General features: G+C 40.6%; 1 protein-coding gene and 1 long non-coding RNA gene across 2 annotated transcripts; both read right to left on the reverse strand.

Moving 5' to 3' along the window:
- Positions 1–35,365: 35,365 nt before the first annotated feature.
- On the reverse strand, positions 35,366–50,933 carry LOC125157549 (uncharacterized). The gene is made up of 3 exons (XR_007149006.1): positions 50,905–50,933; positions 44,582–44,752; positions 35,366–36,439 (listed from the first exon to the last, which is right to left on the reverse strand). It is a non-coding gene; the product is annotated as an uncharacterized LOC125157549 (long non-coding RNA).
- A 12,409-nt stretch (positions 50,934–63,342) lies between these two features.
- LOC125157354 (P antigen family member 3-like) lies at positions 63,343–69,080 on the reverse strand. The gene is made up of 5 exons (XM_047843981.1): positions 68,938–69,080; positions 67,738–67,829; positions 66,773–66,881; positions 64,827–64,977; positions 63,343–63,454 (listed from the first exon to the last, which is right to left on the reverse strand). Exons 2-5 carry the CDS (start codon positions 67,819–67,821, stop codon positions 63,451–63,453), a joined length of 348 nt encoding a protein of 115 aa, XP_047699937.1. The 5' UTR covers positions 67,822–67,829; positions 68,938–69,080; the 3' UTR covers positions 63,343–63,450.
- Positions 69,081–72,089: the final 3,009 nt, after the last annotated feature.

A 72,089-nucleotide genomic window follows, 5' to 3' on the forward strand; every position in this document is an offset into this window, starting at 1 on the left:
CCCCTCCCCCTCATGTTTCTGCACCAACTTGGGTGTGGCCCTATACCATCCTCAGTGTCTCAGGCACCATTGGTTCCTCCTCCCACCCTCCAAGTAAAGGAGCAAAGTGCACCCCCACCTTGGACCACCCATTTCAGATATCTCCACTGTTGCCCCAAATGAAAATTGACAATGGGAAAAAAGTTGATTGACTTTTAGGTGGATGCAGGTGGAACATATTTGATGTTTAAATGAATTTAAGTTTATTGGACCTGTCTTTTTTTTTTAATTTTTTTTAACGTTTTTTGAGACAGAGAGAGACAGAGCATGAACAGGGGAGGGGCAGAGAGAGAGGGAGACACAGAATCTGAAACAGGTTCCAGGCTCTGAGCTGTCAGCACAGAGCCCGACACGGGGCTCAAACTCACGGACTGTGAGATTGTGACCTGAGCCGAAGTCGGACGCTTAACTGACCAAGCCACCCAGGCGCCCTGGACCTGTCTTTAAAGTTATCAGTAAAGGTTAAATAAGCTCATGTTATCTCTGTTGCAATTTGTTAATGATAGTTAATTTTGTATGTCTCAGTTTTCATGGGTAATTGTTGAGATAACTTTCAAGGTCCTTGGTAACCTGAAACTTCTAAATAGGATGGAATGCTAAAACTTTGATTATTGAACATAGGTTTGTGTTTTTAACTTCTTATTGCTGAGAAATTAATGCTATTCGGACCTATTGGAAAACATGCTTTGTACTTAATTGTTTCATGAATTTACCATCTACAAAAATTCTGATGTAAACACCTCTCAATTGGTTACTAAGTCCTCAATTGGAGACTAAGGTTTTCTAAGAGTTAAAATTCTGCTAAATGTGCTTAAGACTGATGAAAATAAAGAAAGCAACTCTGTATGTAGGAAAATAGGAGGTACATAAGAAAGATATAAGGAATGGAAACACAGTTTCATTGAGGGTAGAAGAAAGTAATTTTGTCCTAAATGAGACTGGTTATTTGGAAAGAAATGGCTTTGGGACAAAATTTCGAAGCAAAAGAAAGTTATAGAAGGTTGAGATGAATGGAATTTTATTTTTTTAATATGAAATTTATTGTCAAATTGGTTTCCATACAACACCCAGTGCTCATCCCAACAGGTGTCCTCCTCAAGAGATGAATGGAATTTTAAAAGTACACTAGTATAAGGTTGAAATCCTACTTTTCTCTCTGCTCAAATGACAAAGTTTTCTTGAACTGTTGATCTGCTCTTGATAAGACAATGCAAACAAAAGTTTATTCTCCAAGAAAATCAAAGTTTTAGGTCTCATCTCTATCAGGTCTTTGATTACTTAGTTAAAACTTCTCAATGCTAAAGAAGCTAGGTTTTGATAACAACTGTATAATGCTATACATTCACCTTTGGGATCTTTTATTGCCACTTTAGTTGAATATATAAAATTGTAAGATTTATAATGATCTGTAATCCTATTTAGATGCACTTATGACTTCTGGGATTTTTGTTTTTGTTTTTTACACTTATTCATTTTTGAGAGACAGAGAGAGACAGAGCACAAGTGGGGGAGGGGAAGAGAGAGAGGGAGACACAGAATCTGAACCAGGCCCCAGGCTCTGAGCTGATAGCACAGAGCCCCATGTGGAGCTCGAACTCACAAACCACGAGATCATGTCCTGAGCCGAAGTTGGACGCTTAACCGACTGAGCCACCCAGGCGCCCCATGACTTCTGGGGTTTTAACAAACTTCTCAGGATTTAAATGGTAAATGAAGTCTTCTTGACCAATTAGGCCCTTTTATTTGGGGTGTTAAGTTATTTGGAAACGCTCTGTCATACAATGGTAAACCTTAGATTGCATTGCACAGGTAAATGTAACTGCCGAATATATGCAATTCCTAAAATTTTAATATTTTGATATAAGGTCATCACTTAATATTATGATTACTTGAGATGTTATATGTCACAGAAATAACCGAATTTATTTGTCAATTGCATCATAATGAACTCTCATAAGATCTTTACGATGTCTATTTCTGAGATTTTGCCATTTATAATTGTTCTTATTCTCTCACAAAACGTGTTTCTTCTTCAAGGAGATTTATAAAAAGGACTTTGGGGATAAATACAGGTATTTGACATCTTTAAGGCTAATACTAAAATGGGTAAAATTTCCAGAACTAAAAAGCTGCATTCAAATTGAACAAGAATTAGGAACAAGGGATTAAATGAACTGAGGAAGATTATAGTTTTCTGATTCTTGTTAAAAATATTGCTGGTTCCCTAATGTTTCCTTTTCCAGATTGAGGAAACTTTCTCTTAAGATATCTATGATATACAAAAATGTCATAAAGTATGCATTTGTAAACTGAAGCATTTATCTTTTCTCTCTACATAGTTACCCTGAAATTCAAAACTCTCAATGAGTATTCTTTCTTTCATGGCAATTACAATTGTTTACATAAGTTCAATAAGAATCTGTTCATCTCATAACAGGTCACCATTGGAAATACTGGTTATTTTACCAAGGCTTTGACTGGAATGTCATATTTGAGGATGACATTCATAGACTCAGATATGACCAGACAGCTTTAAGGAATTAGGGTTGGCTTTATAAAACATGGAGCCATAAAGCCCCCTGGAAATGTTGGCCTGGTGCCTTGTTTACAGAGTTCCCACCAGCCTCACCAGGTAAGTAAAGAAGGTCACTTCCTGGCAGGTGCAGGAACTCAGGATATATTGGGGACCTCATGAAGAGGAATTTGCCCAACTCTACAGGTAGTGCAGGCCTGTCTGATGACAAGTATTTGGCTTGGCTTCTAGCCTGGAGAGGCTACTAAAAGTTCAACCTGGAGATTCCTTATAAAAGTTTCCAACAAAGCAAACTTTAAAAGATCCTCATGATCAATCGCTATTCTTGCTGAGCTTATGTAAATAATTAGGCCAGATTTGTTAAGACTGGATTTGTTCTACAAGTGCATTGGTCTCAATTTGGCTATCTCTGGAAAGGGGGGTTCTAGAGAGAACAACTATGTTTCAACAATGCACCATTATGGATGTTAAATTCTAGTTATGATTGCTTTAAATGTTTGTTGTTTGCCTAAACTAGACAACTTGAAATAACCTTCAGAAAATTGTCACAGTATTTCATATATAGGCAATCTTCTGTGCTTGTTATACTAGGGATAATAATAAGACCCCATGGGCATATGATTATTTAAGCAACTGGAAAATGGGATGGATCTCTAAATATGCAAACCATATCTTCCCTAAACCTGATCTGACGGTTACCAGAAACCCGCCCCTTTCGAAGACTTGGAGGTGGACTTACAGACATACAACCAAATAGAGGATTCAGTTTCAGGTATCACCCCATGGGTCCATCACTCCAGAGCTAAGAAGGCCAACTCAGAGGAACCCTCAACCTGGTGAAGTGATCCAGATCCAGTCAACCTGCTTAAACTGACCCTCAAAAGGACATTGGCCCCTGAGATCTCCAGCCCTGCTCCAGCCACACCCCAGAAGCTGGCTGGCCTGCACATGGCAGAAGCTTGAGGAATCAACATGAGGACTGAGCCCAGGGGTTTGGATGCAACTCTGCCAGCTCTTGCCCCTCACTGGTGTCATAGCCCTGATCTTACTTCTTACTGTTGGGCTGATAGAGACTGTACCAACAAGCTGGATGTAGGACAAAAGATGCATGCTGGATCTCACATACCTCCTCTGGATGGGGGGATTATTGAGTATTGCCTGTATATTATGATAATTTCTCTCACCTTCACAACTGCTGCTTACCCACTTTGCCCCCAGTATTGTTATATGACAATAAGGGGGTCAAGGGTGTTCAGCGCCTTCACCTCTCTCCACAAATATTGCTACAAGGGAAAAACACCCACTCTCTGTCAGTCACCCCGTGTCCCAAGGACTAAGTATTGGACCATAGAGATCACCCAAAATGTCAGGAACCCATGTCACAACAAGGGCCTCCAGAGAGGGGAGCTTGCTACACTTACCTTCCTCAATTGGGGGAATCTCGGATGAGAAAGAGATGCAAGACAGGACGTTATAAAGGATACACAGGACAGAGTAATATAAGCCATAAAGGCAACCACTACCCCTGGCAGCCTACCAGGGTTTGAGCCTTTCAGCCCTCAATCAGATGCTTACCAATTCCCCGCTCCGGTGTTGGACTAACACTACTCTACCAGTCCTCCATAAAATAGATAATCACACCCAAACCTGCTGGATGTGCTTCCCCTTAGCTGGAGGGCTTACTTAGTCACTCCTATCCCTTTGACCTGGGAAGCTCCCACAAATCTCAAAACCAACACTTCTGTCTTAATTGGACCCCTGGCCACCGGGATCTGTCTCAAAAATGCCAACAATCTAATCTGTACAGTCCCTGAAGGTATGAATGGTAACTCTCTATACGGAAGAAATATAACCTTATGGGGCGCCTGGGTGGCGCAGTCGGTTAAGCGTCGGACTTCAGCCAGGTCACGATCTCGCGGTCCGGGAGTTCGAGCCCCGCGTCAGGCTCTGGGCTGATGGCTCGGAGCCTGGAGCCTGTTTCCGATTCTGTGTCTCCCTCTCTCTCTGCCCCTCCCCCACTCATGCTCTGTCTCTCTCTGTCCCAAAAATAAATAAAAAAAAAAAGTTGAAAAGAGGAATGCAACCTTATGTTCAACCCCTGGGGTGTTCTATCTATGTTCTAATTTGGCCTACCGATGCTTAGAGGCCAACTGGACTCAGATATGTTATTCCATCTTCCTAACCCCAGAGATATCCGTGTACACTGAAGATCAGCTCCTAACAGCCTTTAGCCCCAAGTCCTGGGCTAAACAGGCAGTCCTGTTACCCATTCTGATAGGAGCAGGAATTGAGACAGGAATAGGAACTGGAATGGGGGCATAGGTTCATCCGTAGGACTATACCATAGACTATCTCAAGAGCTAAATGAAGACATGGAACAGGTGGCAGATTCTCTGGTAACCTTACAAACCCAAATAAACTCTCTGGTGGCAGTGACCCTCCAAAATAGGCAAGCCCTCCACCTCCTCACTTCAGAAAATGGAGGGACTTGCATCTTGCTGGGTGGAGCGGGGAGGGGGGGAATGTTGCTATTTTGTAAACCAGTCAGGAATAGTTACAACTAAGGTTAAGGAACTCAAGAAAACAATTCCACACAGACAACAGGAAAATAACCAATGGAAAGGATTGATGGGATCTCACAGATTGGGCATCCTGGCTTTCTGCCCTGGCGGGGCCCCTCCTCTCCATAATATTACTTATATCCATCGGCCCCTGTATACCGAATGTCAATGTCATGGTACATTTTATTGAAAACACTGTTGCTCACCAAACTACTGCACATATCTTAGCCTTCTGAGAGTAACAACCTGTAAAACTGAAAGGTGATGCCTACTAAAAGTTCTTTTTTTTTTAAGGCATCAAGGGGGGGAGTTTTGTAGAAGTGGATAAAGTACACCAAAGATGTCTGATTGGACTAAAACAAACTCTGGTCTCTAGCTTAGAGACCTCTCCTCCAGGTTCTTCTTCCTTTGTTAGCTGTGCGCGCATGAAAACCACCCCCCCACACACACAAATATGGAGGCTGATAACAATAAATTACCCTTCCCACTCGCATTCGGGGCTCAGATCTTTGGAGAAATGGTCTCCTCTGAGCCCACCAGTGTTAAAAAAAGCCTGCAATCCACCAAGGTCTCCGAGTGCTGCTTGGTTTTCCACCAGTGTTCCAGCCTGATTCTGTAACACCATGTGGCACTGTTTTTTTACATATTTTTTTTATTTTTTTGCCTCCTATATGTGGTAACACACAAACATGCAGTCTATTAAGTGGTCTCATGTTACAAGGTCATGAGGGATGTTGTTGTGTATAGCCAGGTTGCTTTGAGGTTTGTTTGTTTTTGCTTGGGGAGGGGACCCTACCACAGCACTAGATGACCAGAAGCACAGGGGACAGGCTGAAGGGCAACACTCTTCACCAAGGCCATTGCTGCTCCCTTCCCAGGGACTGATCCACCATGTAGGGGGACTTGGCTTTGCTGGAGGAAAAATGAGTGGGACCGTTAAGGTCCTTCTCTTCCTCATCCTATACTAAGGGTTTGGACTGAGCCCAGCCACCGGGCAGCAACAGCAAGTTTCAGGAAGCCCAGAGCCCTATCCTCAGCCTCAGGGGGGGGCCCTGTGGCTGGCCACACATGACACCTTTATTTGTTTTTTTAATGTTTATTTAAATTCCAGTTAGCTAACATATAGTGTAATATTAGTTTCAGGTGTACAATATAGTGATTCAACACTACCATACAACACCTGGTGCTCATCACCACAAGTGCACTCCTTAATCCCCATCACTTATTTAACCCATTACCCCTCCTCCCCTCTGGTAACCATCAGGTTTTTCTCTATAGTTAAGAGTTTGTTTCTTGGTTTGCCACTCTCCCTTTTTCCCCCTTTGCTCATTTGTTTTGTTTCTTAAATATCACACATGAGTGAAATCCTCTCTTGTCTTGGTCATGATGTGACAACACCTGTGAGGAGAAGGATGAGGACTTCCAGAACCTTCCTTCTCAGAGGGCAGGAATCATGCCACCCCAACTCTCCCAAAGGCTTCCCCCTCACAATCATATGATACAATACTTTTACACAAAGAACATGAAAACACTAATTTGAAAAGATATATGCACCCCGTGTTTATTGCATTATTTAGAACAGCCAAGGTATGTAAGCAACCTAATCGTCCAGATGTGGTATTCACACACACACACACACACACACACACACACACAGGAATATTATGCAGCCATAAAAAGGATGAGATCTTGTCATTTGTGACAACATTGACAGATCTAGAGGGTATTAGGCTAAGTGAAATAAGTCAGTCAAAGACAAATACCATATGATTCCAATCGTATGTGGAATTTAAAAAAGAAAGCAAATGGGGGAAGGGAAAAATGGAGACAGGCAAACCAAGAAACAGACTGTTAACTACAGAGAACAATGTGATAGTTTCCAGAGAGGGAAGGGGTTGGGGGCTTAGGTTAAATAGGTAATGGGGATTAAGGAATGCACTTGGTATGACGAACACTGGGTGTTGTATGGAATTGGCAAATGAGTATATTGTATACCTGAAAGCAATATTACACTGTATGTTATCTATCTGGAATTTAAAGAAATACTTTAAAAAAGAAGTGTTTCTGGACTTTTTTTTTATTCTATTGCACTGTTCTACTTGTTTATTCCTATGTTGGTAGACAACTATCTGAATTACTGTAGAATTATAGTAATGCTTGATAACTGATAGTATAATATAAACAACTTTGTTCTTTAAAATTTGGTTTGCTATTCTTTGCATTTACATAAATTTTAGCATAAGTAAATGAGACTGAATTAAAATTAGAAACTAAAGAGGAAACATTACAATGGATGCTATAGAAATACAAAGGTTCAAAAGAGAAACTATGAACACTTACACTCCATGAAATTGGAGAACCTAGAATGAATAGAAAAATTTCTCAAAACATCCTATCTACCAAGACTGAATCATGAAGAATCAGAAATTATGAACACACCAATAAAAGAGTTAGGAGGTTGAATTTGAAAAAACCTCCTGAAAGGGAAGCCCATGCCCAGATAGCTTCACTGGTGAATTCTACCAAATAGTTAAATAGAAATTAATGCTAATCCTTCTCAATTCTGCCAAATATTTGAAGAAGAGGGTCTTCTTTGAAACTCATTCTGCATGGCCAGCATTATCCTACACCAAAGCTAGATAAAGACAACACATGAGAACAAAAAACTGTAGACCAATATTTCTTAAATATAAATGTAAAAATTCTCAACAAAATATTACCCATCTGATTTCAAGAACAAATTTATAGGATTATAAACCATGACCAATGTGATTTATTCCTGGTATCCAAAGATGCTTCAACATACACAAATTAATCAAGTAATATTGGCATTAATAGAATGAAAGATAAAAATTACATGATTATTGCAATAGATGCAGAAAAAAGATTTGACAAAATTCAACATCCTTCCACACTGGGAATAGAAGGAAGATAACAACATAATCAAGGCCATCTACAACAAACCCACAGCTAACATTATCCTCAACAGAGACAAATTGAAAGCTTTTCTGCTAAGATCAGGAACAAGACAAGTATGCCCACTCCTACCAATGTTATGCAATACAGTACTGGAAATTTCAGTTAGGGAAATGAAGCAAGAGAAAGAAATAGACAGTATCAAAATCAGAAAGGAAGAAGTTACTACTTGGAATTGATATGATTTTGTAAATAGAAAACGCCAAAGACTGAATCAAACACTTGTAACTAATCAACGATTTCAGTAAAGTTGCAGGATGTAAAAAAAACACAGAAATCAGTTTTATTTCTACACACTAATAATGAGACATTTGATAAGGAAATAAAATTATCCCCTTCACAATAGCATCAAAAGAATAAAATGCTTTAAAAAATAACATTTTAAATAAAATAAATATAACTAAGAAGGCAAAAGTCTCTACAGTCAAAATCATTAACACTGATTAAGGAAATTAAAAAGAAAACGTGATGACCTTGAATAAGATCCTATCTTCTTTTATCCACAGTTATCTCCTTAATAAAATGGAAACAACCGAACAGATATATATTTTTTAATGAAAAGGGGCCATTTTGATTACAGTTGACACTTGAATACCATGGGTTTGAACTATGTGGGTCCACTTATACAGAAGAGTTTTTTGATACTACAGTACAGCACTGTAAATATATTTTCTCTTATTTTCTTAACATTTTTTCTCTAGATTACTTTATTCTAATACTGTATACAATACATAAGAAACAAAGTATGTGTTGACTGTTTATGTTATTGGTAAGGATTCTGGTCAATAGCCTACTAATAGCTTAATTTTGGTAGATTCAAAAGTTATATTCAGATTTTTGACTATGCAGGGTGTCAGTACCCCTAACCTCTGCATTGATTAAGGGTTAATTTTATTTTTTTTATGTTTGAGATCTACCTGGTTTAGTTTTTTAAAATGTTTTTAAATATTTATTTTTGAGAGAGAGGGAGAGAGAAAGAGCATGCAAGTGGGGGAGGGACAGAGAGAGAGGGAGACACAGAATCTGAAGCAGGCTCCAGGCTCTGAACTGTGAGTACAGAGCCCGATGTGGAGCATGAACTCACAAACCGCGAGATCATGACCTAGCTGAAGTTGGATGCTTAACCAACTGAGCCACCCAGGTGCCCCTGGTTATTTTAGTTTTAAGCACGAATCATAGATGTCACCCAGCCTATCAGCAGGATCACATATGCAAACCCAGTGACCAGGTAATGTGGGAGTCCAGATATGTTTTACACTGACAATGAGTCTCCTCTCCTGATTTTCCTCCTGCTTCCTGGCCACCCCATTCATTGTTTTTTCTAGGTCCTTTCCCCGTTTCCATTTTGCATTTCAACCACTTTTCTGTTTATATGTCTTTCTGCTCCACCAGTGTAATATCCCCCATAGTAAGTACTGCAGGCCATTAGTCTTTTCAGTTCCAGCATACAGATATTTCTTGAAACATGCTGGGAACCAACACATATGTATTGAATTAGTTAATCATTTGTAATGATCCTGACAGGAAAAGCATCTCCTCCATTTGGGAGTCAATATGATAGATGTTATTTTTTAGGGACCATGCATATGGCCATTTGTCTTGTGCCAAACACTGCAGAGGACCAGCTCTGCCTTGGTGCTCTGGTGACTTTGCATGTCCCCACTTAGGCCTTGTAGGCAAAACTACACTGCAGGATGGCCTGACTCTTGGCAGAGCAACCTTGTGAAAAAAGTATAATATTTAAAATAGCAAAACTACACTGCTAGTATTCAAATATAATATGATTATGTATTTTGAAATAAAAAAAAGATGTAGACAGGGGTGCCTGGGTGGCTCAGTCAGTTAGGCATCCAACTTCGGCTCAGGTTCATGAGTTGGAGCCCCACGTTGGGCTCTGTGTTGACAGCTCAGCGCCTGAAGCCTGCTTTGGATTCTGTGTCTCTCTGCCCCTCCCCAGCTCATGTTCTCTCAATTCCTCTCTCTCAAAAATAAACATTAAAAGCCTTTAAAAAAAGATGTAGACATAAACTTTTGGAATTAAGTCTTATTTAGTAAGGTTGCTGGAAAGAATATAAATGTTCAAATAGAATATAAAATTTCAAAAAGTAATATACTTTTCAATAGCATCAAGTACTTATAATAGCTTAATAAAAGAGTTACAAGGGTTTTTTGGAGATAGTTTAAAACTTTATTAAGAGAATTTTAATAGTCAAATAGGTAACATAAGAGCAGTTTGCAAGGTTTCAGCTTGTCTTTGTTTAAATCTGTGATTACCCTTCACCTGTAAGATAAAATTAACAGTTGAGAACATTACTCAGCAGAACTTTATTTAGATGGCATTCATGGTATACAAAGGAAACCACAGTTTTTCTTTTATAAGATAGACTTCCCAACATATTTTACCAATGTATTTTATTTTTTTATAATTTTTTTAACGTTTATTTATTTTTGAGACAGAGAGAGACAGAGCATGAATGGGGGAGGGTGAGAGAGAGGGAGACACAGAATCTGAAACAGGCTTCAGACTCTGAGCTGTCAGCACAGAGCCCGACGTGGGGCTCGAACTCACGGACCGTAAGATCATGACCTGAGCTGAAGTCAGCCGCTTAACCGACTGAGCCACCCAGGCGCCCCAATTTTACCAATGTATTTTAAACACACCACTCTTTCTACTAGTATAAGAAAACAAAAAGGCTCTTCATATTCAGAACACATTAAATGAAGTGAATCTATTGAAAGGTAGTTTTAAATGAAAGCAAAATTGTGTACTTTTACTAAAAATCCAAATAAAACACAAAACAACCTATGAAACAAAAGAAATTTACACCAGTATTATTTAAATAAAACAATTTGAAAAAAATATTCTGAATATAAGACATTAAAACAGTAATGTCCCATTTGCTACTGCTGTACTAAACAGAAATTCCAGTACTACAACTTTTTTCTCTATCATGCAGAGGTGCAAAATGTTTCTTTGATTTAGGTTAGTGCTAATGTGATTGCTAAAGTAGGGTAACCATTTGTCCCCATTTCTACCTGTAGTCCTAGTATGATTATGAATAGTGCCTTTTTTCACACTTGACAGTGTTGAGTTTGCAAAATAAATTATATGGTTACACTAGTTTTGAGTCATTACCTTTCTTTCTGACATCAAAATGTGAAGCTCACATATACCTTAAGAGAATGGCAACCAAAAAAAGGAAGGAAGAAATGAATGGACACAAGGAGGGAGAGGAAATGGGAGAGGGAGAAAAAGATACCTATAAAAGTCAGACATTTGTTTCTAAAAGTCAGTGCTTTTTTTAAATTTTATTAAGGAATATATCACAAATATAATTGTATATATTTAAAGTGTACAACATGATGCTGTGCTCCATGTACACTGTAATTAACACATGCATCATGCACATAGTTAACTTTTTGTGGTGAGAATGCTGAAGATGTACTCTCATCACCTTTCTAGTATACAATACCATCTTATTCACTACAAGTAAATACTTTTTAGAGACAACTCTGACTGACACATTTCATAAGTTTTCCTATGGTAACTGTGATGTTTAGATAATTAGGTGCTATTGGGATTTATTAAGTAATATATGTTTTCCTAGTAAATCAACTATTTCATCCATATTTTGAAAATAGACTTCAAGATAGTATTCACTCTGAATTACATAAAATACTCAATGTCTGTCAGTGTCTTGTTCATTTTCAATATTGTATATGCTTGGGTGTATGTATTTGGGCTTTTTCCATTTTCCTTCAGATTATGTAAACTAGTGGATACTCTTCATAAGTATCTTTAAAAAGAGCAATCATTCTGATTTATTAGTTCTAAACTTTTCTTTTTACTAATTATTCATAAATTTTATTAAGTACCTCTTTCTTTTTCCCTTAGGTTTATTCTGTTGCTCTTTTTTCCTTACCTTTATATTGAATGGCCATGTAATGTATTATTTACTTAAAAACATGCATTTAAAGGCCATGATCTTCCTATGAGTACATTCTAGCCATGTAAAATAGGCTCCTGGAAGTAGTCTAAAAACTGTCTCTTAATATAAATAGTCTAAAGGAATGGTTCAGCAGTGTAGAGGAAAAAAGTTTCGTGCACTGATGGATGGCAACTTATACCTAAACATCAAGTACTTCCTTTAAATTCAGAATATCTTATAATTAATGGTCAGCAATTTTTAATATGCATGTAAAACATACTTAAGTTGATTAGTCAGGAATTATTAGGATTATTATTAGGGTTCTTGTCTTAGGACTTCAAATCTTATCCATTCATGTCTCAAGGCAAAAATTTATAACATTCCATGTTTGAGATGGTTAGAGGTGATTATATCATAGCATCTATAGCTCATGAAGTCTGACAGTGGAGACAAGGAGTGTGCTTAGCATAGGTATCTTACAGCTGGCTTGAGCATTAGTGACTACATGCACTCTCTGCACTTGATAAGCCATAGACTAGAAACTTGACTATCTCTTGTCATTTTATTATTCAGTAATTAAGCCTTCTTTGGGGACAGGATTTTAATTGCATTTTTTTGAATAGCCAGCATAATCCAGAATTTGAACGAATCTAAGAATGGGTATCCAGGTCTCCATAGAGAAAAACCAACATCAAGGAGAGAGTTTATTCATTATCTTAGTAGCAATGAAATCTCAGTTCAGATGTTAAAATTCGACTGAAGGTGTTATTTATGAGAAATGTCATGCAAAATGGAGTATTTTCTTATTCTTTGAACAAAACTATAGGAAGCACAAATCAGCATTAAAAATGACTGTAATATATCTGATTTGAAATTACTAATTATATAAGATGAAGGATGGGAATCCTTCCCATCCTTAGAATCAAGCAGTTCTCCCAGAATCACAAATCATGTTAGAGCAGATACTAGAACTTATTTCAATGCCTCAGCATAATTCATACAAACTGGTATTTATTCCAAATTTGTTAAAAGGCTGAAATTAGTTTTAAAAAGACTGAAAATTATTAGCTATTGGTTAAAGTACTGATACTCAAAAATAAAGTGTTTTCATCTTTATAATTCAATATGGCTTTGACCTAATTTATTTCTGTATCTGATAGTCTATAAGTCAGTCAGTCAAGTATATAGGGTCTAAACTATCTGTCAAAGGATCTTTCTATGTGAATTCTGTTATGAAAGTAAGAGTAAAATTAAACCTATATTATCAAAGATATAATCTTAAACAAAACAGAAACCATGTAATATATATATTTTTTATATATGAAATTTATTGTCATATTAGTTTCCATACAACACCCAGTGCTCATCCCAACAGGTGCCTTCCTCAATGCCCATCACCCACCCTCCTCTCCCTCCCACCCCCTATCAACCCTCAATCTAGTCTCAGTTTTTAAGAGTCTCTTATGGTTTGGCTCTCTCCCTCTTTTTTTTCCTTCCCCTCCCCCATGGTCTTGTGTTAAGTTTCTCAGGATCCACATAAGAGTGAAAACATACGGTATCTGTCTTTTTCTGTATGACTTATATCACTTAGAATAACACTCTCCAGTTCCATCCACGTTGCTACAAAAGGCCATATTTCATTCTTTCTCATTGCCACGTAGTATCCCATTGTGTAGATAAACCACAATTTCTTTATCCATGCATCAGTTGATGGACATTTAGGATCTTTCCATAATTTGGCTATTGTTGAAAGTGCTGCTATAAACATTGGGGTACAAGTACCCCTATGCATCAGCACTCCTGTATCCCTTGGGTAAATTCCTAGCAGTGCTATTGCTGGGTCATAGGGTATATCTATTTTTAATCTTTTGAGGAACCTCCACACTGTTTTCCAGAGTGGCTGCACCAGTTTGCACTCCCACCAACAATTCAAGAGGGTTCCCGTTTCTCCACATCCTTTCCAGCAGTAATTTACATTCTTAATGGATAACATACCTGCTTCTGGTATTTTAATGGGTTTTAGATCTGAAAAATTCACTGCCTCCTAACAGGACCATCTTCCTTTTTACCCTCAGGTTGTGGCTGAGCCAATTCCTGGGTATGACCTTTCATTTCAGGCCCTTAAAAAAGAGAGATTATTGGGGCGCCTGGGTGGCGCAGTCGGTTAAGCGTCCGACTTCAGCCAGGTCACGATCTTGCGGTCTGTGAGTTTGAGCCCCGCGTCAGGCTCTGGGCTGATGGCTCAGAGCCTGGAGCCTGTTTCCGATTCTGTGTCTCCCTCTCTCTCTGCCCCTCCCCCGTTCATGCTCTGTCTCTCTCTGTCCCAAAAATAAATAAAAAACGTTGAAAAAAAAATTTAAAAAAAAGAGATTATCAATTAAAGTGTAAACATAAAATATAAATAAATGATAATATTCATTATTTAAGTTATATGAAATAAAAGCCTGTAGGTTTAGCATTTTTATATTAAAAATAGTGATGGAAAGATGGACTTCACATCTTTTTTTGTATTATGAATCCTTATTTCAAATAACAATCTAAATAATATCATAGTGTACTAAGAGTAGAGATCATAAGCTAAGAAATCTGAAGTCTACACCATGGATAGGATTTTAATTAAAATTGAAATGTAATTTCCTGAACGATTAGCTGAGTACATTTATGGACCTATCACAAACCCAGTATACTAGTGAGATGCATCCCCTACTGGGACAGTCTGAAAGTTATTTTGTCAAAATTAACTAGTTAGATGTAGGTGTGATGTCCCTCTATGTCACTTGCAAGAAATAAGTCATGTAGAAAACAAAGTATCAAAAATAACAGCAAAACACTAGTAACTAAAAGTCAAATTTCGGTCTTAGTGTAAGAATAAAGGAAGTAGGGTGGAATGAAATTAATGGACTTTGTTTTCAGTCATATTGGAGAAAACTCTTAACAGTGAATTCCTAAAATAATCCATGGCCTGCATGATGTCAATAATTCATTACAAGTATTTGATGAAAATACTGTATTTGGAAGTTTGGAAGCTGTTAATTTCTGTTTCATGATCTTTTTAATATACTTTTGATTTTCCAAGTCATGAAAGTATGTGGGGCACCTGTTTGGCTCAGTTGGTTAGGCGTCTGACTCTTGATCTTGGCTCAGGTCATGATTTCATGGTTGTGGGATTGAGCCCCAAGTCAGGCTCCGTGCTGAGTGCGAAACCTGCTTGGGACTCTCTCTCTCTTTCTCTCACTCTGCCCCTCTCCCCATATCTCTCTCTCTCAAAATAAACAAACATTTTTAAAAAGTATTTAAGCACCTTTTAAAGCCGCTTAAAAATCATGCTAACATAGCTACCTATATCAGTTTCCCAAATTATCCAGATTTTTCCCAAATGTGCTATATCAAATGATTAATCAGTGGAAACAGTGGTAATCATTCATTGAACCCTTTGCTGGAGTCTCTCTCCTGTTCCACTGAACTTCAATTATTCCTGTGGTAGTACTAAGCCTCTTTAAGTACAGACATATTTGAGTATTAAGCAGTTTATACAAAACCATTCACCTTTTTGTACAACAACAGAGATGGTAGGTAGAACAAAACCCTTTTAATGAAATGTGAGTTAGGTCCCCATGGGCCAAGCAGTCTTTGGCAAGCCACAATCCCTGAACTTTAGTTTGCTTCTTTATAAAATGAGGCTACCATCCCTATGCAAATGGTCTTTATTCCAGATGTTTTAAGGAATGTTCACTTGGCACTCTGTACCTGTTGTTAAAAATTGTTTACACTTTTTATGAAATGAATTAAAAGGCTACAAAAAATATTCTAAGAAGAACAAATTAGTAAACAATGCATACTTTTGTAATTAAAGTTTCCTCTGACTTAGGAAAGACTGCATGTTCAAGCACACAGATTAAATCTTGAATAAAAAGGGGAAATTCATTAGAGTGAAGGACCATATGAAGCTGCAAACTATGCGGTCTTCATATTTTCAACCGATTTTCAGGAAATGACTGAGTTTCTCTTGTAATGTTTTGTTTCATCTTGTTATGGTATGTCATAATGCACGATGCACACATCTACCCTGAACCCCCATAGACATTCCTCCCCCCTTTCCCTTCACCTTGGTCCACAGGTGCTTCTTTAACTTCTTTCTCTTGATCAGCCATAATATCCTGACTCTCGGTTGGTGCCTGCTCTTGTTGAGGCTGATTATCACTGGGCTGCTGGGCCTAGGGGTGTGTGTGTGTGTGTGCGCGCACAAATAAATAGTTGTGTTGTTAAGACATGCCAACAATATAAATATATATTACAGATTTTTATACCAAATAATAAAAAAGTATAAACCCACACATAAAACACGATTCTATATATTTATTCTTAAAAGTTACTCTTCCGGAGCGCCTGGGTGGCTCAGCTGGTTAAGCATCTGACTCTTGATTTCAGCACAGGTCATGATCTCAAGGTTTGTGAGTTCGAGCCCTGCCTCAGGCTCCTGCTTGGGATTCTCTCTCCCTGTCTCTCTGCCCCTCCCTCCCCCTCTCTCTCAAAAATAAAATAAAAATAAACTTTTTTTTAAACAAAGAAAAATGTCTTTAAACAACAACAACAACAAAAAAGTTACTCTTCCCACAGAGTGGCTACTCCAAGAAGAGGTAGCCACAAGCACTGTGGAGGCTATTTTAAACTATGTTGGGATGGATATGTACAACCTGTTGTTAGTAAGCATAACAATGGAGTCATAGGGTATATTTCCACAGGGAACACAAGTATGGAATCCTTCTGGTTCAATGTTTCCTACTCCTTATCAGCAGAGAAACTTATATCACTGTATCTGTATGTTTGTACTTCAACAACATTTTCAGAGAACGAAACTGATGGTATAGAAAATATCAAATACCAAAGTACTCACAGCCACAGGTGCAGCTGGCTGGTTAGACTCTCCATTACCCTTTCTTTGTTTAGATTTAGATCTTGTTCTCACACACCCACTCATATTTCACCCTGAAAGTAGAATATCAGGATTTGAAAAATGTACTCTAAAGGCTAGGTATACCACTTCCAAGGCTAAACGTTTTAATTTTTTTTTAATTTGAAAATACTTTCAAAATCAACCTGTGTAAGGATAATGTACATGCTTTTGTCACACCAAATCAACGAGCTGCAAGATCATTTACATCAGCCAAACTGGCAGTCAAATCACCTTAAAGACAGGAATAAAACATGAGGTTTAGTTTCACAGCTAGATTCCCCATCATAAACAGTGCTGGAAATTTAAATTTGAATTTAAATTTGAGTTTATTTTAAATTACATAAATCAAATAAATTAGAGTTTAAATTGCTGTGGTCACATTCCCATTTACTGGGCCCATTTTACCCCCTTAAATAAGGTTTTCTTGGAACACAGAGAAGGTCTTAATCGTTTGCGTACTGCCTATGGCTGTCTTCCCACTACAAGGGCTCAAGGTGTCTAGTTTCGATATTGACCAGTGAGCCGGCTCCTCCCTTGACACCCTGCACAGTGCGATACAAATCTCCGGGACGCAGCTCCAACCCTACAGCGTTCCCTGTTTCCAGTCCCACACGCCGTTGTTTTGGTTTTTGTTTTTGTTTTTAAGTAGACTTCACGGCCATCCTGGAGCCCAGGTGGGGCTCGAACTCAGCACCCTGAGATCTAGACCTGACCTGAGATCCAGCGTCAGCCAGCCACTTTGCCTACTGACCGCACCCCCTCCCCCACCCCCACCCCCACCCCCACCCCGCCCACAGGCGCCCCTTCCAGACCTGTTCTGTACCGCCTGGCCCGCCTCCCACCCAGGGTCCCACTGAGGACTCACTCTGGCTTCAGTGCTCCGCTGGCAGTTCCAGGTGCTTGCAGGACTCAGATACCTCAAAGAACGCCCCCAAGACCCACCCTGTCTTCATCTCCCCCGTCCTCGGCCGCCAGCTGTCCTCACTTGTCCCCGTCCCACCACCACGAGGACAAGGGCCATGGCGGCCGCGACGCCTGTGAGGAGAAGAACGCTAACTAACTCCTAGCAACTTCCTCCTCCGAGGCCACAGATCTACCGTCCCGACCCGCCCGAGGCCCACTGGCACTCTCCTCACAGTCACTCACACTTAAAGTCCTGGAAGGACTGATTTGTGGACCTACCGGTTGTGTTCAGGCAGCGAGAAGGATCAGAGAAGAAGGAACACCAACGCCTAGGCCTCAGCTCTGCTCAGGGAATGCGGGCACAAGGCACATGCCCAGTTGCGCTTGTCGGAAGCAGGCACAAGGCGAGTGCCCAGCAATGGTCTTTCATTGCAATGGGCATGCACACAGGGTTGGGTGCCTGCAGGGCAGGGTGAGGTTTTCCCCGCCTGTGCCTTGGAGGCGAGCTACCAAGTGATCTCCCGAGGAAAAGAAAAAGGCTTGAAGAGTTGGTTTTTAGACCACCCAATCCCCGTATGCATCCAGCATCTTTGGCAACAGACAGCCCCAGGTACCCTTAGTGAAGTTGGAGGATGTGTCTCAGAAAAAGCGCTGAGACAGAAATACATATTAAGTGTTTTAATCCTATTTTTATACCTGCCTTGATTAATCATTTCCTCCTTTGCTTTAGTTTTCTGTCATCCTTGAATCAATTTGCTCATTCTTATAGAATAAATATATTAACACATGTTTACTTTTTTTGTTCAACTAATATTTTTTTATATAGATTAATTTTTTTTTAATTCAAGGTGGTTAACATACAGTGTAGTATTGGTACCAGGAGTAGAACTCAGTGTTTCACCACTTATATACAACACTCAGTGCTCATCCAAACAAGTGCCCTCCTTAATGCCCGTCACCCATTTAGCCCATCCCACCACCCACCTCCCCTCTAGCAATCCCCAGTTTGTTCTCTGTATTTGAGTCTCTTATGCTTTGCCTCCCTCTCTGTTTTTATCTTAGTTTTCCTTTCTTTCCCCTATGTTCATCTGTTAACACCTGTTTAATTTTTTTGCTGGTGCTACTGAACATTTAAATCTCTGCACTGGTGGGGCACCTGTGTGTCTCAATCGGTTAAGCGACCAGTTTGGCTCAGGTCACGATCTCACCGTTTGTGGGTTTGAGCCCCACATCCGGCTCTGAGTAGACGGCTCAGTGCCTGGAGCCTGATTCTGATTCTGTGTCTATCTCTCTCTCTGCCCCTCCCCTGCTTGTGCTCTCTCTCTCTCAGCTCTCTTTCTCAAATATAAATAAACATGAAAAAATATAAATCTCTGAACTGGTAACTGATTTCTCTATATAACTGTGGTCATTTGTTCAGTGTGTATTTTAGAAATATCCATAGATCTTGGTCCTAGGATTTAGGCTCAGTCCATGGTCACATAGCATACAGCAGTGGTGACTATGCTCCTCAAATTCTGTACTCCTGAAATATCAGCCAAACAACTTATAAGCAAAGGTGACTTCAACACTTGAAGGGAGAGCAGTACCTGGAGAGAGCCTTAGTAGAGTCTTGGAGGTGGCAGGGCAGGAGAGAGATTTATTCAGATTTTGAAGTCTGGTATACAGCAGGTCGTTCAAATTGGTGGAAGGTGCGATTAGGATTGGGTAAGAATTGTGATAGAATGATTTAGGTTTGGAAGACACAACAGAGCAGATGTTTTAAGACCAAAACTTCAAAGTTTCTTGTGGTTGAAAATTTCATTTGGCATTTTTATTGAAGGGTTAATGGGGTTTTCAGGTAATTCCCGGAATGAACAAGAAGGTATTTGTGACCTTTCTGTTCTTAGGCAAGACATTCCTAGATTAGTGAAGTTATGCTGATGAAACCAGTGGCATATAAACTCTTCTTAATGTAGACAGCTAGTGCAGTTTTCCATTTTTATTACTTTTATATGACCTATCAGTTTTGGGTGGTAGGTAGTATATGGAAGGGAAGGACAGGAAGGGGGCACTAATCAGAAAGTATCTTTTTCTAAATAAATTAGGATATATTGTTGAAATGACTCTTATATGTTCCCATCTAGTTGGGCTTTCATTTAAAGGAAGTACCTTGAGTGTGGCAAGAGAGGTTTCTCAGCCTCTCTGTCTCTGTTTCCCTAAAAAAGCAACTTGAATAGGAAATGTGTTTCTTCAAAAATATTTTAGAGTGAGAATAGTCATAATCCTCAATGTTTTATTGTATCTTTTATCTTTAAAATCTTCATCAGCAAGGCTATCATTGCCAGATTTTACCTGCTTTTTTTTTCTTTTAAGTCACAAATGTGTGTGTGTGTGTGCATGTGTGCGTGTGCGTGTGTGTGTGTGTGTGTGTGTGTGTGTAGTGCACTGAAGTGGTGCTCAAAAGTTTGGACATAGTGATTTCTGGATTTAGACTTTCTGTGAGCACCTAAATAGCAAACATTCAAATTCCTGCCATCAGATGCCTGGGCAGTTTTGGCACCTGGGCTTTGATGATTCCTGAATTGTTCCAGTCCACTTCAAAGGTCAGACTTCAACCTGGTACAAATATTTAACTTTCTCCCACCATTACTGTTGGAGATAACTGCTGACCAGTTTGTTATAAGGCCCTAATTTGATTCAGAAGAAAGCAAGTTGTGAAGAAGCCCTGGTGACACATGGGAAGCAGCAGCAAGGAGAAAAGACGCTGCAGAGGCAGGAAGAATTGTGTAGTATGTGCCTCCAGGAGTTCTGTCTGAGCTGCTAAGCAAGGAGTTAGAGCTGAGAGTGCCAGCAACTCCTCTACCTGTGGGAATGCTTCAGTTGTCTGTGTGACCAGAGCTTCTCTTATTTCAAGCAGTAGAGCCTAGGAAGAAATTCAAATTTTCACAGGAACAAGGATGAGTGGGGATGGGACAAGTTCTACAGAATCTGGGCAGCTGCCATTTTCCAGTGTACTGTAAACTGCTAGTAACTAAGCTCAGATTGCCTGCTAGTTGAGGTCAAAATGGTTATTACTAATCATGTGAAATGCAACTCTCAAGTTGCCTCATAAGATGGGAGCACTGTAGGAGATGCGTACTTTGCTATAGCACAGAGTGCATGACATTCGGCTATCTTCTCATGTCTTCAGACATCAACACTTTGGTTCCAAAGCTTCGATTGCAGAGTGGGACATACGATCCCAATTCATCAGATCTTTAGACTTGGACTGAACTACACTACTGACTTTTCTTGTTTTCTAGTTTGTAGAAAGCAAATCATGGGACTTCTCTCACCCTCATGATCATATAATCCAACTCCTATAATAAATTTCCTCTTCTGAATATCTGTATGTAATCCTGTTGGTTCTGTTTCTCTGGAGAATGGTGACTAATGAAGATTTTGGTGCTGAGAGTGTTTCTAGAGGAATTTAATTTTAAGGATGAGTTTTCTGAATTGATTTTTGGTTTTCTGATAGTGAATGTCTAAGATGATTACATTTAAAAAAGTCAATGGCTCAATTTCTAGTAGCACTGATAGTCTGTGAACTCTCTATAGCAATACACAAAATATGTGTTTTTGATACTCATAATCAACCACTTATAAGAAGCAAGGATCTATGTGACTCTATATATGATGCTTTTGAACGTGTTTGGAAAACTAAGTAGTATAATGATATTAGTTGGTTTCTCCTAATGTCCCTGGAAAAAGGAGCAAAAGAAAAAGATGAACTGAAGCATTTGAATTCTGAGTGATAAATGACTTAAGATTTTCTGGTTGTGTCCTGAAGGAGAGCTTTATCTCCTGTAGCTACATGGTTTAAATTGCTGAAAATCAAATGGAGAATTTCATCTCACCCTTGGCTGAATTACAGTACAGTGAAGTCCTAGGCTTTCAGGGCATCACGTGTTAAAAAGAGGGTAACTGGGAGAGAAGAAGGTCCTATAAGCGGAATGGGAACATATAGTAAAGTCCTGCTGAAGCTAGGCACATTGCTCCCCTAACTTCTGACGAGTCTTTCTGGCCAGTGGGAGAGGCTTACCCACCCGCATTGAAATTGGCCTTCCCATTCCCATTGGTAGCGACCCCACTCGCAATAGTATGGCTTTTTCGCCTGTGTCTGAGCCTATGAACCCTGCATTGACTGAGCAAATGGTAAGGGCCTCTCGTGAGGCAGTGACCATGCATTATAATGCTGAGTCTCCTCAGGACTTACTTGCATCACTCTTCTTTGCCTTGGACCTGTACATAAACTCACATCCCAGGAGGTCCCTAAAGGCGAGATACAAAATGTGACCCATAAGAACTTGTTCAACCCTCCAAAACAACTACTTGAGTTTTAAAATTATATAAGCAGAAATTCAGGGAACATGTGTGGGAATGACCTTAAGCATGGGGGATAATGATGGAAGGAACATCATGTTGGGTCAGGCTGAGTTTATTGATATGAATCACTAAGCAGAGATTCTTCATCAAATGTTGCAGCTCAGGGATGCAGAAAGGGCTCTAATGGTTTGTTTGGTTTCTTGTTTGAAACATGGACCAAGGGGCGCCTGGGTAGCTCAGTCGGTTGAGCGGCCGACTTCAGCTCAGGTCATGATCTCACGGTCCATGAGTTCAAGCCCCGCGTCGGGCTCTGTGCTGACAGCTCAGAGCCTGGAGCCTGTTTCAAATTCTGTGTCTCCCTCTCTCTGACCCTCCCCCATTCATGCTCTGTCTCTCTCTGTCTCAAAAATAAACGGTAAAAAAAAATTTATAAAAAAAAAAAAAGAAAGAAACATGGACCAAAAAGTGGCCCACCACGAAGGAAGCGGAAATGCCAGACCTGACTTGGTTTAGTGTAGAGGAAAGGGTTCAAAGGCTTAGGGAGACTGGAATGTTAGAATGTATTTGTCAGTTAAGACCTACTCACCCACACTGGGAAGGTACAGGAGACATATCATTTGGCACTGCTGTAAGAAGAAAAAAAATTGTGTGGGGAGAGCCCAGCATCCCTGAGAAGCTTAGTGATTGCTCTTCCGTGTAGTCCAGACCTTACAGTGAGAACCTGAGCCACTCATTTGGAAAATCTAAATGTATGTATTCACATCCCAAAGTGACAGTATTTGGATCCTGAGGTGGCAACGTCCACGTGGCAGCACTCAATTGCCAAAGGCAAGGTGGTTGTGGTTACTCTAAGAGACAGCAGATTCAAAGCAGCAATCAGAGTAGTCTGACTCCTGCAGACCTATGGTAGTGGCTAGGTAATCATGGTGTTCCTACAAGTGAAATATATAGGAAACTTACAAACTTTTTCTTGATCTCTATAAGCAGAAAGATACTAAGACAAGTGAAGAAATCTCATTCAATCGTAAGAAGAGAGTCTTGAGCCCTCAACCAATTCTCACACTTGCGTTCCTTTTTACATTCTTGGAACACCTTAAAATAAGGGGAGGCCGAGATCCCTTGAGGAAGGAGACTGTCACATGTGAAAGAAACAAAAGAGACTTCACAAAAATAGAGTCAGGAAGCCCCAAAGGGGGGGCTTTCACACAATACTACTGTCTAATAAACATACCTCACATTCCCCAGCAGGAAGTTTAGTTTACAAACCCTAGCAGGAGGAAGGAAGAATTTCTCTTTGCCCAGCAATAGCCCACCCAATGAAAACCACCACACTCAGGCAAAGAGAAGCTGCAGAAGCCCCTCCCAGCTTCCTCTTTTCTGTTGTAAAAGCAAGCCCTCTCTACTATGTTTTCTACACTTGTGCATGGGTTGCCATAGTTTCCTTGTCCAGAATTGCAAGTCCTCTGCTTTTCCTGAAGAAAGTCATTTTGTTGGTAAAATAGCTGGCTCTTTTGCTCTTTTAAGGTCCAACATACACTACTGGAAATTGATGCTCTAAATGCTTCTTCTAGTCTTCCCAAAGGGACCTTTTACTTGGGTAACTATATATTGGGGAAAAGGAAATAATCAGAACTTTTAGGAACTATTGGACACTAGTTCCGAGGTGACACTGATTCCAGGAGACCCACAATGACACTGTGACCCTCCAGTCTGAGGAGGGTCTTATTGAGGTCTGGTGATCAATGGAGTTGTAGCTCAGTTCCATTAAACAGTAGGCCCAGTGAGCTCCTGAACCCATCTTGTGTTTACTTTCCCAGTCTGGAATTCATAATTGGAATACATATAGTCAGCTCCTAAGTTTGTAATTGATTTCCTGACCTGTGGAGTGAAGGCTGTTATGGTGGGAAAGGCTGAATGGAAGCTATTATAACTGGTTCTACCTAGAAATAGAGTCAATCTAAAGCAGTGTTTCATACCAGGAGGGACTGCAGAGATGAATACCAGCATCAAGGACTTGAAAAGTACACAACTGGTAATTTTCAACATATCCCTGTACCAGTCTCCTACTTGGCCTATACAGGAGATAGATGGATCTTGGAGAATGAAAGTGGACTATTGTTAGCTGCACCAGGTGTTGAGTCCAACTGAAGCTGCTGTCCCCAATGTGGTTTCATTGCTTGAGCAAATTAACATATGCGCTGGTACCTGGTATGCAGCTATTGATCTGGAAAATGCCTTTTTCTCCACTTGTGCCCATAAGTCCCACCAGAGGCAGTGGGGCTTTCAGCTGCCAAGGTTCGCAATACACCTTCAAAGTCATACCTCAGTGGTATATCAGTATCTGCCTCACGTCATAATTTAGGTCACAGGATCTTGATTACCTTTCCCTTCCACAGTATATCATACCAGACCATTACACAGAGGACACTATGGTGATGTGATGTAGTAAGGGAGAGGTTGTAGTCACTCTAGACTTATTGGTAAGATACTTGTGCGTCAGAGGGTGTGAATTAAATCTGACAAAAACTCAGGGATTTTCTACTGCTGTGAATTTTTTTATTAAAAAAAAACATTGTTAATGTTTATTTATTTTTGAGAGAGACAGAGAGACAGAGCACAAGAGGGGGAGGGGCAGAGAGAGATGGAGACATAGAATCCGGGGCAGGCTCCAGGATTTGAGCTGTCAGCACAGAGCCGTGATGTGGGGCTTGAACTCCCGAACTACGAGATCATGACCTGAGCCGAAGTTGGACGCTTAACCGACTGAGCCATCCAGGGGCCCCTTTGGTGAATTTTTTTAGGTGCTGAATGTAATGCTCCATGTTCATGTTGAGATATCCCTTCATTCTCAGATAGTTACTCTCCTTTTGATAAACTGCTTTTGGTCTGCTAGTGGGCCTTAGGAGAGACTGAAAACTTGACCGTAGCTCTGGGCTGATGGCCCAGAGCCTGGAGCCTGTTTCCGATTCTGTGTCTCCCTCTCTCTTTGCCCCTCCCCCGTTCATGCTCTGTCTCTCTCTGTCCCAAAAATAAATAAACGTTGAAAAAAAAATTTAAAAAAAAAAAAAAACTTGACCGTAGATCCACCAAGCTGCCCCGCAACCTGAGCTATCCGTCATGAACTGGTGTTTTCTGACCAACCAGCCATAAAGTTGGGTGCGCACAGCTGCACCTTCATGACATGGGAGTGGTATATATGTGAATCAGAGGGCAGTTTGGGTTGTTGAAAACATTGGAGGTGGTAACTGCCCTTTAGAGGCTGAACATGGCAGGGATACAAACCTTTCTTTCTAGCAACTTAAATAAACTGGATTCCTTATAAATGTGACTTCCTATACATTGAGGGAAGATTGCATATCACTTTGTCTAGAAATGTAGAAAGAACCCTGACTGTCTTGGAAAACACATCAGCGAAGGCAATTCTTTTTTGGCTTTGACTCTGATATGACACACCAGTATTGGCTGACATTCATAGCTGTGCACACCTGGCAGAAGCAAAGTGAGGGAAATGAAACTACACCTACCATACAGATTTTCTTGAGGATATACTGTTAATGGATGGGGAAACTTAAGTGTGAGATATTGACAGTGCCATCTGTGATGAGTGAGTTAGCAAAACCAGCTATGCTCATTACCTTACTGCACTGAAATTTTGTTTTCATGTTTATTTCCCTCACCAGACTCTTAACTCCTTCCTGGAAGGTTGGAAACACCCAGCTCATCCTGGTGTCCTCGAGGCAGTGTAGAGGACCTGACACACATTGGAGGCCAGTCCACATTTGTGGAATTAAAGTAAACTCTAAAATGTTAGATGACCAAACCCTGTGTCATCATGGTGAGCCAAATGGTCTACAGTCTGCAGAGTGTTGGAGAGAAATGCTACCGGTCTCTCTGTCTTAGAACCCATGCAACAGGGTGAGACCAGCTTACACTGCAGGATTGATCTCAGTTATGCCCTTTAAGAGTCTAGAATTGAGCCTGTATATTAGGATATTCCAGAGAAATAGTACCAATGCGCTGTGTATATTGATATGAATATATATATATATATAATTTGTCTATTTCTAGACAAGGTGATATGCAATATATATATATATATATATATATATACAGTCTGTGTATATATATATATATATACAGTCTGTGTATATATATATATATATAGTCTGTATATATATATATACACAGTCTGTATATATATATATATATATATATATATACATATACATATATATATATACAGACACACACAAATATATATTTTTTAAATTTAAATATATTTTATTATTTTTGTGTTTATTTATTTACTTTGAGAGAGAGGTGGGGACAGGGGCAGAGAGAGCGGGAAAAAGAGAATCTTAAACAGGCCACTGGCTATCAGCGTAGAGTCCAACTCGGAGTTTGATTGCACAAACTGTGAGATCATGCATGACCTGAGCCGAAATCAAGAGTTGGACGCTTAACTGACCTAGACACCCATGCTTCCCTAAAATTTAAATTTAAAAGAGAAATTTAGGGGCATCTAGGTGGCTTAGTCGACTGACCATTCAACTCTTGATTTTGGCTCAGGTCATGATCCCAAGGTCGTGAGATCAAGCCCCACAGCGTGTTCCACACTGAGCATGGAACCTGCTTGGGATTCCCTTTCTGTCTCTCCCACTGCCCCTCTTCCCTGCTTGCTCATTGTCTCTCTGTGTCTCTCTCCCTCTCTCTCAAAAATAAAATAAAATGAAAGAGAAATTTCAATTTTAGATTTAAAAAAGTTAATTTCATCTGAAAAGTAGCTTCATGACAACATCCAGAATAGGGTTCGTATACGTATGTGTGGAGCATGGCCTAGCCAAATGGACGCATAAAATTAACCATTACAGCTAGCTAAACAAATCCCATTAATTACAAAAGGCTACTTTAGAAATGCAAGTGCATGTCTCTGTAAGTTTCTGAATAAACTTTTTTTTTTTTTTTTTTTTTTTTTGTGAATGAACCTCTTATAGCTGGTCCATCATTATTCAGCAAAGCATACTCTGGTCAGGAAGTGGAAGCTCACCTGAAAGCCTTCCAGGATGAGGCAGTTTTGGGCAAGTCAGGGCACACACACAGGAAATGTAGTTCCACAGTTCACAGATGGTATTCCTGAGGCAGTGTTTAAAATTTTTAGAGAGCCAAGAGCTGGACATACATAAATCATGCAGTTCAGGTCACTGGGGCCTCCGTGTGGCCTTCCACCAGGGGACCCTCCCCTCTAGGACTCCTAGCCCAGTTAGAATAATCATTTGAGCCCTTGGTTTCAGAGGAGCTGTGGGAAACAGTCAGTTCCAAGCAGTTTTATCTGCCCATGATCCTAGACCATCTACTTTCTGAGGGTGGAAGACATGTGGAGGTGCTCTGTGTGCAAGTCCAGGAGCTGGGACCACACGTGTTCTCCCACAGTCAGAGTTCTGGCAGGCGTGGCTGGAACCTCTGCAGTCTGTTTACACTGAAAGTGCTCACAGCAGATCGGAAAGGCTGCACTGGGAATATTTCTTCAGGAAGAGATGTTTTCAAGAATCATTTTGTAAAACAGAGGTCATTAACATCCTTGCTTTCTGCCTTTGCTTCTCCCCAGTTGCCATATTTTATACTTTCTTTATTGTTAGAAAATCAGTGTGGCTTATCCTGAAATCAATATTCTACATCTCTTTAATTATCTCCTACTTCCCTCCAGACAATTTGAATGAAAAAGGTTATATGAAAGAGGGACAAATGCTTTTTTATAAAACTCAACCAGAAAGACCCATTATGTTCAGGAATTGATATAGATAGAATCCTAGTTTGAATACCAATTTCAGTGAGTATACATAACTTCATGGCCCCCTTGTCTCTAGCATTTATTTAGTGAATAAGCTATAGAAGATTAATCGATTGCTGGAGACATCTGCATTGAATGAACAAACTTCCTTACTAAGAAGTGTGCAGCAAGAAAAAGTTGAGGGAAATAGGACCAGGCCAATCAGTCCATTGTTGCAAACTGCTGTTAATCTGGGAAGTGGAACCCAAGTCAATAGCAGTGAGATATCCCAATCTGTCAGGAGTGGATGGAGGGTCTCACACACAGTGATGTGTCCTCCCCCATCTTGTAGCTTTTGGCAGGAATCAAAAATTAGGAATGCGGGGCACCTGGGTGGCGCAGTCGGTTAAGCGTCCGACTTCAGCCAGGTCATGATCTCGCGGTCCGTGAGTTCGAGCTCCGCGTCAGGCTCTGGGCTGATGGCTCAGAGCCTGGAGCCTGTTTCCGATTCTGTGTCTCCCTCTCTCTCTGTCCCTCCCCCGTTCATGCTCTGTCTCTCTCTGTCCCAAAAATAAATAAACGTTGAAAAAAAATTAAAAAAAAAATTAGGAATGCAACTGTCTGCCTCAGAAATATAGGGCTTTTATAAAGCTTGATTTTAGATGCTTCCATCAGAAAACGAACCCTTTTCCTTGTGCGGTGACTTGGACAGTTCAGGAAGTTCTGTGATGTTTCCCTAGCTTTTGGGCTCACGGATGGGTGTCTTAAATCTGCAACAGTCCTAGAGTCTCAGTCATGTTCACTCAGCCTGTGCCTGCTTTCTTGGGCAGCACAGCTCTTGCTCAGGCTGAAAGAGCCCACAACAGGTGCATCAGGTTTCAGGATACAGTCAGGTCAGGGAATGAGGATCTGTGACTTCAGGGTTCCAAAGAAGCCAGAAGCTTTTCTTTGGTAACAGCACCAAGGCAAAAAACTTCAAGACTAGACAGCCTTACTTCAAATCCAAGTAACAAGCAAGGCTATCCTGATCCCCATTTATGTTGTTACTCACAGAATCCAGTTGACCCACTCAAAGCTATGCACATCTGGCTGACAAATCATGACTCTATGTGGACAAGATATCTCATCTTACAAGAGTTTGTTAAAAACTGAAGACTGCTTTTAAACCCCAAATTTTATCTCCATCTGTATATTGCCTCCCTTTTATGTTGTTTCCCTTTTTTCCACAGGCAACAATCTGAGTAAAAATCATCAGTTATAGGAACATTGTTTTTATTTTTAATATTCACAGACTTAAAATTCCAGTCTGCTCACCTGAGTCAAAACGCAAAGGAGTTGTATCCCATTATTATCTTTTTATTTTAACTTTCCCTGATAGGGATGGTTCTTTTAGCATCTAAGATATTGCAAGTAGATAACATTTTATATCAATTTTGTAATACATCCAGATGCAATAGCCATAAAACAAAAAGTTTAGGAAAAGATAAGGATGTCCCTCTCACTACTCATTTTCAACACCATACTTGAAGTCCTAGCTAACAAGAAGGGAAATTCTAGGTGCTCAGAGTGAGAAGGAAGAAATAAACTGTCTGTGTTTGTAGATATAATACAGTCTTCATAAAAAGTTAAAAGAATAAAAGAACTGGTGGAGCTGATTAGCCATTATACCAAGGTTGAGGATACAAGGTTAGTATATCAAAAATCCCATTGCTTTCTTATAGTTCCGCGATGAGGAAGTGGAATTTGGAATTAAAACCCCAATATCATTTATATTAGCACCCCAAAGAACGAAACATTAGGTGTAAGTCTAACAAAATGCATACAACATATTTATGAGGAAAATTACTGTGCTCTGATGAAAGAAATCAAAGAAGAACTAAATCAATGGAGGGATATTTCATGTCCACGGACAGGAGACTTAATATTGTTGACCTATCAGTTCTTCCCATTTTGCTCCATAGATTCAATCCATCGTAATCAAAATCCAGCAGGTTATTTTGTGGATATTGACAAAATGCTTATAAAGCTCATATGGAGAGGCAAAAGACACAGAACAGCCAACACGAAATTGAAGGAGGAGAACAAAGCTGATTGACACTACCTTACTTCAAGACTTTGTAGAAACTTAAAATAACCAAGACAGTATGATATTAGTGAAAGAATAGACCAACAGATCAATGGAACAAAAGAGAAAGCCTAGAAATAGACCTTCATAAATATAGCCAACAGATTTATGCAATAGACCAAAAACAATACAATGGAACCAAGATAGTCTTTTCAACAAGACTGGTGCTGGAATATCTGGACATCCATGTGGAAAAAAATGAATTTAAACACAGACCTTATGCCCTTCACAAAAATTAACTCAAAAAGATCGTAGACTTAAATGTAAAATACAAATCTATAAAACTGACAGAAGATAACATAGGAGAAAATCTAAATGATTTTGGAAATGGATACCACTTTTTTTGATACAAAGTAAAGGCATGATCCATGAAAGAAATAATTGATAAAGTGGACTTTATTAAAATTAAAAACCTCTGCTCTTTTTGAGACGCTGGAAAGACAAGCCTCAGACTGGGAGAAAATATTTGCAGAGACATATCTGATAAAAGATTGTTAATCAACCTTTAGAAAGAATTCTTAAAACCCAAAATATGAAAATGAACAATATGATTTAAAGATAGGCAAAGGCATCTGGGTGGCTCAGTCGGTTAAGTGTCCAACTTTGGCTGAGGTCATGATCTCACAGTTCATGAGTTCACACCCCACATCAGGCTCTCTGCTGTCAGCGCTGAGCCCACTTGGGATCCTCTGTCTCCCTCTCTCTGCCCCTCTTCTGCTCGTGTGTGTACATGTGCGCTCTCTCTCTCTCTCTCTCAAAAATAAATAAACATTTAAAAAATAGGCAAAGGCACGAACAGGCACCTCACCAAAGAAGATACGTGGATGAGAAATACACATATGAAAAGATGCTCAGCATCATATGTCACTATGAAAATACAAATTAAACAACAATGAGATATCACTACACACTGAGAGCATCAAATGCTTGTGAGGATGTGCAGCACCTGGAGCTCCCATCATTGCTGGTAGAAATGCAAAATCACATAACCACTTGGAATACAGAATAGTAGTTTCTCACAATGCCAAACATGCGTTTACCATACAATCCAGTAATCACACTCCTTAGTATTTACTCAAATTAGTTGAAAATTTATGTCTACACAAGAACCTACACACAACTGTTTATAGTAGTTTTATTTATAATTGTTCAAACTTGGAAGCAACCAATGTAGGGTTGTTGTTTTTTTTTTTTGTAGATAAATGTATAAATAAACTGTGGTACATCTAGAGAATGGAGTATTATTCAGGGCTAAAATAAATGAGCTATCAAACCATGAAAAGATACGAGGAACCTTAAACGCATCTTAGTAAGTGAAAAAGTCCATCTGAAAAGACTGCATACCGTATGATTCCTACTATGTGACCTTCTGGAAAAGGAGAAACTATGGAGATAGTAAAACATTAGGGGTTTCATGAGTTAGAAGAGAGAAGGAAGCATAGGCAGGGTGCAGAGCATCTTTTGGACAGTGAAAGAATTCTGTAAGACACTGTAATTGCACCCTTGGTATTTAGCCAAAGTAGTTGAAAAGTTATCTCCACTCAGTCGGAGACTTCACTGATGGTACAACAGGCTACAGAATAAACTATGGGTGCTAGCTCCATTCTTTTATGACATATTATTTTACCTTCATGTAAACAACTCCCCTAAGGATAAAATGAAAAGTGTGCGTGTCTTGGATGGGCAAACAAAAACAAAGCATAGAAATGGCTCCAACTCTATCCACCCCAGCACACTGGTAGCACACTGCTCAATGGGCTCTGGTGGTGGCGAGGGGGGATGGCAGTGGTCTATAGCATATGTTGGCTAATTTCTGTGGTGTAAACACTCCTGTCTTTGCTGATTTCAAGCTGCTGACTGTCTAACAACTGGTTTGCAAAATCCCTAGATGATCGTGTATCAGCTCTTGTGAATCGGGATGATGTGACTACTGCAACCACTGAGTGCTGTGAAACTAAACCAGATTGTCAGGAATCCTGGCATCTTGACCCTCCTCACTGATGTGTGACTTTCCCAAGCCTGGCGTTAATGACATCTTTCAGACCATGACTAGGCTGTTTGCATCCTCACATGTTCCCCACTGGGCAAAGCAGGAGGAGAAGGATTGGGTCTCAGGGCCTCATCCTCACAGGTGGATGGAATCCCAGGTGCTATGCTCAAGTCTCTGACCAGGGCTCAAAATTTGTCTCAGCTTCTCGCACTTCCTCCCCCTCAATTATGTACCAGCAACTGAGGCACCCAGAGCTGCAGCAGCTTGCCTGAGGTCACAGACACAGTTAGTAAGTGGTGGAGCTGGGGTTTTACTTCAGATGTGCCTTTCTTCAAAGTCAGAATCAGTGCAGACCCATCTGTGTCGCGAGGTCTTTCCCGGGGAAACAGGTACAATAAATCCAAACATTTTACTGAGTGGTGGTGGAATCCACAACAAAGGCACATTTGATTCAAGACATACTCCCTCCCTAAAGTCTGAAGTACAGGAAAGCTTCAGTTACAGTTCCTTTCTTTAACAAGGGGGACGTTATTATCCATAGAACAAGTTTTTTTTTTAATGAACTTTGAGACTTGCTTTATTTTTCTTTTAATCCCATCCCTTGGAACATAATACTAAGCATAGGTAAGTACGTAAATAAATAACGTTGGAGAAGGTGAGAGATAACAATTACCTTCATACACTCCTGGTAAGATTGGGAGGCAGGCTAGGGATATGCATCGACATTTAAATGTAAACTCTGTAAGATCCATACATTTTAATTTTAAAATGCCTTCTAACCAGGGGTGCCTGGGTGGCTCAGTCGGGTAAGCGGCTGACTTCGGCCCAGGTCATGATCTCACAGTTCGTGAGTTTGAGCCCCGCGTCGGGCTCTGTGCTGACAGCTTGGAGCCTGGAGCCTGCTTCGGATTCTGTCTCTGTCTCTGTCTCTCTCTCTCTCTCTCTCTCTCTGCCCCTCCCCAGCTCATGCTCACACTCTGTTATACTCTGTATTTGCCTCAAGTATTTGTCAATGGGCTGCAGGTTATAAAGAAATTTAATTTTACCTGCCATTTCCTTCTTGCCTTTGTTCCCCACATCACTATGGAGGGGTGATATTGGGTTTCCAGGAAACTGAGTCTATAGATTTCTGGAGGTTACGCTATTGATAAGAATGCCTTTTTCTTATAATTTACTAAGATATTGTAAACTGATGGAGACTCATGTCCTGTATGACTGTGATCTCTGTCAGTTGGCCATTTGTTTTCTTTCCTTTCCTTTGTCCTTAGGCAGCCAGAAGTGCCTGAGCAATATCACACACACACCATCTGGGGAGGGGGCTGGTTTGTATTTTGCCCTCAGCCTGCCTTATGCTCCCTCATCACTTAGACTTGGGTGGTAATAGTGCCCGTTGAAATCAGTCACACTGAAAAACCTAGGGATTCATGGGTCCTTGGTTAATACTCAAAAGAGTCTTTTGTCAGTAATGGGGAGTAAGTAGCTCTAGACTTAGTGTTGCTCCAGCTCACCAAGCAAATCATAAATGGGACATCCTAAGTGGTCAAGTTGTTTCCAAGTTATTTAATGTGTACTGAAAAGGTTATTGAATATTTATAGACATACAAAATATCCCATCCCACATTAAACAAGGTAAAACTTGCAGTCAGATGTCCAATCAAAATTCAGCAGGCATGTAAATAAGGAGGACTATATATGACCTGTAATAAGAATTAAATGAATCCATTGAAATTGATCCAGAACTGACACAAATGTTAGAAATAGCACACAAGGACATGACATAGTTATACATAAAGGTATTTCAAATGTTCAAAAAGTTATGCAAGGACATGGAAAATATTTTAGAAAACGTAAATTGAACTAGAGATGAAACTACAATGTGAAAGATATAAAAATACATTGGATGGGATTAATAGCAGATTGGGAATTGCAGTAAATAATTACTGAACTACAGGCCCTAGCAATAGAACTTATCCCAAATGAAACGCAGAGAGAAAAGATAGTAATTTAAACCATTAAGAGAGCATCAGTGAGTCTCTTATGGGACAATTTTATGCTGCCTTATAAATGTGTAAGTGGAGTTCTAAGAGGGTGGAGCAAGAGGAGGGGACAGATAAAATGTTTGAAGGAACAGTGTCCAAATGTTTTTCCAAATTTGAGTACATTATAATGTCACATATCCAAGAAGGTTAAAAAAGCCCTAAAAGCCCTAAGCACAAGTAATAAAAAAAGGAAATTACACCAAGGCACATTATAATCAAATTGTTCAAAACCAGTGATAAATAGAAAATCTTAAAAGTAGCCACAGAAGGGGCGCCTGGGCGGCTTAGTCAGTTGGGCATCCGACTTCGGCTCAAGTCATGCATGATCTCACGGTTCATGGCTTCGAGCACCACATTGGGGTCTGTGCTGACAGCTCAGAGCCTGGAGCCTGCTTCTGATTCTGTGTCTCCCTCTCTCTCTCTCTCTCTGCCCCTCCCCCGCTCATACTCTGTCTCTCTTGCTCTCAAAAATAAACAAAAATGTTTAAAAAAAATAACCACAGGAACAAGATTTGTCAATTACAGAGAAGAGTTTTTTTTTTTTCCTTGTGATGAGGGAGCATAAGGCAGGCTGAGGGCAAAATATATGATGAAATTTTGGCGTGATGGGGGGGTTCATGGGATCTGGAGCCAACGGCCAAGAAAGAATTCTTGAAGCCATCTTTGGTGCAAAAAGGTGATTTTAGTAAAGCATGGGGACAGGACCCATGGGCAGAAAGAGCTGCACTGGGGTCCTGATGGGTAACTCATTACATACCTTCAGGTTGGGAGGGGGTCAGGGATAAAGTCTAAGGAATTTTGGAAGCAAGGTTTCCAGGACCTTGAGGGGTAGCTGTTGCTAGGGAAATGCCATTTATGACTGTTTCATAAAACCTCAGTCATAAGACCCTTCAGATGTATATCAGGGGCCATAAGCTGAGAGTATGATTGCCAGCATACACCTTGGGACAGTTGAGATGGAAGGAAGTTGACTTACAGGATCCTTGAAGTTGGGATAATGTTAAGCTAAGGTTCTCTTTTGCCCCCAGCAAAGTGTCATCCTTGAGGCAGTGGAGCTCCTAGAGGGAGGTCACTCAGTCCTGTTTCAAGGATGCGTCAATGGGCCGTAGGCAGTAAGGGAATGTAATTTTTCATTTGCCTTACTTTCCCACATTACCATGGCAAGCACTTAAACCCCTCTCCTTTGTTCTTGGGTAGCCAAGGCCAGGAGTGTCCGAGGGATATCACACATATTCTACCTGGGGGTGGGGGGGGGGTGGTTGGTGGTGCCAGCCTGTATTTTGCCCTCAGCCTGCCTTATGCTCCCTCATCATATCCTCCCTGAACAATTTTGACCGTTAAATCTTTAAGGTTGCTGAAGGTGGAAGGTCTCATCTTCTGTAGCATCTTCCTGCTGAGTAGGGACATAGAGTTGTCCCTACGTATATCGGTCAATATTGGTCAGTCAGGGAACATATAGGGGAGTTACAAAAGACAGAGGCAGCTGAATCCAATTGGGCAACATGTATGAACCTCCTTGAGTAGAAAGGATCATCTGTTGGCTTGAAGTTATTGCAGTCATGGAGGTTTGGTACCAGGCAGAGAGACATGGGAGAAAACAGCAAAACATAATTAGAATAACTAGAAAGATTAGCCCAAATGGAAGTCCTTTGGTAGCTGACAAAAATCCTCCAGTCCGGGAGTTTAACGAATCATTAAAGGAAAGAGAGAGATTGTTTAAAGCGCCAATTTGAGTATTCATGTCAGTTAGAAATCCAGAAATATTTTTGTGGTAATCTGGAATGGATACACAGCAGTTTGTTTTTATGAGAGCTTAAGTTCCACCCTGTGCATCAGTTAAAACATCTAATGCCAGTCTATTTTGTAGGACTGTTTTATGCATTTGAGTTATTTTAGTATTTAACAATATAATGTTATTTTTAGAGTCATTTAAGGCCTTAACTGTGTAACAGGTGGTGTATAGCCATCACATAGACTCTGTTTTGTTCAGTAAGCAATCAGGTAATTAATAAGATGTACTTTTATGGAATCAAGAAAAATAGAGGTTAATGGTTAGAGCAAATTACAAACCTAGTGTCTACCAGTGCTGCCAGTGAGATTTTTAGATGTCAGGCTTGAAGCATCCTCAGATGAGAGTGGGAACAGGCAGCAGGAGTCAGATTGGTCTTCCTGGTTTGTAACTCCAATGTCTGTGGTGGTCCCTTTGAATGGCCCATTGTAAGAAGGAATTGTCCGTTTGAATGGCCCATTGTAAGAAGGCCCATTGTAAGAAGAAACTGGGAAAAGAGAATGAAAAAGAAAGTTGCAACCAACATAAAAGAAGTTTGAGACCTTCCACAGGTTCACAGGAATAAGAAGGCATATTAGTTTGCTCACGGATTTTCTGTAAAGGGAGTACAGGTTTTATTTAGATACAGGAGCCCATGAAGAATTCCCCTCTAACTTTACTGCAGTGGGAGTACATAATATGACCCGATAGGAGCCCTTTTATTTTGGAATTAAATCCCCTGCTGTGTTAGACTTTCCATCCTTTGAATAAACCAGGTCTTTTGGGTTTATATGTGGTGGGTTTCTAGTCATTGTCAGATCAGGTTTAGGGAGGACATGGCTTGCATATTTAGAGATTTATGAATTAACACAGCTTCAGGTGAATACTAAAGCACTATAGTCTTTATCTATTGATAGGTCTACAGTGAGAAGGTCTTTGCATACAATTGTTGGGCGAATCCATCCCATTCTCCAGTTGTTTAAATAATACACCCACGGGGTTGTTATTCCCAGAGAATAACAAGCAAGAAGATTGTCCATACCTGTGCTATTGTAACAATTTTTCTGAAGTTTACCTCAAGTTGTCTAGTTTAGGCAAACAACAAACATTTAAAGATAATCAGAACTAGAATTTAACATTCATAAAGATGTGTCATTGAAACATAGTTTTTCTCTCTAAAAACCTTCATTTCCAGAGATAGCCAAATGAAGAATAATGCATTTGTAGAACAAGTCCAGTTTTAACAAACTTGGCCTAATTATTTACATAAGTTCAGCAAGAATAGTGATTGATCATATCTTTAAAATTTTGGTTTGCTGGAACTTTTTTTAAGGAATCTAGATTGAACTTTCAGTAGCCTCTCCAGGCCAGAAGCCAAGCCAAGTACTTCCATCAGACATGCCTGCAATACCTGTAGAATGGGCAAATTCCTCTTCATGAGGTCCCCAAGATATCCTGAGTTTCCTGCATCTGACAGGAAGTGACATTCTTTACTCACCTGGTAAGGCTGCTGGGAACTCTGCAAGCAAGGCATCAGGCCAACATTTCCAAGGGGCTTTATGGCTCCATGTTTCGTAAAGTCAACCTTGGTTCCTTAGAGCTGTCTGGTCATATCTGAGTCTATGCATGTCACTCTCAAATAGGACATTCCAGTCAAAGCCTTGGCAAAACAACCAGCATTTCTGTAGCAGGATTCTTTTTTTTTTTTTTTAACGTTTATTTATTTTTGAGACAGAGAGAGACAGAGCATGAACAGGGGAGGAGCAGAGAGAGAGGGAGACACAGAATCCGAAGCAGGCTCCAGGCTCTGAGCTGTCAGCACAGAGCCTGACGCGGGGCTCGAACTCAGGAACCATGAGATCATGACCTGAGCCGAAGTCGGACGCTTAACCGACCAAGCCACCCAGGAGCCCCTGTAGCAGGATTCTTGCACAGAGAGTTGTGACACCGAGGCTTTTCTCCAGGAAGCAACTTCGCTCATGCCGGCACCACTCAGTTGGGTTCATACCCGAAGAGCTGAGCCCTGAACCACACGTGGCGTAGTTTTTTATATATTTTCTTTAAAAAATTTTTTTTAATCTGTCTTTATTTTTGAGAGAGAGAGAGAGAGAGAGAGAGAGAACGTGAGCAGGGGAGGAACAGACAGAGAAGGAGACGCAGATTCCGAAGCAGGCTCCAGGCTCAGAGCTGTCAGCATAGAGCCCGACGTGGGGCTCAAACCCACGAACTGTGTGATCATGAGCTGAAGTCGGACACCGAACCGACTGAGCCACCCAGGCGCCCCTATATATTTTCTACTTTGTCTCCCACATATGGTAACACACAAACATGCAGTCTGATTAAATGGTCTCATGTTACAAGGTCGTGAGGGATGTTGTCACATGCCTGTATAACCAGGTTGCCTTGAGGGTTTTTTTTTCTTCTTTCCTTAGGGAGGAGACTCTACCACATTCCCCGCTTTGATGCCTGGATCCCTCTATTTTGGGTCAAGGAGCATCATCTTGGTTTAGAGGTTTATATTTCCATAATACCATTACATGAGCGGCCGTCTTTTTTTTTTTTTTTTTTAAATCATGGCCTCAATGAGACTGAAGACAGTACAACCAGGGGAGCCCTAAGCAAGGTAGGATTAAGCAACCTCCCAGAATTAGGAGGATAATTTTTATGAGAGTTTTGAATCCCCCCAAAATTGAAAACCATCCTCCAAATAACTTCCCAGGGTTTTAACCGTTCCAGGTCTGGATGGGGACATGAGTAATCCTTTTCATTTGATTTGTGATCTCCTCTATGACTTTTTTCTCATTATTTATCTGTAGGCAGCAGTTGCTCAGCTTAAACTGTTTACAAACTTTTCCCTCAGAAGCAAGCAGGTAATCTAAGGCCAAGTGATTTTGATAGATAGCATTGCTCATTTTGGTTTGCTGCTTGGCTAGTAAGTGAAAAGCTCTGGCAGTTTTATTGGTTATAATTTTTATAACTGTTTGTAGTCTGATTATGTGGTTTAGCATGTAAGTGGGAGTGTGGTAGTCCCAGGACCTATCCTCTGCCCAACTGGCAGGGCCATAATATTGGGCTATATGCTGGGGAGGCCATTTATTGTCTTTTTAATTGACAATTTGTAAGGCATGCCATTTCCTTTGAGTCTCCTTGTGTCCATACACGAGGACTCCCAAATGTTTTCCTCTGGCAAGTGGGAGCAGAAAGAAACATGGACGAATACTTCCCAGCATACATGACCCTGACCAGACTACCAGACTGAGGGAAGTACTATATAGGCTGTCGCTTCATGTATCTACTATAGTCCATCTGGGGCCCGCCATTTGACGGCTGCGTTGACATTGTCTCAGGCCTCTTGGAGGTGAGAGAAGTTAGACAAGGGGTGGGAATCTGACCCAAGGTGGTCTCGGGTCCCCCACCATTGGGTTTTCTGGGCAGTTGAGTTATAAAATCTTTGGCCTAGGCATGTTAAGTTTTTAACAGAGACAACAGTGAACTTTTTCCCTGCCAGGCAAGCAGTTTTTTCCAATAATTGAACTTTTGAGGAGCCAAACCCCAGTAATAGGACTGGGGAATTTTGTTTTACTATAAGGTTTGTGGGGATCTAACTTTCTAGTCTCTCATGGCCATTGTTTTCCCATGTTGGTACCAATGAAGCATCTTATCCACAAAAGGAAGGTGAGTGCTAACAGAAACCTCTCATCACATTCCCAGGTGGCCAGGGTGGCCTCGGCCAATCCTATGACAAAGAATAGAGCAAGAATCACAATGACAGTGAGAAATAAGCTGTGACAGTACATCACAGTAAGGAAACAGATATAGAAAATAAGGGTAGTCTTGTTTTATTGGACTGTCGATTCCTCAAGCTTCTGCCCTGCGTAGATTAGTCAGCTTCTGGAGTGACTGAAGCAGGGCTGCAGTCTCCTGGAGCCTCTGGAGCTGCAGATTGCTTCTCCCATGTGGTCAGTTTGCACAGCGTTGATGGATCAGGGATGCACTCCCAGTTTCGAGATGCCAGCTTCACTCTGCTGCAGTGAATCCAGGGACCTACCTCGGTTACCTTTACTGGAGTAGGGGTGGACGACAGTGAACAGGCACTTCCAGAGGGGTTTTAGGGATTGGACATTCCATTCCTTTACCCATATAGCATCTCCTGATTTAAAGGGGTGTGCGTCTGTGGTCAGACTCACAGGTAATCGCTCCCTAGCCCAGTGGTGTAAGATGGTTAGGGTAGAGCCAGGGGTCTGCATCTGTTGCCTTAGGGTTAGATTGCTTATCTCATTTAGATGCCCCCTTATGCCCTTGATAATGGGGAGGGTGCCCGTAAAGGATTTTATAAGGGGAGAACCCCATCTGCTTCTTTAGCCACCCACTTGCAGCTGCAGTCTGCCTCCCTGAAGGTCCCTTATCTCTCCCTGCTTAATGTTAACCCTTTCCCTATTTATTTCTTCCTCTGGAATAGGGCCCCTAACTGCCATTAGGGAATAGGGACGATGACTGTACTGGCTTCTTCAAGCTGATAAGGGACGGTGTAGGGGTACGGCAGTTAGAGTCTACCCAAGGGTCTGTTAAGTGGCCCACAGTATAGTTTTACAGGAAGGCTGGCAGGCATGAGGTGGCATAAAGATTAGCGGACACAAACAGAAAAAGCACAAAGTAAGGATTATACTGACCAACAAGATGGCATCTTAAGATAATGTCCCCAATTTCCAAACCTGTCAAACAATCTAGGAGAGACTCTGACGTTGTTTACAACATATATCAGGGAATCTCTCGTAACCCAGGTGACAGAGGAGCAGGAGCAGTAAGTAATTAATGGTGGCTCTATTTTTTAAGAGGTTGGCCCTAACTTAATTAAAAAAAAATTTTTTTAAGCATGTAATGCTTGTGAGGTGTTATTTAGAGTTTTGCTGAGTATAAGCAGACAGTTTGCTTTATTCTGAGGTGTAAAACTTTTCCAAGAGTCAGGAGTTCTACTAGAGAAAGAGTCAAGGCAGCCATGTACCATTATTTAAAAAAAGATTTGGGGTGCCTGGGTGGCTCAGTCGGTTGAGTGTCCGACTTTGACTCAGGTCATGATCTCACAGCTCGTGAGTTCGAGCCCCACGTTGGGCTCTGTGCTGACAGCTCAGAGCCTGGAGTCTGCTTCAGATTCTGTGTCCCTCTCTCACTGTGCCCCTTCCTTGCTCATGCTCTGTCTCTGTCTGTCTCTCAAGAATAAATTAAAAAATTAAAAAATAAAAATAAATAAAAAAGATTTTTTTATGTTTATTTTGAAGGAGAGAGAGAGAGAGAGAGAGAGAGAGGGGGGGGAGAATTAATGGGGGAGGGGCAGAGAGAGAGAGGGAGACAAAGAATCCAAAGTGGGTTCCAGGCTCTGAGCTGTCAGCACAAAGCCCAACATGGGGCTCAAACTCACGAGCTGTGAGATCATGACCTCAGCCAAAGTCAGACCCTTAACCGACTAAGTCACCCAGGCGCCCCAGCCATTTACCACTATTAATTTCCAAATTTGTAGGTACGCCAAACCCTGGTATTATTTTATAAAGAAGAACATTTATTGCTTTTTGTGTCTTTTCTGTTTTGTAGGGGAAGGCCTTTACTCAATTAGTGAAAGTATCAACACATACCAACAGATGTTGGAATTCCTTTGACCTTGGCATATGAGTGAAACCTAATTGTCAGTCTTTCCTAGATAGCCTCCAGTTCCTTGATTGCCTGGGAGAACAAATTTGTGGTTTAGAGGATTGTTTCTAAGACATACATCATAGGCTGATACCACTTGCTGAACTGTCCTTGACAAAATTTTATTTTTTAGTAAACATCCGTTGGGCCATTTCATAAGTTTTGTCCCTCCCTAAATGAAAGGCCTTATGCTGGGGCTCCTGGGTGGCTCAGTCAGTTGAGCGTCCGACTTCGGCTCAGGTCATGATCTCACAGTCCGTGAGTTCGAGCCCCACATCGGGCTCTGTGCTGACAGCTCAGAGCCTGGAGCCTGTTTCAGATTCTGTGTCTCCATCCCTCTCTGAACCTCCCCCGTTCATGCTCTCCCTCTCTGTCTCAAAAATCAATAAAGGTTAAAAGAATTTTTTAAAGAAAGGCCTTATGCTATGTTTTAATGATCTTATACCTCTGTGAGCTTGGTAATAGTAATTGCCCTGCTCTGTTTGTAACCATTCCAAGGGCTGGAGACAGTGTCTAGAAGTCAGGCCCTAGTTTATTTTCTTGGGAGAGTAGGTGGAATTGAGTCTCCTTTAATAATTGATATAGCAGGCAAATTATTTTCCTGAACCCTGGTATCCACAGCCTACAATATCCACTAATTCCCAAAAACCTACACAATTGCTTATTTGTTCTGGAGTTAGTAGTACTATAGTCTCTAATTCAGTTATAGTGTCCTTTCCTAGCAAGGGAGTAAGGCTCTCTGGCATTATCAGGAAAGAATGAGAAAAAAATTAGTTTTTCCCATATGTATCCCAGGGACTGAGAGAAAAATTTAGCTATAAATTTTCTGGAGATGGCTCTAATAGTCATGCTGTGTTTGGATAGTTGTCCTGGAATGGAAAGGAGGACAGAAAAGGTAGCTCTGGTGTCAAGAAGCAAATCAGGGGTGCCTGGGTGGCTCAGTCGGTTGAGCGTCTGACTTTGGCTCAGGTCATGATCTCATGGTTCATGAGTTTGAGCCCCGCATCGGGCTCTGTGCTGACAGCTCGGGGCCTGGAGCCTGCTTCAGATTCTGTGGCTCCCTCTCTCTCTGCCCCATCCCCACTCATGCTCTGCCTCTCTCTGTCTTAAAAATAAATAAAATATTAAAAAAATTTTTTTTAATGGCACTTGGTGCCAGGACCTTAGGAAGTTCAGTCTCACATAGTACACATGGCCACAACTAAGGCCTCAGATTTTTTTAAGCCTCCTTTTCTGTTTTTTTTTTTATTATTATTCTCTTCATTTGATTGTAATATACCCAATCGGCGGCTTGTAAGAGCTCCTCCAGGGTCCCTTCCGGGCCAACAGCCATTTTTTGCAGTTTTCTCCAAATATCTGGGGCCAATCAAGTGACAAATTTATCTTTTAAAATCGTCTCAGCCTCAGGGGTGTTAGGGGATATAGCCATATATTTAATGTGAGCCTCGCTTAACCTTTCCAGGAAGGCCACCAAGGTTTTATTTTGTGTCTTTAAGATAGTGGCTAATTTAGCGTAATTTAAAGGTTTAACCTTAGACCTCCTGACCATATACAAAATTTCTTTCTAAAGATTTTCCTTCACAAAACTTTTACAACTTTCCTTTGCTTTTAGATTTGACCTAAGCCCCTCTCCCCACCCTCCCACCTCCGTTTTTTTCAAACAACCAGTCTCATTTAGGACAAAATTAACTTTTTTTTACCTTTAACAAAAAATCTGTTTGCATTCCCTATGTATTTTTTTATATATCTACTTTTTCTCATGCAGAGTTGCTTTCCTTATTTTCATTAGTCTTAGCTACATTTAGCAGAATTTTAACTCTTAGAAACCTTAGTCTCCAGTGAAAACTAAGTAGTAACCAATTGTGAATTATTACATCAGAATTTCTTAGATGGCAAATTTATGAATCAATTAAGCACAAAGCATATATTTCAACAGATCCAAATATCTTTAGTTTTTCTGCAACAAGTCAAAAGCACAAACCTACATCTAGTAATTAGTGCTTTAGCCTCTTATCTCATTAGATATCCAATGAATTTAATCCCAAATTATCATGCAAGCAAAAACTTTGACATTATAGGTTACCAAAGACTTTGAAAGCTATCTTAACAATTACCCATGAAAACTATGAGACAAAGTTAACCATTACTTTAAGTCATCCCTTTGCTAACAAATTGGAACAGAGATAATACGAGCTTATTTGACCTTTAGCAAATCTAGGTAGAATAAGTTTTTGTTTTCATTTAATTTGATAAACATTGTCTATCTCAAACCAACAAATTTAAATTAGTTTAAACACTGAATAGGTTTTACTCGGGTCCACTTAAGACAATTTGTTCCCCATGGTTAAGTTTTACCTGGAATGTTGGTGGGGAAATCTGAAATCAGTGGTCTTCACTGCTTGACATCTAGGGTGGGAGGAGGACCTGATGGTGCCTGAGGCATTGAGGAGCCAGGTGGTGCAGAAATAGGAGGGGCGGGGGAGGGGGCGCGGGCTGGGGCAGGGGAAGGGAAGGCAGAAGAGACAAGGTGCCAGCAGAAGGCAGAGAAAGAGAATTTCCAGTTTTAAATCTTGTCAGCTCAGACAGAGGAGCAGACTCCAGGTTTCTTTTGTTTTGTTTTCCACCAGTGGAATTGGTCAGTCAATGTCAGTTCAGAGAAGACGGAATTCCTCCCAAAGGGAGTTTTGGCAGCTGCTTGGGAATATTCCTTAATGTTCACATTCTGAGGTAGAGTAACTAGAGACAGTTGGCTCTAATTGTCATAGCCATTGACCCAGGAAATGAATGAGAGACAAGTCCCCACACACAGACATACAGGGACTCCAACCCATTTCCCTACATTCAGCACTCTGGAGTTGCGGCTTTGCTCCTCCTCCCTTGTGGAACTACTAGGGCAACTCTGGGAGGAGATCCAGATCCCCTTCTGCCTCTTAGAGGCAGGTCTGCCAAAACAAACCCAGGTTCTTACCCGTAGGATGGGCGGTGCTCTCTGAGCTGGTTCCTGGGGCTGGTTCCACTGGTGCACACGGGGTCCTCACCCCAACACGCTGGGAGGGCTAGTCTCCTGTAGATTAAGCAGTCCGCTGGAGCTAGGCAAGGTCGCCTCTCCAGGTGCTCCGGTACTCCGAGGTTCATATCCCTGGTGGCAAAGGAGGTGGAAATACACCATCTCCGAATCCCAGCCGTGAGCCCCCGAGCAATGTAGCAGGATTCTCACACAGAGAGTCATGACACCAAGGCTTTTCTTTCCAGGAAGCAACTTTATTCCTGCCGGCACTGCTCAGTTGGGTTCATACCCGAAGAACTGAGCCCTGAATGCCACATGGCATAGTTTTTTTAATACACTTCCTACTTCTTGGTCTCCCATATGTGGTAACACATAAACATTGCAGTCTAATTAAGTGGTCTCGCGTTACAAGGTCATGAGGGATGTTGTCACCTACATTTAACCAGGTTGCCTTGCCGTTTGTCTGTTTTTTTTCCTTCCCTGAGGGAGGGGACCCTATCACATTTCCAATAGTGTCCTGTTACAAGGAGAAGATTCTTATTGAACTAATGCAAACGATTTTAATTGCCATGAAAGAAAGAATACTCACTGAGGGTGTTTGAATTTCAAACGGCTTAGGTAGAGAGAAAAGTTAAACGCTTCAGTTTACAAATGAATGCTTTATGACATCTCTGTATATTATAGATATCTTAAGAGAAAGTTTCCTTAATCTGGAAGAGCAAACATTAGAGAACCAGCAGTATTTCGAACAAGAGTCACAAAAACTCTAATCTTCCTCAGTTTATTTAGTCCCATGTTCCTAATTCTTGTTCAGTTCGAATATAGCTTTTTAGTTCTGGAAATCTTTACCCATCTTAGTATTAATATTAAAGTACTAATCTTACGATTCGTCTTTAGGACAAATATCTGTATTTGCCCTAAAAGTCCTTTTTATGAATCTCCTTGAAGATGAAATATGTTTTGTGAGAGAATAAGGACAATTATAAATGACAAAATCTCAGAAATGGACATTGTTAAAGATCTGATGAGAGTTCATCATGATGCAATTAGCCAGGGAACTCAGTTATTTATGTGACACATAACACTTGAATAATCAGAATATCAAGTGAGGACCTTATACCAAAACATTAAAACTTTAGGAATTGTGTATATATTTGAGCAGTTATAATATTTACCCATGCAATACAACCTAAGGTTTACCATTATTTGACAGTGTTTTTCCAAGTAACTTAGCATACCAAATAAAAAGTCCTAATTGGTCAAAAATACTTCATTTACAATTTAAGTCTTGGGAAAGTTTGTTAAAAACTTAGAAAGTTATGAAGCACATCCTATATAGGATTACAGATCATTACAAATCTTAAAACTTTAAATTATTTGCTCAACCAAGGTGGCAATAAGAGATCCTAAAGCAAATATGTAGCATTATATAGTTGTTAGCAAAACCTAGCTCCTTTGACATTGAGAAGTTTTAACTTTAAGTAATCAAAGACCTGATAAAGAAGAACCTAAAGCTTTAGTTTTCCCGACAGACAAAAGAGAAAAAAACAAAAACAAAAACCTCTGTTTCAAAAGCAGATAACTCTTATGTTTAGTAATCATTGCTTTAGCACTCCATCATTTTTGGAAAAAACCTAGATGTCCAATGAATTTAATCTCATTTGTCATGCAAACGTTAAAGAAAACTTTAAAGTTTCAGGTTACCAAAGACTTTGAAAGCTATCTTAACAATTACCCATGAAAACTTTGAGATAGGCAAATTTAACCATTACTTTAAGTCATCTTTTTTTAATTTTATTTTTTTTTAAATTTACATCCAAATTAGTTAGCATAGAGTGCAACAATGATTTCAGGAGTAGATTCTTTAGTGCTCCTTACCCATTTAGCCCATGCCCCCCTCCCACAACCCCTCCCATAACCCTCAGTTTGTTCTCCATATTTATGAGTCTCTTCTGTTTTGTCCCCGTCCCTGTTTTTATATTATTTTTGTTTCCCCTCCCTGACGTTCATCTGTTTTGTCTCTTAAAGTCCTCATATGAGTGAAGTCATATGATTTTGTCTTTCTCTGACTGACTAATTTCACTTAGCATAATACCCTTCAGTTCCATCCACATAGTTGCAAATGGCAAGATTTCATTCTTTTTGATTGCTGAGTAATACTCAATTATATATATAATACCACATTTTCTTTATCCATTCATCCATCGATGGACATTTGGGCTCTTTCCATACTTTGGCTATTATTGATAGTGCTGCTATAAACATGGGGGTGCATGTGTCCCTTCGAAACAGCACACCTGTATCCCGTGGATAAATGCCTAGTAGTGCAATTGCTGGGTCGTAGGGTAGTTCTATTTTTAGTTTTTTGAGGAAGCTCCATACTGTTTTCCAGAGTGGCTGCACCAGCTTGCATTCCCACCAACAATGCAAAAGAGATCCTCTTTCTCCCCATCCTTGCCAACATCTGTTCTTGCCTGAGTTGTTAATGTTAGCCATTCTGACAGGTGTAAGGTGGTGTCTCATTGTGGTTTTGATTTGTATTTCCCTGATGATGAGTGATGTTGAGCATTGTTTCATGTGTCGGTTGGCCATCTGGATGTCTTCTTTGGAGAAGTGTCTATTTGTGTCTTTTGCCCATTTCTTCACTGGATTCTTTGTTTTCTGGGTGTTGAGTTTGATAAGTTCTTTGTAGATTTTGGATACTAACCCTTTACCTGATATGTCATTTGCAAATATCTTCTCCCATTCTGTCGGTTGCCTTTAGTTTTGCTGATTGTTTCCTTCTCTGTGCATGCAGAAGCTTTTTATTTTGATGAGGTCCCAGTAGTTCATTTTTGCTTTTGTTTCCCTTGCCTCCAGGGACATGTTGAGTAAGAAATTGCCGTGGGCAAGATCAAAGAGGTTTTTGCCTGCTTTCTCCTCGAGAATTTTGATGGCTTCCTGTCTTATATTGAGGTCTTTCATCCACTTTGAGTTTATTTTTGTGTATGGTGTAAGAAAGTGGTCCAGGTTCATTCTTCTGCATGTCACTGTCCAGTTTTCCCAGCACCACTTGCTGAAGAGAGATACAGTCTTTCTTTTAAAGTCTAGATTGTCTGATATAAGTATGACTACTCTGGTTTTCTTTTGTTGACCATTAGCATGATAGATGGTTCCCCATCCCCTTATTTTCAATCTGAAGGTGTCTTTAGGTCTAAGGTGGGTCTCTTGTAAACAGCATATAGATGGATCTTGTTTTCTTATCCATTCTGTTACCCTATGTCTTTTGACTGGAGCATTGAGTCCATTGACGTTTAGAATATATATATATATATATATGTATATATATATATATATATATTAAATTTATATATATATTATACATTATATATATAAGTATATTTATATATATATATATATATATTTCATCTTTTCTCCCTTCAGAGAGTCCCCCTTAAAACTCCTTGCAGGGCTGGTTTAGTAGTCACAAACTCCTTTAATTTTTGTTTGTCTGGGAAACTTTTTATCTCTCCTTCTATTTTGAATGACAGCCTTGATGGATAAGGAATTCTTGGCTGCATATTTTTCTGATTCAGTACGTGGAATATATCCTGCCTCTCCTTCCTGGCCTGCCAAGTTTCTGTGGATGGTCTGCTGCAAACCTGATCTGTCTTCCCTTGTAGGTTAGGGACTTTTTCCCCTTGCTGCTTTCATAATTCTCTCCTTGCCTGAGTATTTTGTGAATTTGACTATGACATGCCTTGTTGATGGTCAGTTTTTGTTGAAACTAATGGGGGTCGTCCTCTGTGCTTCCTGGATTTTGATGTCTGTGTCTTTCCCCAGGTTAGGAAAGTTTTCCACTATGATTTGCTCGCATCACCCTTCTACCCCTATTTCTCTCTCTTCCTCTTCTGGGACCCCTGTGATTCTGATGTTGTTCCTTTTTAATGAGCCACTGATTTCTCTAATTCTTAAATTCTTCTCTTTTGCCTGAATCTCCCTCTGTTTTTCTGCTTCGTTATTCTCTATAAGTTTGTCCTCTATATCGCTGACTCTCTGTTCTGCCTCATCCATCCTTGTCGCCCTGGCATGCATCCATGATTGCAGTTCAGTTATAGCATTTTTTTAATTTCATTCTGACTATTTTTTTACTTGTTTTATCTCTGCAGAAAGGTATTCTAATCTGTTTTCGACTCCAGCTAGTATTCTTATTATCGTGATTCTAAATTCTGTTTCAGACATCTTGCTTGTATCTGTGTTGGTTAAATCCCTGGCTGTCGTTTCTTCATGCTCTTTCTTTTGGGGTGAACTCCTTCGTTTTGTCATTTTGAAGGGAGAAAAGGAATTAATGAGGTAGAAAGATTAAAATTAAAAAAGTATTAAAATTAAAAAATTAAAAACACGCACACACAAACAAAATTGAATAAATGATGCTAGATCCTAGGTGTGTTTTGGTCTAGGTGTTGAAAGTGGTTTGACAGATTAGAGAAAAAAAAGGGGGCAGGAAGAAATCGTTTGAGAATTTAAAAAATGAATACACTGAAGTAGACTAAAATGAAACGATGGGAGTAAAATAAAATTTGAAAAAAATTACACAAAAGTAAAGAATATAGTAGAAAACAGTTAAGGAAAAATGTTTTTAATAAAAATTAAAAATAAAAATGAATTTTCCCTTTCTGTATTCAAGAAAAAGAAAGGAAAAAGAGAAAAGAGAAAGAAACAGAAGGAAATTGTTTGAAAATTTGAAAAAGTGAATACACTGACGTAGACTAAAATAAAATGATGGAAGTAAAATAGAATTTGAAAAAAATTACCCCAAAATAAAAAATATGGTAAAAAAATTAAAGAAAAATATTTTAATATAAACTGAAAGTAAAAATGAAGTTTTTCTCTCTGTATTCAAGCAAAAGGAAAGAAACGAAAAGGAGAAAAAAGAGAAAAAAAGAGGAAATCGTTTGAAAATTTGAGAGTGAATACACTGACGTAGACTAAAATAAAATGATGGAAGTAAAATAGAGTTTGAAAAAATTTACACAAACATAAAAATATGGTAAAAAATTTAAAGAAAAATATTTTTAATAAAAAATTGAAAACAAAAATGATTTTTTCTCATTCTGTATTCAAGAAAAAGAAAACAAGTGAAAAAGAGAAAAAAGAAAGAAAGAAAATTGAATAGATGGACCTGCTAACAGATTGAAATAGGACTGAAATTACTTCGTTTTCCCCTAGAAGTCAGACTATGAAGCGCTTTATAGTCCATAAACTAAGCAGGTGGTGAGACTTACGTTCTTGAAGAGCGAGGTTGGCCCAGTTGGGCGCGGCTCAGTGTAATGGCTTCGTTCTCCACTAGATGGCACTGCTAGCCTACTGGGGTGGAGTGCTGTGGCACTCGTAGGTGCGCCTGCGCACACGCAGGAGTGGTGGAAATAGTGTCACCCAGCTACCCAGACTCTAGTATCGGAACTCTGTTCTCCCCGGTCAACAACCGTGCACCCATCCTCTGTCTTCAGCTTTCATCCACTCCCCACTTTTTCACTGTCCGTGACCAAGCCCCAGGCAGTACCTCTCTCCCGAGTTATGTCTCAGTTTGGCTGTTTTCCCCGGCCCCTTACTTCTGAAGGCCTGTGGCTTTGAGCCATTCCGCCCCTCTGCAAGGCAGGTCCCACCAAGCAATGGCCAAATGTCGGCTGTACCCAGGAATGCCTGCTAGACCCTGATGCTGCCAGTGTCCCAAGACTGCGGCCAGGTGCCAGCCCGCCCCAGAAACAGTTCGCGAGATAGTGTAGCAACAGCTTTTCAGGGATTATGGAAAATCACAACACACATCTGGCACCAGCCTTCACCCTTAACGACCTTGTTCCAGCACCAGTGAATGTGGCCATTTTCTGGGGTCTGCTGGGACCAGGTGGCTTCAACAGTCTCTACCAAATGTCCTTCCAGCAGTGGAACCACTTTTTCCCGTGTGGCCCGAGGACCTCCTGGACCCCACTCTGTTTCTGGGGATTCGCCCTTCCCACCAGAGCATCGCCAGGTATCAAGCTGCAGAGTTGCAGCCTTTGCGCTCCCCTTGTTTGCAGTCTTAATGGAATTTAAACCCTCTCCTTTCTCCTTTCTCCCTTTTTAGTTTAGTCCCTGTGGCTGTTTCCAATTTTCCACTTTCTCTCCAGCTGCTTTTGAGGAGGGGTGCTTTTCCCACATCCCCCCCCCACCACGCCATCTCTGTCCTCTCTCTCTCCACCCACAAAAGCACCTCCCTGCAAGCTGTGGCTTCTCACTCCCCAAGTTCACCTCTCCGCGCCACATACCTGCTGAATTCCCTGGTTCAGGTTGTGCAGATTGTTGTGTTAATCCTCCAATCAGTTTTCTAGGTGTGCAGGATGGTTTAGTGTTGGTCTGGCTGTATTTCATGGATGTGAGACACACAAAAAACTTCCATGCTGTTCTGCCATCTTCTATATTTCCCTATATTTCCTTCTATATTTACTCTGCTCAGAAGTGAACTCTCTCCTTCCAGACCTCCTCAGACCTACTAGCAGCCTGGATGGAACCACGCCCCGGAAGTCTAAGTCATCTCTGTCAGAGGCACAGGCACCAGTTTTTTGTTCCACCAAAGTGGAATTAGGCAGTGCATGTCAGGCCAGAGAAGACAGGGAACTTCCCCAAAACAAATGGATTTTTGGCAGCTGCTTGGGAATATTCTTTAACGTCTCCTTCCCAAGGTAGACTAACCACAGTTGGTTCCAACTGTAGATGTTAACCAGGGAAATGAATGAAGGAGAAGCCCTCACATCTATTAGGAGGAGGAACAGAGAGAAAGAGTCAGCATCCCCTTTGTCAGGGATGACCTGTGTTTCCTCCAGTAACCTGGGTTCTGTTAGAAGGAGGCCTGTTTAGACAATTATCATCCGATATATCAGGAGGTAGTTTACTGGCCTGGTTACTAACCAAACACGTCTGCAAGAGGCCCCTGGGTCCGGGTAGCCGTGAAGGCCTGGACCTAAGGTAAGGTACCTCCATCCATTTTCCCTGTTTACTAAGGCCATGCAGTGTTACAGGATCAGTCCTTTCTACATTTTGCAAGCCAAATTGTTTCCAGTGGGTTAAAAAGGCATCCCAAGGGAGAATCCTTGGGGACTGAAGAGGAGTTCTCCATGCTCCTCCTAGAGAGAAAAGTAGAGAGACAGAAGGCCTATTACCCCTAGAATCCCCCCTGACTCCCAGGTGGCATCCCATGAGCAGGATATGTCAGAGGTTCCTGGTGTCAGAGTAACCTGAAGCATCCCTTGAACAAAATCACTATGACCACCGACCAGCTAAGGGCTCCTGAAGGAGGGATGCTAGCATCCCCCCCACTCTCCCTCTTCATTCTAGACTACGGATGGGTGCCTGGTGTATGAACCAAATCACCTTACCCTGAAAGCTGTGCCCTAAAAGGCTGTTCCTTGAAGAACGTGCCCTGATGGTCATGTCCTGATTACCCAGTCATTGAAGAGCATGCCGCAGAGGCCATGCTTTAGTTTCTTGAAGAACTGCCATTTTTAACCCATGGAAAACACTAGAAAAGTTTTACAAGGGGGAATTACCCAATTTTGTAATTTAAGTAGTAGTTAGTAGAGGACATTGACAGAAAGCAGCACAGATAGAAATCCATCATGAGCTAAGCGACATTCCAACACATATAGTCTTCATAGCCAACTTCCTTAGGAAATGGTCGCCAGTTGGGTTTTAATTCAATCGGGTACTGGTTTCAGCCAGCTCCCAGTGGAGTTCTAAAGGCCAGAAGTGACTAGACCAGAGATGTGGAGGGGATCATGTTAGACTAATGAGGAGGAAACCTCACACGGGCGTCTTAAGATTGGCAGCCATCCTGGTGACTCAGGTGGCCATCCCGTGCCCTAGACAGACACGTTTGTATAAGGACAGGGATAAAGACAGGGCATAAAGTTTCTGGATCTTATCACCATTCCAGCCAGGGTACTAACTTCCAGCCAAAAGGCAGGCTTTCTTCTCCCCACAGAGTAGCCACGGGCTAGAGGATTGCCGCCTGAGAGCTCGACATGAAAGTGTTCCGATAAGAGCATACTCCTCGAAAAGCCCTTGAAATTAGAGTAAAGGAAGGAAAGAGAAAAGTATATTCATTAAATTTGCACCAAAGCTCAGAGTCCAGATGAAAAGACTCATAGCCCCATGTTAGGTGCCATATGATGAAGTTTTGGGATGAAGGGGGGGGGGGGTCATGGGATCTGGAGCCGATGGCCAAGAAAGAATTCTTGAAGTCATCTTTGGTGCAAAAAGGTGATTTTAGTAAAGCATGGGGATAGGACCCATGGGCAGGAAGAGCTGCACTGGGGTCCTGATGGGTAACTCATTACATACCCTCAGGTGGGGAAGGGGTCAGAGATAGAGTAACTCTCTAAGGAATTTTGGGAAGCAAGGTTTCCAGGACCTTGAGGGTCTAGCTGTTGTTAGGAAAATGCCATTTATTACCGTTTCATAAAACCTCAGTAATGAGACCCTTCAGATGTATATCAGGGGCCATAAGCTGAGAGTATGATTGCCAGCATACACCTTGGGACAGTTGAGATGGAAGGAAGTTGACTTACAGGATCCTTGAAGTTGGGATAATGTTAAGCTAAGGTTCTCTTTTGCCCCCAGCAAAGTGTCATCCTTGAGGCAGTGGAGCTCCTAGAGGGAGGTCACTCAGTCCTGTTTCAAGGATGCGTCAATGGGCCGTAGGCAGTAAGGGAATGTAATTTTTCATTTGCCTTACTTTCCCACATTACCATGGCAAGCACTTAAACCCCTCTCCTTTGTTCTTGGGTAGCCAAGGCCAGGAGTGTCCGAGGGATATCACACATATTCTACCTGGGGGTGGGGGGGGGGGTGGTTGGTGGTGCCAGCCTGTATTTTGCCCTCAGCCTGCCTTATGTGCCCTCATCACTTGGAAACAATGCAAGTGATGACAGTGTAGCAGCATCTTTATTTTTTTTTTAATTTTTTTTCAACGTTTATTTATTTTTGGGACAGAGAGAGAGCATGAACGGGGGAGGGGCAGAGAGAGAGGGAGACACAGAATCGGAAGCAGGCTCCAGGCTCTGAGCCATCAGCCCAGAGCCTGACGCGGGGCTCAAACTCACGGACCGCAAGATCGTGACCTGGCTGAAGTCGGACGCTTAACCGACTGCGCCACCCAGGTGCCCCTGTAGCAGCATCTTTAATGTGCTCAGATAAAATATCTTTCAGCCTAGAATTCTATATACTTAATGAAAATATCTTTCAAAATCAATGCAACATGACACTTTTGTAGAATACAAAAGGAAACATAATTCAACATCAGCAGACTGCATTGAGAGAAAATTTAATGCATGTCCTTCAGGCATAGGGAAGTGATACAAAATGGAAATATGAGTTTATATAAAAGAAGAAAGGGAAACAGAAAGAATAGCTACATGGGCAAAGGTGTAAAATTTTTCATATTGTTTAAATATTTAAAAAATATAAGTTTATACAAAAATAATAACAACACAGGGTTGAGTTTTTGATATATGTAAAAGTAAGATGTTTTTAAAAAATAATGCATGTAGGACGTGTGCATGCTCTCTCTCTCTTGCAATACTAAACGGTAAACTGAAACAGTGCTGACCTGTGAAGGCTGGGATGCTGCCACATCACTCTCTCTTCCTTTCTTCTCACTGGAGATTTGGGGCTGAGTCATCATCCTTGCACATTAGGGGTCAGTGGTGGTAAGATGCAGAAGTAGTCAAAGAGATTCTGCTTCATTCTTGAGTCCAAGCCTGTGCTTCAACCCAACTCCACCAGAAGGCTCTAAATTGAGGGGTGCTGGGAACTAGCCCAGTGAACAATGTTCGACGCCCTCGTGTCTGTGCCTCATTTAGAGAAAGCCCAGGGGAGAGGGCAGAGTGGCAGTGTAGGGTAAGGGGAAGATGTTGTTTTGCCCTGTGGACAAACACTAGTCCCATACCGTCAGATTCCTGCCAACACCTCCACATGCTCACATGCCCCTCACCCTACTCCATTTTAGAGGTTTGATATAGGGAATTCCCAATACCAGCAGCAGGACAACTTCCATCTGGAATTCCTTGTTTTGTCCCTGAGAGGACTCAGTTCTTTTCCAGTGCCCCACAATGGGGAATTCTCCATGGCATATTACATGAAAGACTTGATAAAATATTTCCTTTTTTTTTTTCCTTTCTACAAATACAATGCAGAGATCAGTCTATTACCTTCACGGTGTGTGCTTCCGACATAGCCACCTGAATGCAGCTGCTTCAGAATGAGGAGTGTGCTCTTCGTGTTTCCTGCCTGTAGCCTTATCACTGGTGAGAGCTCAGCCACCAGCTTTTCACCAAAAGCAATGAGTGAGGTGGGACCTTTGTTGTCTTGATTTTTACAGACAGCTCTAAATTTTCATGGCCAATGTTAAGAGATGACAGTGAAAGAAAGAAAAGGGGGAACTTGTGGAATTCATTATTTTGATCACCACCCAGTAAGGTGTGCCTCTGGGGAGAGGCGCTCCTTAACTTTCCTCCTGCCCCTGGCTTTCTGCTTGTCACCTTGCAGTCCTACTTCCTGTCCCTCTCCCCCCACCTCTCCCTCGTCTCCGCTGAGTCCTCCCTCGCTCTTTGCCGCCACTTCTCTCTCTCCTTCCTAGATCATTTCAGTCCTCCAGCTGGTTCTTCTGCTGAGTTTCTCTTTCTCCCTTCCACCCCGTTCCACATATTCCATATCTGGGTATCTTTCATCCCTTTGCTCTCCCTCACATATCCCTGTCTGTGTCCCCACTGTCAGGGCCCCAGGGAACCACATCTGCGGGAGAGCATGAATATATACATTCACATACCAATCCCTCTACTGATTCTTATTCTTCCTTCCTTTCCATTCAGTTTCAATTATTCCTCCCACAAACATCCTGGAGAGTCTATTATGTAACAGGCATTGGAATAGGCCCTCAGAATATACAGTGGAGAACCAAACAGACAATGGCAACTTTCACCATGGGGCTGGGGCTGGAACGGGGAGACAGATGTTTCAGCAAGGTTCTCTCTAACCACTATATCCCCTTAGGACAAATACTGAAATGGAGAAAGTTTTCAGGGTGCTCAGAGAAAGGAAAAGAGGATGAGTAATTTAAATTGGGGATAAAGCGGTTTGTGGCCAGAAAAGGCCTTCGTGAAAAACTGATGTGAAAGTTGAGACCTCAAAAGTAAGCCTGAGGTAGACAGTTGAGCACGAGAGGAAAATGGGTTACCACGGCAGGGACCCCAGGAGCAGCACTATAAAGCCCCTAAGGCAGTCACAAGTGTGACTCTCACGGGCCTAAGAGAAGGTCAGAATAGTTTAAGCAAAGGGACAGTGGGGATATTTAGGGTCAGAGGTTGACAAAATCTTCTTTCCAGCTCATATCACTATTCTCATGATTCTTTCAGGCCAGACCCCTCACTTGTCATTCATTCGTTTGATCCTTTTTGTTGGCATTTTCCACTCCCACGCTATGCCTCTCACAGAGACAACAAATTCTATTGTGTTTAATGCATATCATTTTCTTTATGCAACTGAAAAATGCATACTGTGAGGCATCTGTTCTTAGTTTACATAATATTTGAGATTTATATTTTATAAAAGTTATAAAGTTTGTAATATATATCTCCCCCATCCTGTCTTTTTTTAAATTTATTTATTAATTTTTATATATATATAGAGAGAGCAAGGGCGAAAGCACACATGCACACGAGAGTGGGGGAGTGGCAGAGAGAGAGGGAGAGAGAAAGAATCCCAAGCAGGCTCTGCACTGTCAGCACAGAGCCCGACACAGGGCTCAAACCCACAAACCTCGATATCATGACCTGAGCTGCAGTCAAGAGTTGGATGCTTAACTGACTGAGCCACCCAGGTGCCCTGGGTTCTGTTTCTAATTTTTGTGGAAACTCCACACTTTTTTTTCCATAGTGATCACACCATTCTTTATTCCCATCTTAAGTGTAAAAGTGTTCCAATTTCTCCAAATATTCACCAACACTTGTTATCTTTTTGTTATCTTCTGGAAATAGCCATCAAAATAGTTGTGAAGGGATATGCCACTGTGGATTTGATCTGCATTTCCCTGATAGCTAGTGATGTTGGGCACCCTTTCCTATACCTGAAGGCCATTTGCACATGTTCTTTGGAAAAAATGTCTATTCAGATACTTTACACATTTTACAATTGGGTTATTGTGTTTTTATTTGTTATTGAGTTGTAGGTGATTCTTACATATTTTGGTTTTTAACACCATTGTCAGATAGAAGGCCTGCAAGTCTTTTGTTCCATTCTGTAGGATGCCATTCTGTTGACTGTATCTTTTGCTGTGCAGAAGCTCCTTAGTTTGATGTAGTTCTACTTGCCTTTTTTGCTTCAGTTGCCTGTGTGTTGTCAAATTCAAGAAAAAATTGCCGAGATCAACGTCAAGAAGTTTTCTCCCTGTGTTTTCTTTGAGGAGCTCTGAAGTTCTAGCTATCGCCTTTAAGTCTCAAATGCATTTTGAGTTCAATTTTTATGTTTGGTGTAGAGTAGGGGCCCACTTTTACTCTTTTCATGTGTATATACAGTTTTCCCACTACTGTTTGCTGAAGAGACTATCTTTTTCCCAACTGAGTGCTGACACCCTTGTTGAAGATTAGTTGCTCACATATATGCGGATTATTTCTGTTCCATTGGTCTATGTGTGTTTTTATTCCAATCACATACTGTTTTAATTACCGTAGCCTTGTAATTTATTTTGTAATCTGTTTAGTAACATACTATAATGCCTTCAGCGTTGTTCTTCTTTCACAAGATTACTTTGGCTCTTTGAGGTCTTTTGTAGTTCCATACGCATTTAGGACTTTTTATTTCTGTGAGAAATGCCATTGGTATTTTTTATTTCCAGTATAGATAGTGTGCAGTGGTATATTAGTATCAGGTGTACAATATAGTGATTCAACTATTCTATACAATACTCAGTGTTCATTATAAGTGTCCTCTTAATCTCTCTCACCTTTTTCACCCATCCTCACACCATCCTCCCCTCTGCAAACCACCAGTTTGTTCTCCCCATTTAACAGTCAATTTTTTTGTCTTTTTTTCTTTGTTCCTTTGTTTTGTTTCTTAAATTCCACATATGAGCAAAATCATATGGTATTTGTTTTTCTTTGACTGACTTATTTAACATACTATCATACATTTTAGATCCATTCATTTTGTTGCAAATGGCAAGATTTCACTCATTTTTATGGCTGAGTAATATATCGCTGTCTTTATCCATTCATCTATCAATGGACACTTGGGTTGCTTCTATAGTCTGGCTATTGTGATAATGCTGCTATAAATATAGGATGCATATACCTTTTCAAAATAGTATTTTTATATTCTTTGGGAAATACCCAGTAGTGGAATTACTGGATCCTATGGTAATTCTATTTTTAACTTTTTGAGGAAATTCCAAACTGTTTTGCACAGTGGCTGCACCGGTTTGCATTCCTACCAACAGTGCACAAGGGTTCCTTTTTCTCCACATCCTTGCCAACATCTGTTGTTTCCTGGGTTGTTCATTTTATCCATTCCGACCGGTGTGAGTTGGTATCTCATTGTGGTTTTGATTTGCATTCCCCTGATTTGTGATGATGAGCATCTAATCTCTTCATGGATTTGTTGGCCGTCTGTATGATTTCTTTGAAAAAAAAAGTCTATTGATGTCTTCTGCCCATTTCTTAACTGGATTATTTGTTTTTTGGGTGTTAAGTTCGATAAGTTCATTATGGATTTTGGATACTAACCCTTAATCAGATACACCATTTGTAAATATCTTCTCCCATTCCATAGGTTGCCTTTTAGTTTTGTTGATTGTTTCCTTTGCTGTGCAGGAGCCTTTTGTCTTGAGGAGGTTGCAAAAGTTCATTTTTCCTTTCGTTTGCCTTGCCTCTGGAGACGTATCTAGTAAGAAGTTGCTTTGGCTGATGTCCAAGAGGTTGCTGCCTTTGTTCTCTTCTAGGATTTTGATGTTTTCCCATCTCATATTTAGATCTTTCAGCCATTTTGAATTTATTTACGTGTATGGTGCAAGAAAGTGGTCCATTTTCATTCTTCAGGATGTAGCTATCTAGTTTTCCCAACGCCATTTGTTGAAGAGACTGTCTTTTCCTCCATTGGATATTCTTTCCTGGTTTGTTGAAGATTAGTTGACCATATAGTTGTGGGTCTATTTCCGGGTTTTCTAGTTTGTTCCATTGGTCTACATGTCTGTGTTTGGGCCAGTACCATACTGTCTTGATCACTGCAACTTTGTAATATAACTTGAAGTCCTGAATTATGATGCCTCCAGCTCTGCTTTTCTTTTTTAAGATTGCTTTAACTGTTTGGGATCTTTCATGGTTCCATCCCATTTTAGGATTGTTTGTTCTAGCTCTGTGAAAAATGCTGGTGGTATTTTGATAGAGATTGCATTAAGTGTGTAGATTGCTTTGGATAGTATAAACATTTTAACAATATTTGTTCTTCCAATCCATGAGCATGGAATGTCTTTCCATTTCTTTGTGTCATCTTCAATTTCTTTCATCAGCGTTTTATAGTTTTCACTCTTTGGTTAGGTTTATTCCTAGGTACTTTATGGTTTGCTGCAATTGTAAATGGGATTGATTCCTTGAGTTCTCTTTCTGCAGCTTCATTATTGGTGTATAGAAATGCAACAGATTTCTGTATGCTGATTTTGTATCCTGTGATTTTACTGAATTCATGTATCTGTTCTAGAACATTTTTGGTGGAATCTTTCGGGTTTTCTATGTAGAGTATCATGTCATCTGCAAATACTGAATGTTTGACTTATTCCTTGCCAATTTGAATGGGATCGAACCCACGAGCTGTGAGATCCTGACCTGAGCTGAAGTTGGACACTTAACCTACTGAGACACCCAGTACCCCTATACTACATCTTTATCCATTCATCATCAGTTGATGGACACTTGGGCTGTTGCCATTGCTTGGGTATTGCAAATAATGCTGCTATACACATCGGGGTGCATGTATCCCTTTGAATTGGTATTTTTGTATTCTTTCGGTAAATACCTAGTAGTACAATTGCTGGACAATAGGGTAGTTCTACTTTTCACTTTTTGAGGGGCCTCTGTAGTGTTCTGCAGAGTAGCTGCACCAGTTTGCATTCCTACCAAGAGTGTAAGAGGGTTTCCCTTTCTCCACATCCTTGCCAACACCTGTTGCTTTTTCTGCAGCAGTAGACATGATACTCTTGTTTAAATCCCACCCCCCCAAGCGACTTCACCAAAAGATTGCTACAACTGATACATGAATTTAATAAAGCCACAGGATGCAAAAATCAACATACAGAAATCTGTTGCATTTCTATGCAGCAATAGGGAAGCAGCAGAATGGGAAATTAAGGAATCAATCCCATTTACAATTGCACTAAAAACAATCAGATACCTAGGAATAAATCTAACCAGAGAGGTGAAATCCTTGTAGCACTCTGAAGACTAAAACACTGATGAAAGACATGAAGATGACACAAAGAAATGGAAAGACATTCCATGCTCGTGGATTGGAAGAACAAATATTGATAAACTGTCAAAACTATGCAAAGCGATCGACACATTTAATGCAATCCCTATCAACATACTGCCACCATTTGTCACAGACCTAAAACTGGTAGGGAGCCACAAAAGACCCAGAATAGCCAAAGCAACCATGAAAAAGCAAAGCAAACCTGGAGGCATCACTATTTGGGATATAAAATTGCATTACAAAGCTGTAGTGATCAAAACAGTATGGTACTGCCACCAAAATAGACACATAGATCAATGGAACGGAATAAAATACCCACGAATATATGGTCACAAAGGAACCCACAAATATATGGTCAATTCATTTTTTGATAAGGCAGGAAAGAATATCCACAAGGAAAAAGACAGGCTCCTTAACAAATGGTTAGGAAAGCTGGACAACAGCATGCAGAAGAATGAAACTGGACCAGTTTCTTACACCATACACAAAAATGAAATACAAACAGAGAGGGAGGCAAACCATAGGGTCTCTTAAATACAGAGAATAAACAGGGTTGCTGGAGGGGTGGGTGGGTGGGAGGATGGGTTAAATGGGTGATGGGCATTAAGGAGGGCACTTCTCAGGATGAGCACTGGCTGTCACATGGGGGAGATGAATCACTGGGTTCTACTCCTGAAGCCAAGACTATACTGTATGTTATCTAGCTTGTATTTAAATAAATTAAAAAAAATTAATTCAAAATGGATCAAAGGCCTAAATGTGAGACCCAAAACCATCAAAATCCTAGAGGAGAACACAGGCAGTAACCTCTTTGACATCTGCTGTAGCAACTTCTTTCTAGATTATGTCTCCTGAGGCAAGGGAAACAAAAGCAAAAATAAACCACTGGGACTTCGTCAAAATAAACACCTTCTGCACAGGGAGGGAAACCATTAACAAAACTAAAAGGCAACCTACAGAATGGGAGAAGATATTTGCAAATGACATTTCTGATAATGGGTTAGTATCCAAAATATAGAAAGAATTTATAAAACTCAACACCCAAAAAAACATATAACCCAATTTAAAACATGGGCAGAAGACATGAATAGACACTTTTGTAAAGAAGACCTCCAAATTGCCAACAGACACACGAAAAGACACTCAACATCACTCGTCAAATACAAGTCTATACAAATACAAAATACAAAACTATAATGAGATATCACCTCACACCTGTAAGAATGGCTAATATCCCTGCCATTAAATAACTTTTGAAGAAAGAAGTTTTGCAGGAGATCTGTGTTTTTTTTGCCATGGGGCCTGTGACATCATTCTTTGACTTTGGATAAACTGTTCCAAATAGCTTTGGTGTTGTAGTTATTATATTACAGCACAGTAAAATAAGTATGCTCTTATTTTAAAATTTTAAATGTTTTTTTTGTATCAATGAAATCATCTGGAAAACCATGTGAAGTCTGTGTGCCACATTTTGTGAAACCTTTCCTTCAAAAGGACAAAGCCCTTCATGTCAAGCATTATAAAATTACTATAAATTTTTATGAAAACGTCAGATTGCCAGTATCGTCATCATGTACACCATCAGTTTTCCTGGCCAACATTTCCAGATGTATTTACTTTGAGGATGACCAAGGGCTTCTTAGAACTGAATCCCGAAATCTACTGCTTATTAGAGTCAAAAGTAAGTTGTGGGTACACTCTGACACACCTTTTTGTGAAGATTAAATGAAGTTATACATGTATGGAACCTAGGAGAAAGAAGACACTGACATATAGTATACATGCTATCAATAGAGGAGTTTTTATAGTAACTCATTCTTTAAAAACTCAATAAATGGATCTATTGTCCTAAGTGCACACAATCAGTGGATGGCCAGCTATTCACAATTATAGAGCACAGATCAAAATTATCTAGTTAACAGAGCCATGACTTTTAACTTTAAATGAAGATTAATAACAGCGTAGAAACTGGAGGAGGTAGCTTTCGGAGTGATGGCATCGTTAGAGACATCTTGCAAGGAAGATGGGCACCTCACCAAATTTGAAATGATGCAGATCTGGAGGTTCCCCGCCATTTAGGTAGGGTCCAATTTCCAAGAAAGATGCAATCCAGAGACAGCTGAACATGGGAAACTCTAGTCCAACATTACTCACAGCCTTTCAGGGTCTTCAGATCCAGAGGATAGAAAAAGAGGTCTTACATACCAATAAATTTTATGAAGCCAGTATATCCTTGATACTAAAATCCAAGAGTGTATACGAAATAAAAGTAGATGCTAATGTCACTCATGAAGATATTAATACAAATTCTAACCTAATTAATATGATGTAGGTTATTCAGAAAGATCATAGATCATGAACATTCCCTCCCAGTAGCGTATGGTTGATTTAAACATAGGAAAATATTAGGGCGCCTAAGTGGTTCAGTCGGTTAAGCGCCAGACTTCAACTCAGGTCACGATCTCACGGTTTGTGGGTTTGAACCCCATGTCAGACTCTGTGCTGACAGCTCAGAGCCTGGAGCCTGCTTCAGATTCTGTGTCTCACTGTGTCCCTGCAACTTCTCGGCTGATGCTCTCTCTCTCTCTCTCTCTCTCTCTCTCAAAACTAAATAAACATTAAAAAAAATTAAACATAGGAAAATATGTATGAAACTCATTACGTTAACAGATTCATGGAAGGAAACTGCTACAATCATCTCAATAAACGTTCTACAAGTGTTTGATGAAAGTCAACATATATTCAATAGAAATGTTGTTAGGAAACTAACCTAAGAATGGAACTTCTTTTATGTCACAGTAAATATAGTCAAATGCTAAAAATTTTCTAATTCCTATCAGAAGTAAGACAAGGATGTCCATTATTTACCAATACTTTCCAACACTGTACTGGGTGGGTCTGTCCAATATTGTGAAATAAGAAAGCAAAGAGGGGGGATAATGTTTAAAACAGCAGGAACAAACTGTTAGTATTCAAAGATGATAGAATTGTGTACGTTGAAGCTCATAATGGATGTTGACATACACCTCTGGCATTAAATCCTATGTAGCAAGGCTTCTGGAGAGAGTATCGATGTACAGATATATCTGCACTTACCAGCTCAATCAGAATATAAAATTTCAAAAAATGACACAATTTTCAATAGCATCTAATACTTAGAGTAAGTTTAACAAAGGTTTGAAAGAGTCTTTGGAGAAAGTTGTAAGATTTTATTGAGGGATTTTTAACAGTGAAGTGTCCTTCCTACATGAGAGCAGTTTGCATGGTTTCAGCTTCTTCTTGCTTACACTTTCGGTTGTCCTTCACCTGTAAGACAGACACAGAGTTGGAAACATTACTCAGCAGAATTTATTTACATTAAATTAATGATATACAGAGGACACTATAGTTTTTATTTTATAAGACAGAATTCCAAGCATATGCTTTACCAACATTTTTGGAACACACCACACTTTCTATAGGTACAAGAAAAGAAAAAAACACTTCAGGTTCAGAACAGATAAAATGAAATGAACCTATTGAAAGGTAGTTTCATTTTTTTATCTTTATGTTTAGATTCAAGTTAGTTAACATCTAGTGTCGTACTGGTTTCAGGAGTAGAATTTAGGGATTCCTCGCTTACATGTAACACCCATGCACTCTCCCTACTTGATGTGCCACAGAAACTAGAAACTAGACTATCTCTTGTCATTTTATCACTCAGTCATTTGAGCCTTCATTGGGGAAAGGTTTCAAAAGGCACGTGTTTCGTAAGAGCCACAATAATTTAGAGTCTGACAAAATTTAAGAACAGGTATCCAGGTCTCCATAGAGAAAAACCAACATCAAGCAGTGTGTTTTCTTGTTCTCAGTAGCAATGAAATCCCAACTCAGATGTTAAAATTTGACCAAAGATGTTATCTGATGACAAATAAATCATACAAAATGGAAGATTTTTGTATTCCATGTATATTATCCAATAGAACCACAGAATACAAAAATCAGCAATAAAAACTGACTGCAATATATCTGGTTTGAAATCACTAAATATATGAGCCAAGATGCATTCAGAAGTGAAGGGATTCTCCCAGAATCACACAACTTATGTTAAAGCTGGTATTAGAACCTACTTCAGTGCCTCAGCATATTTCATACAAACTGGTATTTACTCCAAATGAATTTTGTGGTTTTTAAAAGAGGAAATTATAGAAGATTCTGAATTTAAGTAGCCATCGGTTAAAGTATTTACAGTGTATTTTATTTATTTTTTAAAGTTTATTTACTTATTTTGAGAGAGTGAGAGAGACAGCACAAATGGGAGAGGGACAGAGAGAGAGGAAGAGAGAGAGTCCCAAGCAGGCTCCATGCTGTCCGCACAGAGCCCAACGTGGGGCTCAATCTCACAAACTGAGTCCATGACCTGAGCCAAATCAAGAGTCAGATGCTTAACTGACTGAGCCACCCAGGCGCCCCAGTATTTACACTTTATAAAAAAGGAAATGGTTTCATTTTTTATTATTTAAGAAGGCTCTGACCCAATTTAAGTCTACATCTGATAGGGTAGAAGTCAGGCAGTCAGGAAATTAGGGTCTGAACTACTTATGAAAGTTACCTTTATGTGCAAACTCTGTCATTAAAGTATCAATAAAGTCATATCTACATAAGTAAAGATATAATATTCAGGAAAATATCTGCATACTTTGCATTCTCAATGGATAACATATCTGCTTCAGGCATCTTCACGGGCTCCAGTGTTGGGACATCCGCCCCCTTCACATCACTGTCATCTTCACTTTTGCCCCCAGTCTTTGGCACAGGCAGTTCCTGGATACCAGATTCCAGGTCAGGGCCTTACCAAAAAAAAAAAAAAAAAAAAAAAAAGATAATCAATTTAAGGAGTAAACATAAAATATAAAGAAAGAAGTGATAATATGTATTCTTGCCATTATATGAAATACAAGCCTGTAGACTTAGGGTAACAAAAAAAGCAATGGAAAGATGGACTTCCCATCTTTGTTTTTCTGTAATATGAAAGGAACCTTACTTCAAATAACAATCTAAAGAGAAACCACACTAAATCTACATTTGCATTATATTACCACAGTGTACTAAGAATAGAGAGCATCAGCTAAGAAATCTTAAATGTACACCATGCACAGGATTTTTTTTAAGTTTATTTATTTATTTAGAAAGAGAATGATCAGGGGAGGGGCACACAGAGGGAGATAGAAGAGTATCACAAACAGGCTCTGCACTCCTAGTGCACAGCTGGATGTGGGGCTCAAGCTCACGAACCCCGATATCATGACCTGAGGCAAAATCTAGAGTGTGACACCTGACTGAGTGAACCACCCAGGCACCCTGCACCATGGATAGGATTTTAATGAAAATTAAAATTTAATTTCCTGAACAATTAGCTGAGTGCATTTGTGGGCCTATGACAAATCCTACACTAGTGACATACATCTCCTATTGGAGCAACCTGAAAGCTATTTTGTGAAATTTAACTAGTTAGATTTAGGGGCAAAGTCTCTCTCTATAACTTATGATAAATGAATCATGCAGAGAACCAAGTATCAAAAGTAACAGCAAAATATTAGTGACTTATAGTCAAACTTTTGTCTTACAGTGAGAATAAAGGGAGCAGGGTGGAAAGAAATTAATGGACTTTGTCAGAAGTCCTATTGTAGAAACCTCTTACCAGCGAATTCCTAAAATAATCCATGGCCTGAATGATGTCAATAATTCCATACAAGTATCTGATGAAAATACTTTCTTTGGAAGCTGGTAATTTCTGTTTCCTGATCATTTTAAGATACTTTTGATTTTCCTAATCATAAGTTGTTAAACACCTCCTAAAGCCACTTAAAAATCACACTAATATAGTTTACCTATATGCCAGTCTCCCAAATTATACAGCGTTTCCCAAATGTACCATATCAAATGATTAAGCAAAGGAAATGGTGGCTCTCATTCCTTGAGCCTTTTTCTGGAGTCTATCTCTTGCTCCACTGAACTTCATTTATTCCTGTGCCTGTACTATGCTATTTTACAGTACAGACACATTTGAGTATTAAGCATTTTATACAAAAGCATTCACATTTTGGTATAACAACACAGATGGTAGGAAGTACAAAAACCGTGTAATGAAATATGAGTTATGTCTCCATGTGTCAAGCAGTCTTTGGCAAGCCACAATCCCTGAACCTTAGTTTTCTTATTTATAAAATGAGGCTACCATCCCTATGCAAATCTTCTTTATTCCTGATGTTATAAGATATGCTGTCTTGGCACTCTGCACACACTGTTAAAACCAGCTTACACTTTTGATGCAGAGAAGGAAAAGGCCACGCAAAAATGTTCTAAGAAGAACAAATTCAACTAGTGAAAAAATGTATACTTTTGTAGTAAACAGTTTCCTCTGATTTAGAACAGACTGCATGTTCAAGCAGATTAAATCTTGAAGAAAAAGGGGAAATTCGTTAGAGTGAATACAGCTGAAAACTCTATTCACATTTTGAAACAATTTTCAGGAAATGGCTGAGATTCTCTTCTAAGGTTTTGTTTTGTCCTGTTACGTCATAATGCGTGATGCAAAAATATACCCTGTGCCCCCATAAGCATTCTTTTTCCCTTTCCCTTCACCTTCATCCAGAGGTGCTTCTTCAACTGCTTTCTCTCGCTCCGGCATAATATGCTGACACTCAGTGGGTGCCTCCTTTTGTTGAGGTTGCTCATCACTGGGCTGCTGGGCCTAGGGTGTGCGTGTGTGTGTAAACAAAAAGTTGCATTAATGCATGCCAATAATATAAACCTATGTTACGCATTTTATGTCAAATAATAAATAAGCATAAAAACACTTATAAAATATAATTCTATATTGTATTCCTAAAAATTATATGGCCATTTATATACACATACATATAATGGAATATTAGTCATCAAAAGGTATTAAAATCTTGCCATTTGCAACAATGTGGATGGGGCTAGAATGTATTATGCTAAGTGAAAGAAGTCAATCAGAGGAAAGCAAGTACCCTATGATTTCACTCACATGTGGAATTTAATAATAAAACAGAGGAACATATGGGAAGGGAAGTAAAAATAAAGGAGAGGGGGAAACAAATCACAAGAGACTCTTAAGGATAGAGAACAAAGTGAGGCTTGATGGAGGTAGGTGGGTGGAGGATGGCACAGATGGGTGACAGGTGATAAGGAGGGCACTTGTGATGAGCGCTGGGTGTTGTATGTAAGTGATGAATCACTGAAGTCTACTCCTGAAGCCAATATTGCACTGTACGCTAAGTAAAATTTAAATTAAAAAAGAGTTACTCTTCCCACAGAGTGGCTACCCAAAAGAGGTACCCACAAGCACTTTGGAGGCTATTTTAAACTATGCTGGGATGGATACGTACAACTCGTTGTTAGTAAGCATGACAAAGGAGTCATAGGGTATATTTACCCAGGGAACACAAGTATGGAATCCTTCTTCTTCAATGTTTTCTGCCCCTTCCCAGCAAAGAAACTTTTATCACTGTATCTGTACGTTTGTAGTTCAACAACATTTTCAGAGAAATAAACTGATGGTATAAAATTGCTGAAGTACTCACAGCCACAGGTGCAGCTGGCTGGTTAGCCTTGCCATCATCCTTTCTTTGTTTAGATTTAGATCTTGTTCTCACACGCCCACTCATTTTTCACCCTGAAAGTAGAATATCAGTATTTGGAAAATGTGTTCTAAAGGCTAGGTACACCACCTCCAAGGCATAACATTTTAATTTTTTTTTTACTTTGAAAATACTTTCAAAATCAACCTTGCGTAAGGATAGTGTACATGCTGTGGTCACACCAAATAAACGGGCTGCAAGATCATTCACATCGGCCAAACTGGCAGTCAAATCACCTTAAGGACAGGAGAAAACGCGAGGCTTAGTTTCACAGCTAGATTCCCCATCATAAAGGCATGTGAGAAAACAATGCTGGATATTTAAACCTGAGTCGCCATTGTTTTCACATTCCCAGTTACTGGGCCCATTTTACCCCCTTAAGTAAGGTTTTCTTGGAACACAGAGAAGGTCTTAATCGTTTGCGTACTGCCTATGGCTGTCTTCCCACTACAAGGGCTCAAGGTGTCTAGTTTCGATATTGACCAGTGAGCCGGCTCCTCCCTTGACACCCTGCACAGTGCGATACAAATCTCCGGGACGCAGCTCCAACCCTACAGCGTTCCCTGTTTCCAGTCCCACACGCCGTTGTTTTGGTTTTTGTTTTTGTTTTTAAGTAGACTTCACGGCCATCCTGGAGCCCAGGTGGGGCTCGAACTCAGCACCCTGAGATCTAGACCTGACCTGAGATCCAGCGTCAGCCAGCCACTTTGCCTACTGACCGCACCCCCTCCCCCACCCCCACCCCCACCCCCACCCCGCCCACAGGCGCCCCTTCCAGACCTGTTCTGTACCGCCTGGCCCGCCTCCCACCCAGGGTCCCACTGAGGACTCACTCTGGCTTCAGTGCTCCGCTGGCAGTTCCAGGTGCTTGCAGGACTCAGATACCTCAAAGAACGCCCCCAAGACCCACCCTGTCTTCATCTCCCCCGTCCTCGGCCGCCAGCTGTCCTCACTTGTCCCCGTCCCACCACCACGAGGACGAGGGCCATGGCGGCCGCGACGCCTGTGAGGAGAAGAACGCTAACTAACTCCTAGCAACTTCCTCCTCCGAGGCCACAGATCTACCGTCCCGACCCGCCCGAGGCCCACTGGCACTCTCCTCACAGTCCTTAAAGTCCTGGAAGGACTGATTTGTGGACCTACCGGTTGAGGGCAGGCAGCCAGAAAGATCACGACACCGTCCACACCACTGCTTCTTCCTCGGCTCTGCTCACAGGACGCGTGGGCAGCAGGGCGCATGCTCAGCAACGGTCTTTCTTAACAATGGGCATGCGCAGGAAAGGCCTGGTACAACGTGTGTGCGCACTGACGTGGATATGTGCGTACTGACTGGGTGTATGCAATGTTGGTGGACTTCTTCCCACGCCTGCAGCCAAGGCGTGGGAAGGCAGTGTCCGCAGAGTTCCCGACATGGTGCTTGAAGAGTGGCCTTTTTCCTCCTGCCCGAGCTCTCTTTTGCAACCAGATACTTTGGGGCCAGACAGTTACAAGTCACCGTTAGTGCTGAATGTTTCTCAGAAAGATATCTGTAACAAAAATAGATACTAAGTACTTTAATACTATTTTTATACACGCTTTGATCAATCATTCCCTTCCATGCTTCTGGATTTGCTGTCATACTTGAGTGAATTTGCTCTCCTCTGTATAATAAATACATTAACAACTGTTTTCTTTACCTTTTTTTGCTTGTGTTACTGCACATTGAAACCTGTGGTTTGGTAACTGATTTCTCTAAGTACCTGTGGTCCTTCAATCAGTGCACATTTCAGAAGTTTCTATCGATATTGGTCCTGGGGTTTAAGCTCAGTCCACTGGTTCATTACGTTCAGTAATGGTGACTATGCTCGACTTGATAAGTAAAGCTGACTTTACTGGATAACTCTGTCAGGGAAAACACTACCTGGACAGGGTCTTAGCAGAGTCTTTGAGGTGGCCGGACAGGAGAGATACGTACTCAAATTGTGAAGTCGGAGTGGAACAATTCTTTCAACATTGGGGGAGGTTGTGATGAAGACTGAGTAAAAATAGGGCTAAAATGGTGTAGGTTCGGTGGACACAGCAAGGCAAGAATATTAAGTCGAAAGTTTCAAATTCCTTATGGTTGAAAAATGTCATTTGGCACTTTTTACTGAAGAGTTGATGGGTCTTTCAGTTAGTTTCTGGAAGGGACAGTAATGTTATTTTCACCTTTTGTCTTCCTAGGCAAGAGATTTTTGTGACAGCAACGTTATGTTGATGTAGCTCATGGTGAGAAGGAAATCTGGGAAGGGCAGATAAAAAAAGGGGGCCAGCTAGATGTCCGAGACCAGATTTTCCCTTGCGTGCTTTTGTCTTCTGTCATCTTGCTTACCTCCTGCATCTGTCAAGTTCCTGTGTAGCACAATCAATAAGTGCACCCCCCTTTTTCCCCCTTAAACCCCTACAATCCCACACATAAAAGAAGGCCAGACCTAGGGTTCAGGGCTAAGCCTTCTGACCTGATTCCACTGGGCCAGCACTGGTGCAGAATAGTCTTTTCCAATCCCCCGAGTGCGTGTCGCTTGTCTCTTCCTGGCCACCAAGTGTCTGCTGTAACATTTTTGGTGCATTGGTCAGGAACCCCACAGCCGCGCTTGCCCCTTGAGTCACCATTGTCGGAGGCCAGCAAAAAGGCCACTCTTCTTGGGCCCCTGTGACAGAAAGGAAGGCATGCCACCGGTGATTTCACTGGATCCCCCCACCCCCACCCCTCGCAGGGCCCGACAATATTTGGCCACCACTTCGCTGAACGGACTCCAGGGGGAATAGGAAAATTCTGCGAGGATGGGACATCAGATTGGGTAAATGTCCCCGGGGACCTAGGACGGAATTCAGGCCTGCCCTAGAGGCTCCACATAGGACAGGGAAATCCTGGGTGGAAATCTGTAATCTGTCTAAATATGTGTGTGAGTGCCTGTGCTCCACGTTTTCGGCTATGGAGCCTGAGTGGGTCCTACCCTGAGATTCCGTGAAGACCTCATATGGCTCAAGGCAGAATCAGGTCTGCAGAGGCCTGATACAAGTCTGGGGTTTATACTGACCTGCCAATGCTAAGAGGTGTCTAAATCCCCATGAGAGGAGAGGCCAGGTGGACAAAATGACCTCTTCCCTCATGCTTGTCCTGCAACAGTGTTCATTGGGTGGGACCCATGTAGGATACCAGGATGGGGAGAATTCCTCAAAACCAACTGTTAGAGCCAACGGTCTCTGGTCAGTCTACCTCAGAATGGGGACCTTAAGAAATATTCCCCAGCAGCTGCCCAAACTCAGTTTGTTTCAGGGAAATTCCCTGTCTGCTCCAGACTGACATGGACTGCCTAATTCCACTAGTGGAAAACAAAACAAAACTTTTATTCTATCTAGATTTGCTGAAGGTCAGATAAGCTCATGTTATCTCTGTTCCAGTTTGTTAGCAAAAGAATAACTTAAATAATGGTTAATGTTGTCTGTCTCATAGTTTTCATGGGTAATTGTTAAAATAGCTTTCAAAGTCTTTGGTGACCTAAAACGTTAAAGTTTTACTTGCATGATTAATTAAGATTAAATTCATTGTATGTCTAATGAGATAAAAGGCAAAAGCACTAATTACTAGATGTGGGTTTGTGCTTTTGACTTGTTGCAGAAAAACTAAGGATATTTGGGTCTGTTAAAAAAAACATGTTTTGTGCTTAATTGATTCATAAGTTTGACATCTAAGGAATCCTGATGTAACAGACAGTTCACAATTGATTACTACTGAGTTTTCCCTGGAGACTAAGGTTTCTAAGAGTTAAAATTCTGCTAAATGTAATTAAGACTGATGGAAATAAAAAAACAACTCCGTATGTAAAAAAAGATGGGTATGTAAGAAAAATATAAGGAATGGAAATACATTTTTGTGAAAGGTAAAAGAAAGTAATTTTGTCCTCAATGAGACTGGCTATTTGGAGACAAATGGCTTGGGACAAAATCTGAATACAAAGGAAAGTTTAGAAGGTTCATGAGGGAAATCTTTAAAAGGAAATTTTATATTAAATGGATTTTAAATATACACTGGTTTAAGATTTTTAAAAAATCGAGATACATGTAAGTACTGTAAGGTGGATCCTGATTTAATGGCAACCTTTTCTGGAGGGGAAACAATTAAGGGCCCCTTACCTATATCCAAAGCAGACCTAGAGAAGGAGGAAAGGAAGTCTTCCACCTCCACCTCCTTGGGTTCTCAATCTATATAAAAAGTGCAGTTCTGCTCCCTACTGCCCACCTCATCTGGGCCCGCCCTGTAATATAACAGACAT

Source organism: Prionailurus viverrinus, chromosome X (assembly GCF_022837055.1).
Source record: "Prionailurus viverrinus isolate Anna chromosome X, UM_Priviv_1.0, whole genome shotgun sequence".
NCBI classification, from domain to species: domain Eukaryota; kingdom Metazoa; phylum Chordata; class Mammalia; order Carnivora; family Felidae; genus Prionailurus; species Prionailurus viverrinus.

Coding starts and splice junctions, on each gene's coding strand:
- LOC125157354 (XM_047843981.1), bottom strand. CDS start 67,821: ATGAGTGGGCGTGTGAGAACAAGATCTAAATCTAAACAAAGAAAGGAT. Junction 66,882..67,737: donor AGCCAGCTGCACCTGTGGCT/GTGAGTACTTCA, acceptor CGCACACCCTAG/GCCCAGCAGCCCAGTGATGA. Junction 64,978..66,772: donor AGAAGCACCTCTGGATGAAG/GTGAAGGGAAAG, acceptor TTTTTTGGTAAG/GCCCTGACCTGGAATCTGGT.